General features: G+C 43.6%; 1 protein-coding gene across 1 annotated transcript; it reads left to right on the top strand.

Annotated features, from left to right (window-relative positions):
- Positions 1-24918: 24918 nt before the first annotated feature.
- LOC132226482 (sodium-dependent phosphate transport protein 2B-like) lies at positions 24919-26964 on the top strand. The gene has a single exon (XM_059681119.1). It carries the CDS (start codon positions 24919-24921, stop codon positions 26962-26964), a length of 2046 nt encoding a protein of 681 aa, XP_059537102.1.
- The last annotated feature ends 45125 nt before the right edge of the window (positions 26965-72089 follow it).

A 72089-nucleotide genomic window follows, 5' to 3' on the forward strand; every position in this document is an offset into this window, starting at 1 on the left:
GGGGTGAGGCCACAACATTAGTAACAAAGAAACAGAATTTCCGGAGGACGAGGCCCAGAAATCAGGATTTTAAAAAGATTCCCAGGCGATTCTAATGTGCAGCCAAGGTTGAGAACCACTGATTTAAGAAGCGGGGGCCCTGGGCAAGTAGAAAGGCCAATTAAGGAAACTCTAAGCAAGAAGAGCAGGAAAACACGTGATGTCCTTGAGCCATGGTGATGGCAGCAGAGGTGTCAGGCGGACGAGTCGTGCTAGATAGCATCCGGAAGATTCCTGGGGACCCCCGTGTGGAGAACACAGGATAGGGGAGAGTATATTCCATTTTCCTGGGTCATAGGCAGCCAGTGAAAATTTGGAGCAGGTTTGGGGCCTCCCAAGCCCCTAAGTTCATGATACCTATTTACTGAGACTGGAATTCAGAACTTCAATCAAACTAAGAACCCCCTCTGCAGTTGGGGTCTATTATTGCTCCTTCTTCATTAGGAAATAGATGGGCCTCAGTTGCTGGTGGTAAGCGGGAACAGGTTCTTACACAGCACTGAGTGCATAATACTTTGCAGGGCTCAGTTCAAAGTGTCTGTTTTCACAAATAATAATCCTAGATACTTACTTAGTGCTTCCATGTGCCAGGCAGTGTTCAAAGTGCTTTGAAATACAAACTCTCTTAATCCTCAAAGCGGTCCTGAGGTTAGTGCTATTTTTATCATCATTTTACAGATGAAGGAACTGGGGCACAGAGAGGTTAGGTAACCTGCTCAAGGTCACGGACTTGGGATTCAGTCAGGCACGCTATGGTCTTAGCCAAATATTTTTCAGCAACGTCAATTATGTTACCCTGGCCCGCCACCAAGTATTTTTAGCAACAACTTAAGAAATGGTGGTTTAGAGGAAAAGCAACCTTTCACTCGGCCTTGTAAGGGCATGAAAGACAGTCTAAAAAACTTCCCTCCAGCCTATTACGTTTTGACATATTTTGGATAATGAAACTTTGTTTTTACCCTTCTCCTTACAAGGTCCATAGACAGATTTTTAGCAGGAATGATACACATGCAGCATGGGGAAAATTCTTTAATTTCTGTGTTTTGCATCAATTACCTGATATATTTAACAAGTAGAGAGTTAACACACATCATCTGTCAAGGTCCTCTTAATTTGAGCTGTGAGCAGAGGAAACAGCCATTAGTGAACGTTACATGCAGGTGTTTTCGGTGGTATTTGCTAAAGAGTCTCCGGTTTCTCCCCATCAAGAGAAACTTGTAACGTGAGGCTACCTGACGAATAATAAAATGTATAGCAACAGAACCCGTTTTGACACTTTTATTGTTTGAAGCATATGCCAAGTGTTGAAACTTTGCAAAGCAGTGACATTCATTCCAGTGTGAAGGCTGGGAGAGCCAGGTGACAGGTACCTGCCTGCAAACAATCTAAATGGCAGCATTCACTGGGGCCTCCTAGGTGACAAGCGACTGCTGTGACTTTCCCAGCCTCTTCAGAGGGCGGTGACCTGGGACGGCGAGGCTTTCCCTGCAGCTGTGACTTGCCAAATTCTTCGTGGAAGGAAGTTTCCTAATTCCCTTTTAAATTTAAGCACATTAAGTAAGTGAAGGTAGTATCTGAGCATGAACTTAATTTTGTGGAAAATAAGAACTAAATAGTTGTTCAACACGCACAAAAGATCCAAAATATTCATTCTGTGAGGGGTTCTCTCCCTGAGAGAGGATGGAAAGATGCATTTATTTTCTATTGGAAACAGAAAACAAGTTATTTTGGGGTAATATTTTGGAGCAATGTTTTCCAGCAGTCTCATCCAAGTCAGGGCATGAACCCACCTCTGGGCATTCATTCAGAAAACAATCTGATATGTTGCCAGCAGAGTGCTAGATCCGTGGGTGAAAGAGATGAATAACTCCCAGGAAAGAGGAACCACCAGGACTCCCACAGAGGTCACTTGGCATGCTCCGAGCAGACCCCGAGGTCACCGGGTCCCAGACATCTTGCTAAGTTTTGAGGAGAAAGGAGTGAAAGTTCATCACATGAGGAATAGAAGAGGATCTGCAGGCAGATAGGGGAGAAAATACAATAGGTACAAAGCGAGGAACTGCAAGAATATCTGGAGAATAAGAGGCTGGGAAGTGAGGGCAGAGGGGGCCAAGGGAAGGTCAGGGCAAGTCGAAGATGATACGCTAAGGATGGACGTTAAGTTGAAAGTAATGGGGGGAAACAGGAGAGTGACGTAATTGGCTTTATTAAGTCATCACCAGTAGGTGTGAAGCAGTGGTTCTCAACCTTCTGGTGACATTTCACCATGAGGGGAAAATGGGTGAGACTGGCATCTAATGGGCAGAGGGCAGCCCAGCTGCCACGTGTCTTACAGTGCACAGGGCAGGCCACCACAACAAAGAATTGCCCAGATGAAAAGGTCAGTGGTGCCGAGGCTGAGAAACCCAGTCCTGCTGTGTGGGCGAGAGCCTTCAGGACTATGTAATAAATAGTGGTGTGATACGAGATGCCCTCGCCTTGTTGGGGTCAACGTTTCTTCAATAAGCACTATCTAGCTGAGCCTTTAAAGTAAATATGTTTTTATCACCTTAAAGACGCTGTATTTGTTGCCTCTTAGCGTTTCTTTTGTTTTATCATTAAGTAAGTGTAAATTTTATTCAGTGAGTTTTCTCCATGTACTAAGGTAATAATTTAAAATGTTTTTGCATTGATGGAGCTTTGATCAGGAAACCATTGAGACATCCCCTCCCAATTAAATATTAATCTTAATAGATTTTGAATTTATTTGGTTAATATTTTATTTCATATTTTCTCACCCGTTCAAGATGTGGACTAAGACTATTTATATGCCTTTTTTTCATATTCTTGTCCAATTTTAAGGTCCAGATATTAAGCTCGTAAAATGACTTGTACATTGTGTTTTTTTTCTGGAAAAGTTTTTATAAGATAAAGTTCTCTGCCTTTTAAAGTTTGACTTACCAGCCCCTAACGGGCCCTATTTTGACTAATGGAGGTACATTGTTAGCAAGGAAGAAAAGGAGGGATCCCAGAGCTATGTGATGGCATTTTCTAGAAGAAGCTATTGAATCCGTTAAATATTGTTTGCAGTTCATCATACGTGAGAGCTGAAGATTCACAGCGGACTCTAGCAATTCACACAGCTTGGCAGTGTCGGAAAGGATTAGGAACGTCAGTGCATGCGTAGATTTGCTTTGTAGTTTTGTGTATGTGGCATTGTCATTTTGGTTGCCAACCATTTCGAAGACAGTTTCCCAAACAATTCCTGTCAGATTATTAGTGGAAAGAATCAAAATATGTCACCATAAACTATGTTTTAATGGGCAAATGGAAAGACAAAAAGGGATCCGGCTCAGAGGCAGCTACCATAAACACTGGCTTGCTGGCGGGAGGTGGGAAGATGCAGCAAGGTCATCATTCTTCAAAAGTGCAGAATTCCCACTTGAGGCAAAGGGGCAGCTATGGTCTGCCTTGAGGAGGTGAGAATGGGGGTGCAGTTTAGTGAGGAGCACCCCCTGAGAAATGAAAGTCGAGAACAGAGACCTTAATAGCGTTCAGCTGGCGTCTCAGGCAGGAACTTAGTCACTCTCAACCTCCTTGGCTGCACATGAGAATCACCCGGGAATCTTTTTAAAATCCTGATTTCTGGGCCTCATCCTCTGGAAATTCTGTGTCTTTGTTATGGGTTGAGAACCACTGCTCTAGACCCAGGACCTAGACTGTAAGAGGTTTGAAATCCTTTTACTTAGAGACTCGTTGTTACTTCCTTTTTTATTGTTGACTCTGTTAGAGATGGAGATGTTCCCCATTTTCTCCCCTTTGCCTCCTTCCCCCCTCACTCCCCCCCCCCCCCCCCACAACCCTCCTGATTGCTAGTTTCACATAATTAGTAACTGGAAAGCTCTTTTTTTTGTTGTTAATTCTAACTGGTGGATATTTTTTCCATTGTTTTTTTTGTTTTGTTTTGTTTTTATCGAGAATGAAAGGGAAGGAGGGAGAAAGAGAGATACAGAGAAACATTGATATGAGACACATCAGTTGGTTGCCTCCACATGGCCAGGGCCAGGGAATGAACCTGCAACCCAGGTACATGCCCTTGACCGGAAATCAATCCTGTGACTCTTCAGTGCACAGGCCAATGCTCTATCCACTAAGGGCACTAGCCAGGGTTGTAACTAGAAACCTCTTAAGACATCAACAGCCTGTGTGCTTATTTTTAGGGGCAGCGAGGCATGTGGAGAAGCGGAAGTGAGGGGCAGAGTGGGAGGTGGCAGCTGACAAGAAGCGCAGATACTAAGCCCATTCCTTCTGGCTCACAGGACAGGTCTTGAGCCTGAGATGGGCCTGGAGTTTAAAGCAGAAGTGGATGACTTATGTCATGATGCCAGGTTATCTCTCGGTGGGCACCCGAGCTCAGCGTGGCCACGTCCAGGCCTGATTGGAAGTGAGACGACAGTGAGATGGATGGCTGTGAAGTGACAGCAACAGATGGGCCTCGCTAGCATGAGGCAGCCAGAGGCGTGCAAAGTTTAAACAAAAATCCTCCCTCCTGAGCTGACAGACCATAGAGAACAGGTGACATCATTAGCGAAAGGTCAGGTATAAATATAGCAAGCTTGTTTAAGGCAGCTGGGCCTGGTCTGGCCTTAGCAATCATATTCATGTATCTGGGAGGTAATGTGGAAACTCCGTGTGTATCCATCTCTATGGAATTGACTCCAATCTATTGTGGTTGATGTCTTAATGAGAACACAATGGTTATAATATATTAAAACTAGAGGCCCAGTGCATGGAATTCGTGCACTTGGTAGGGCGGGGGGCGGGGGGTCAATCCCCTCAGCCCGGATTGCGAGAGGGTGCAGGCCAGGCCGAAGGACCCCACTGGTGCAGGATGGGGGCCGGGGAGGGATGCGGGAGGGCTCCAGGGCATGTCAGGCCCATCTCAGTCCCAATTGGCCGGACCCCAGCAACAAGCTAACCTAACAGCCAGAGCATCTGGCCCCTGGTGGTCAGTGCACGTCATAACGAGCAGTTGAGCGGCCTTAGCATATCATTAGCATATTACGTTTTGATTGATTGAATGGCCGAACAGACACTTAGCATATTAGGCTTTTATTATATAAGATTAAAACGGATCTACCAACAGAGCAGAAGGGTCTGTTTCAGCAGCCAAATGTAAGCTCGCTTCCTGCCCAGACTTTTGGCACATAATTTTAATCAGCTACGGAAGTCAACAGAAAATCTCAGTCGTGTGTAATTTGTAGATGTCTTGAAACCCGTGAATGAGATCAAGGGCAATGTTTGGCTAGTGTTCGTTTTATGCAGACACGGTTCCGAGTTCATCTGTTAAGCCTCAGGAAGGATTCTTTGGCGTTTCCGATCTGATTATTACTGGCTTGGACCCAGTGTAGACTAGTGATTAAGCCATAATAGGCTTTAGTTTCTATTATCAATCTCTTAGACTGGAAAGGTTTATCAGACCCAAAGCTGTTAAACGTTTAAAATTCTGGAGTTTTTTCCTTACTTGCTAAATACCGAAGCCCGGAGGCTTTTGGTCCTACTGCTTTCATGTATGAAGCAATTGGAAAATGCTAATGTGTATGTGTGTACGCTTCCATGTGCTCACACACTCACGTGCATTCACATGTACGTGTTCTATAGTCTTTCAGGGATAAGCCCTCACCTTTACAAAATATTGTAACTTAGATTAGCAAAGCTGAGAAACACTGCAGCCTGCTCATGCATAAACCAGGCGCGGGCACCCGGGGCCGCCTGGAATGAGTCCGTTTCAGAAGTGGAAGTGAGCTTCAGCAGACGTTGCTGTACCCACCGGATTCTGAGTGGCCCAATCCTTCAGCACCTGCACGTGGGAACTTGCTTCTGAGTTGGATGCTAATGCGGAAGGGACGAGCACTTCCCTTGGGACTCAAACTCCCCCAATAAAAAGGGGTGGGCATGAGTTCAGCTCAGAAAAGGCCAGGGCAGTTACAGAAACACCTGGGAGAGATGCCAGATACGGCAATAGTTTTGCACACATATCACCTCGTAAGGTCTTTCAAACCGTGTAGGAAGTTGAGCGGTTTCACAGAAGGGCAGTCAACCACCTTCCTGGGCGTACTGTTTCATTTTACGGACAGTGCTGATATTTCAAAGGGAGAAAGGGACTACTCGGAGGACTTCAGATTCCCAAAATGGAGCGTAAGGGGGAAATCGCCCCGAGTCCTGCGCACGATAACGGTAGAGTCTTAAAGTATATTCTCGTGGGAACGGCTCTACAGGAACAGAAGATGTGGAAGTGTGACCCACAGGCAGAGGTTGGGATTTCGCTTTGGATGCACCGCTCACTTATTAAAGGGTTTCTCTTTTGGTCTTAGTCAGGGGTTACGTCCAGCTGCATGGACCAGAAACACAATTGTTGGGGTCCAGGGGTTCCCCAAGGTGTGGACGGAGTCAGCGGAGAGGGAAAGACACGGAGGCAGCCTTCAGGTGATCATCATAGCCAGGTTCCACTTAGCCAGGTTCCTCTCTTTATTGTCCTCTTACATTTGTATTTATACTATTTGATCTTAACCCTATCCATTCTATTCCAAAGGCTAGGGTGTTTCTTATCTCCACTCCAAGGTTACTCTATTGTTCTATTACGCTACAAGGAAGTAACTGAAGGAGGTTATTCTAAGTAAAGATTATGTAGTTTACGCGTGATTGTTCGTAGTTAAAGTGATTAACTACCCCTCTGGCACTTAGTTAAGGGGTTTTACTGATAAAAATCCTCACCTGGGGAAACAACCTTTCTCAGAGAGGTGGTTCTGTTTAAAACACATAGCGAAGAGTGGGAGCAAACACATTAAGAGCAGTATGCCATATACGCCAGGTGCCTTGAAACATCCCTGCAGCGACTGTGTCAAGCAGCCAGGGCGGATCGGCTTCCCACACACAGTTACAGTGGCTTCACCAAGGAGGGGTTTCTGTTTCTCACATCGCAAGTCTAGACGGAGACAGGCAACGCTGGCCGCATGATGTCCTCAGCATCCTGGACCTACTGTGTCTTGTTGTTCCTTCATCCTCATGGTGACTTCTTGGTCACAGACAGTGTTCTCAGCCTCCCCTCTCTCTTCTGTACCCAGACAGGAAGAGTAGGAAAGCTCGGAGGAGGAAGGGCAGGGGCCTGTCTGCTACTGACATCAGCGGCTGCGGGGAGGAGGAACCTGTCCCTCACAGGTACGTGAAGTACTGAAAAGCCTGTCCGGATTCGGGAATAAGGTCTGTTGTTTCCTTCAAGCTATTTCATGTGCTATGTTCTTTCAGTGCAGTGCAACTAAAGACACTCTGTTCTTGTTTAATGTGGCTGATTTCCCCGGCCCATGTTTGAATCTTGATTCTGCTGACGTATTTTATGAGTGGGTCCTCCATCAGAACGGCAGTTTTCCAAATGTTATCTTTGCTCCGAACTCTTCTTTTAGCAGCTATTCCCAGTGAGAGGCTGTATCTGACAAGTGCGTTCTCACTGTTGTGCAAGGGCTTTGGGAATGTCCGCGCCCATTCCATCAGCCTCGCTCTCCTCCCGCATTCTTCCTGAGGAGACGAACTGCGCATGTGTTTCCTGGGGATGTGTCAGAATCCCCCATCTCCCCTCTGTGTTTGACGATCGCAGGTGGCTTTTCTGTAGCGTGTTTATATTCTCAAAGTCTGTGCCGTTAACGCTGATGTCCCCTCTCACTTCAGTAACCGTTCAGTAAGAACCGAACGTTTGCGGAATGTGACACTGGTGACCCTAACTGTGCCTTCTGTCGCATAGTGCCACCGTTGTCCCTCTTTCTGTTAATTCCACCTGTAATGATTTTGGACTTTATTATAACTTTAGGAATTGAGGATCATCTTTGCGTGCTCCCTTCTTTATGGAAGAAAGGGTAAAGGGGCTGATCTTTCCATGAACTATTAATGGCAAGTGTTTGTGTTAGAGACTAAAGCCCAGAGAAGTAGCTGCATCTCTCCTGTATCTCGCCCCGCCCTCTCTGCCTTTAACCCACTTTCCCCACCGGGTCCCATGAGATACACCACAGGTTCACAGCATTTTCAAGGCATTTTTTCATTTAGCCTCATGCTGTCTTGATAGTCAGGCATTGACTTTGACAAGGACAATTACTTAATAATAATGTAATATTTTAGCACGTGGGCTCTCCTACAATTATATGGTCAGTAGGAAAAATGATCAGCTATGTAATATAATCTGATAGAGACTAAAAAAATAAAATGTAAAAGCTGACCTAAATGTACTTTTGAAATAAATAGACCAAGGGAAGGAAAGCTGGCTTGTGTTTTATAAAAAAAACACACAAAACAAAACACCATAAAATTAAATATAAAGGAATATTACAAGCAGCAGCTGTTTATAAAATAGATGGGTTATTGGATATTTTTATCACAGAATCATGACATAATTCTTACACATTTGAAGGAAAATAGGCACAAATTATAATTATCTATAGCAAAGGACTGAGTAGAGGTTGAACAAGGTACCTAATTGCTTTAACCTGCCCACATCCAAATGGTGGTAAGACAGGACCAGGTGTGCATGGCTGGTGGACAAGGATGGAGGCAGCACGGCACCCAGTTGAATGATGGAGGACAGAGGAAAGAAGGGTTTGGGGTTGGGCATAAATATGTAAATCTGAGGCTGGGTGTGTCAGATACTCCGGGGTAAAGCAGACCTGCTCCATTAGCCATGGGTTCTGATCACGGGAATGTAATTAATAAAGCACATAGTTGGAAACTACATTATATCACATGCTCTTATCAATTACCATGGACATAGTTTACACGCTAATGGAGGATTGCAGAGAAGATAAGTTTATGAATCAAAACGGGTGAGTACAGACGATCAATTGACATCACTTTGAAATTTTGGAAATCCTTGCCCTGACACGAGGAAGGTTTATTTTTCCATTTTATGTCAGTTCTGTGATTTAAGCTCATTTATTTTTTGTGCTATTTCTTCATTAATATGAACATCTAGTCACTTCTTCTCCTCTACATTTAAATGCTTAATGACAACTGAATTTCCCACTCCGTTCACATTTGTATTCTTCAAGGCCTTTTTAGTATCTTCCTAAAAAACACCACAGACAAGGATCTGACGTGTCAAGTCATGGGAGTGGTGAGGGGCTACACTCTGATTAAGCAGGGAGTACTCCAGGGAGAGAAAGCCCTGTTCAGGAATAGATCCCTCACCTAGGCTCCCAGTTAGACATCCACTCGGGCATAAAAAGAGCATAACTCTCCTGGCCAGCGTGGCTCAGTGGTTGAGCATCAACCTATGAACCGAGAGGTCACGGTTTGATTCCAGGTCAGGGCACATGCCCGGTTGCAGGCTCCATCCCCAGTAGGAGCCATGCAGGAGGCAGCTGATCGATGATGCTCTTTCATCATTGATGTTTCTATCTCTTGCTTCCTCTCCCTTCCTCTCTGAAATCAATAACAATATATTTTTTAAAAGAAAATAACTTGAGAAAGGTTATTTTTGCACTTAGCATCAGTTCTTTAAATCAGAATATCCCTGGCCTGCCCCTCTCCCACAGTTTTCTTCCTGTATTCTCTCAATCATGAGACCAGGTGTGCAAAGGAGAACTTGCCTCAACGTTCTCCAGGGGGCGCTGTCCTGCCTCTCCACCCCACTGCTCCATCCAAGGCTCCCTCCCTCCTGGGCAGTGGGTTGTTCCCTGCTCCCTCGCTCATGAGTAGTTCTTCAGTTTGGAAGAATATGTGCCAGCTACAGTATCAATGGATTCACTCACGCAGCCTGAAAACTCCCTTCATAGATGAGAACAGTTCAGGGGAACCAAGACCCCGCTCCCCGGAGAACCAACACCTCTTGCTGCACAGAGTGGCATAGACTCGAGGACCACTGAGCCCTCAAAAATGCAATTGTGACAGGAAAAGAGAAGGGGCAGCGGGGAGTCCACGGAAAGGCTTGGTGAGAGGAGGACAGTGGAAGCTGTGTGTGGGAGTCTGTGGAGGTGTCTGGGGCAGGGGGTGGGAGGACATAGGTCAGCAACAGGTGAAAGGGCTTTAGAAAGAGACAGAAAGTTCATCAAAACAAATGTGTTATACCCGAAGCTTTCGGAGAAAGCTGAGGTGGGACAGGGATCGCTGTCTATTCAGCAGACAACTTTGGAGGAGAAATGCTATGAAAGGAAGGTTGGTTAGAATGAGAATAGGGGCCAGCCACCACTTTCCGTACAGGGTCTCCTAGTGAATATTTTAGGCTTTGCCGGCTAAGAGGCAAAATTGAGGACATGATGGAGGCATTTATGTAACAAGAGAAAGTTCCACACATCTTTTTGTCGATGAAATTCAAAACATGATGATAATTAAATTCATTTTTAAAAATATAGGTGTAATAATGAGATGAAAGGAATTCCTTTTGTGGGGAGGATAACGTTTTATTTAACTGAGGTTCAAACTTAGTTTTCACTATCATCAAAATCGATTGCAGATTCATCGGCCAATGTTGATCCAAAATGAGATTTTTAAGTTTTTCTTCTTGGAAAGTATCTTCTTTCACACAGATCGCTGTTGGGAATCACTGCAGTCAATATAGTAGCACCTGGTTTTAATGGAGCATATTCATCGATGGGAAGGCATATATAATTCCATCATATTTTTCTCCTGATATTTGACTGTAGCACATCATTATATTGCATATTGGCAACTTCCAAAGGGAGATTAGGTGGGAGCTTGTCAATGGCACAGTTCATTGGATTTTGAAATATGGAGGCTTTTCCCCTATCTCCCAGCACTTTGATTCAGGTCTAAAAAATGCTGCTGGGACTATATAGTTTGAACTTAGAAAATATATCTCCTGTAAATATTTGTGGGAATGGAGATCTTGTTTTTCGTTGTTTTTTTCTAAATATATTTGTATTGATTTCAGAGAAGCAGAGAGAGGGAGAGAGAGAGATACACTGATTGTGTATACATTGATTGGCTGCCTCCTGCATGCCCACCATTGGAGAATGAGCCCGCAACTGGGGCATGTGCCCTGGCCTGGAATTGAACCCTGACCTCCTGGTTCATAGGTTGGCACTCATTACTGAGCCACACCAGCCAGGCAAGACCAGGGTCTTAATGTGCCTTTCCACTAATGTGGTTAATAACCCACAATGAAGAGGACCAATCAGTTAATTTCTCTATCACCTCCTAGAAATTTGCTTTATCCGAGTGGCTTCATATAATAAAGGAAAACTCTAATTGGGTGTGTATATGAATTTTTCTTTTTGTCATCTCACTGTTGAGAATGATTTTTGTTATTTATAACCAGAAGGGGAATTGGTTATTGCTCTACGTCTCCACCGCATTGCGTCTTTCTTCTTGTGATAGCAACCAGAAGGTGTAGATTGCGTCCCAGGTCCCCAAACATGCCAGCCTGAATGAGGCAGGCCCAGGGCTGTTTTCCTGGTCCTGTGTAGCCAGCCCCGCGCTGAGCCTGGTGCTAATCCATGGCTCACACAGGTCCACTGCGCGAGAGAATGAATGAAGCATGATCGCGTTTGATGCCCATGACATTATCCCCATTAGACAGATGAGGGACGGAAGGTCGGACAGGCTAATTAAGGAATGTTTTACCAGGTCACGGAGATGATAAGTGATCGCTCGCAGACTGAAACCGACCTGCAGACTTGAGAGCCATTATCTTTTCAATTACCCTGGGCTGCTCCTACCGGCAAATCATTAAAGCCGTACAAGTATTTAGAGCTGACCCAAGGAGCCGCGATCTCTTCCGAAGATTGTGTTATGAATACTTCATGCTTGGTCGCCAGCACTTTCGTGATGCTGGGAATCGTAAAGCAGGCTTCACCTCCCTCGGTGCAGAGGCAGCAGGCAGGCCCATGGGACAGTGTGGCACACACTCTTAATGTGTATCTGGAGAGGATGAGGGTGCCCTCCCCAGGCCAGGTGCTCTTTCCCAGAGCTGCTCAGGTGTGTGCTGCCGAGGCAGGCATGGATCTGCAGGCTCTGGTTTCTGAGTCCCGGGGAAGAGAATGGTGATGGTGGGAACTTTCTCTGGGGAATTCATCCTTAGAGAGAGGTTCACTTATCACAGGCGAACCGTTTCCAAGGGAGCAGCAATTGTGTTGCCACCCCGTGCAGACAGAACAGCAGTCCCCAGATGCAATTTCAGTCTTCCAGAGGACAGTTTCCTTCGTTCAGAAACGCCCGGGGATTGTTTTTTGTTATTTTGTGTTGCTTAGAAGGAAGGACCACTTAGTGGGCTTCTTTAGTCAACATGAGAAAGAAAGAAAAGAATGATTCTCTGATGGCCTCAAGGCAGTGGACTGAGGGTGTCTCTCTAACACAGCCCGGTCCTCTAGTCCGTGGTCGGCAAACCTCGGCTCGTGAGCCACATGCGGCTCTTTGGCCCCTTGAGTGTGGCTCTTCCACAAAATACCAAGTGCGGGCACGCACGTACAGTGCGATTGAAACTTCGTGGCCATGCACAGAAGTCGGTATTTTGAGGAAGAGCCACACTCAAGGGGCCAAAGAGCCGCATGTGGCTCGTGAGCCGTAGTTTGCCTACCACGGCTCTAGGTGATTCTGGGAAAGATGTTTAAAATCAGGATAAAGCACTCTTCAAACACTGGCGCAGTGAGATTGATTCAGACGAAATGTGTTCTTTTGTTCTGAGAGAATGTCTGTTTCCCATAGTGTTTTTAAGAAATCCCTTTAAAAATACTGAGATCTCCATAATCTGATGTTAATCTCTAACGTTAAGAATTGGATTAAATTTACTTACATCAGCCAGTCTTGGCTCCTGTTACATTCAGCATATGAATTATTTTCTTTTGACAATTACTGTTAGGAACTCCACGCTTTCTAAACATGTGCTATTAGGTCTTAGTGTGTATACCTGTGTGTATGTATGTATGTATGTATTTATTTTTAATCCTCCCCTGAGGATATATTTTTATTTATTTTTAGAGAGAGAGGATGGGAGAGAAAGAAACATCAATGTGAGAGAGAAGCATCAATTAGCTGCCTCCTGTACACTCCCTGACCGGGGATTGAACCTGCCACCCAGGTGTATGCTCTGACCAGGAATTGAACCTGTAACCTTTTTAGTATAAGACAACCCAACCAATTGAGCCACCCGGTTAGGGCAGTGTTTATTTATTTATTTATTTATTTAGAGAGGAAATGAATAGGAATTTAAAACTGGTACCAGCAACTGCATTGATATTTTGGGACATTTGTATACTCTTGTGGCTATATAGGGGAGGAAAAATAATTTTCCCTCTACCCTTCTGAGTTCTTAGCTGGGACCCCTGTCATAAAAGACAGATTAGCAAGAGTAAAACAAACAAATGTTTGATAAACATGTATACCTCATGTAAACCTGGGAGATGCACAGAGAAAAGTGACCGACTCAAAGAGGTGGCTTAGGATTCAGGCTAAAATACCACCTTAAAAGGGAAAGGGGAGGGCGATGTAGCCTCTTGGGCAAGAGGAAATTGTTTTTAGGAGTGAAGACTGGACTTAGAAGAACATGCTGATGGAGGTAAGATTGTGACAAAGGGTGTCTGGCTGTGATACCAACCTCTAGTCTCTTATGACAGGAATCAGTCCTCGCTGGTTGATGAGACGCTGGGAGGAGATTTATGACAATGGGTCTCTTTTGGAGGATCTGTCTTGAGGCAGATGAGGGAATTCTGAGAAAGCCTCTCCCTGCACTTGCTGTTTTTCAAGTCCTGGCGCTCAAAAAAATCAATATGCCGAAGCAGCAACTTTTAGGAGGGTGTGTTCTGCTGTCCTTCACCTGCTCTGCACCTTCCATGTGTATTCCTCATAGGTAGGACCTAAATGCTCCAACTCTGTGTACTTCCTTAGAAACCATGTGATTCTCCATGTTAAATTAATACGTTTATAAGTAACTTTGTGCCTACTTTATATCTGTAAAATTTATATTCGAGGTTGCAAAAAATATTTTCAGGACATTCACTTTGGGAAGATGAAAGGTGGGCTTAAATTTTGGGTTTATTTTTAGCGTCTTACTAGAGTTTGAGCTTTTCTAGGGAATATACTATAAATCATTCATGGCTGTTTTCTCACCACTGAATCAGATGACTGACCCTATTCAACACTCAATAAAGTTTTTTTATTAACTAACTGAATGAAAGACAACTAAACAATACCTTTCAGGCCCAGGGGTTGGCACACTAGGGTCAAATCTGGCTTTGGGGCTATTTTTGTATGCCTGTAAGTGAAGAATTTTTTTTTTTACATTTTTAAAGGGTTGTAAACATAACAAAAATATGTGAGAGAGACTATATGGACCACAAAGCCTACAGCAGTGGTTCTCAACCTTCCTAACGCCGTGACCCTTTAGTACAGTTCCTCATGTTGTGATGACCCCCAATTTCATTGTTACAAATTGAACATAATTAAAGCATAGTGATTAATCACAAAAACAATATGTAATTATATATGTGTTTTCCGATGGTCTTAGGCGACTCCTGTGATAGGGTCGTTCGACCCCCAAAGGGGTCGCGACCCACAGGTGGAGAACCGCTGGCCTAAAGTATTTATTATCTGGTCCTAGACAGAAAAATGTTTGCAGTCCTAGCTCTATTTTTAATTATACACTTTTTTTTTCCCTGCAGTAGTTCCCCTTATCTGTGGTTTTGCTTTCCATGGTTTCAGTTACCCACAGTCAACCACAGTCTGAAACTATTACCTGGAAAACTCCAGAAGTAAACAATTCATACATACTTTAGTCTGAATTCATACCAGTTTGTGAAGTGAGGCTATTCAGGGAGGTTGACCCTCATAATTCCTTCTCTTTTACCAACAGAACTCGTATTTTGTTTGGTTTATATTGTCCCTACCTCTAGGGATGAAATGTGGCAGGCCAAGCCAGTTTTGACAATCCCACTCATCACTATTAGTGATTCATCTGGGGTAGACATGTGACTCATTGCTGAAGTTGAAATGGATGGGGGAATGTCCAGGGAGATACCTGGGAAGATACACCTCTTTTAAAGACAAACATACAGAAAGGAATATACATGTTTGCTCCCACTCCATTCTTTCTTCCTGGGGACTTGGCTATGTGCTGACACGCAGTCATCTTTGACCTTGAGTAAAGAGGAAACAGTTCACAGTGATGCTGACCTAACATTCTCTCCCTGTTGGGCTACTGGACTGGCCTGAGAACCACCTTCCTTCAGTTTTCTGGTCATGTGGCTTCATGGTTCAGGCCGTCATGAATTGCGTATTCTGATACTTGCTGCCAAAATATCCTAACTGAGTCGTTCAGGTTTTAAATTATCTTCTAAAAGCTAGATTAAATTATTAAAAGTTTGTTTGTAATGAAGAGCTTTCTCCAACACTTGGAGTTATAAAGTGCAGCCCTAGTATCGTCTAGACAGGGATTAACGTAACCTGGTATCACATAAACATGGAAATAGCCATTTGGGCTTAAATTTGGGTGAGAAGTAACCATTTGGAGAGCAGAGTGGATTCAACTAAGACAAATCAATGTAAACCTCTCATCTGATTTAGAAGCAAGTTTGTGTGTGTGTGTGTGTGTGTGTGTGTGTGTGTGTATGTGTTTATGTGCATGTCCTGGGTGAACCTAGAATGCATATTTTCCACATAAGTAGATATTGTTCAGGATGCAATAGACTAGGAATTAAGGGGAAGATGCCTTTGACCTCTCAAGAAAGATTTAGAAATCTATGCTCTAAACTTCATGTTTTGAATTTCATTAGGAATCCCCAAATTCCTTGTTTCAAAATGGATGGAAATGTGATGTTTTTGTGATTTTATTCTACCTTCTTTCTTTACTTTGATAACCCAGCTTGTTCAGTTGCATTTCACTGCCACATAGGAAACTGCCCAGGTCTCACAACTGCAGATTCATGCTCTTCAGGCTTCTGTTGGCTCTACTTTAGTTTTGTTAACTCTTGTCACCCAACATTAACTGAGTTTGATTGCTTTTTGGAAACCTTTCCAGTAATTTTATGATTGAGATGGTGTTTTTCTCAGTTGTGTGCTTATCTTACCCATGTATGGATGGCACTAATAGCACTCTGGTGGACATTCCATATCCTCCCCCATCGCTGCCTCATATCGCCTTCTATCATTGGTCAGCCTATGAAATTTCATGGGTCGTTCCATTTCTGTCCATTCTCAGGAACTGTTAATTCTCTAGCAGGGACCCATTATTCCTGAATTTGGGAAGAGACAACTCCCCCCCCCCCCCCGCGCTGCTTTCATATGACAAATCAAGAATAGAAAACTTCTTTATCTAAAGGAAAAAGGGGTTACATATTCTATAATGAAATCCTAACATGTACATAATGCTTTACGGTAAATGTGCATTCGTGTTTCTTATTTTATGCTCATACAAACTCCATAACATTACCAAGGTATTGCTTTTTTTAATCGATTTCATGTTTTAAAAAAAAAAAAGAGGTTCAGGAAGTTTAAGAGGCTTGTTCAAATCACTTTCCTTTGAAGAAAGAGATTCTTCCCTAAACAGAGGTCTCCTCATTCTAATCTCTCCCAGAAATAAGACTTCGAATTGTTTTTAAAAATGTTTTTATTTATTTGAGAGAGAGAGAGAGAGAGAGAGAGAGAGAGAGAGAGAGAGAGAGAGAGAAAGAGGGAGAGAAAGAGAGAGAGAGAGAGAAACATCGATGAGAGAGAAGCATCAGCATTGACTGCTGCCTCCTGCACGCCCCCTGCTGGGGATTGAGTCCACAACCCTGGCGTGTATCCTGACCAGAAATCGAACACATGACCTCTCTATGCGCAACCAAATGAGCCACACCCGCCAGGTTATTTCTTTTGTTTTGTTTTCTTGTTATTGCCACCATCTTTTTAAATGACCTTTGGAAATAATTTCTGAAATATAATTTTTGTCAGATGTGGCCAATTAATGAGGCCAGCTGACATCTGGCATGTCCACTGAAATCAGTGAACCTCTGTAAATATCTGTCCAACTTCTGTTTTAAAAACATGTAGCAAAATGTATTGACCACGTATTAGGAAGACATAGGAGCATTTGGAAATGTTTGAATACTGCACAGGAACTCAGTAAACAACCACAGGTTCTGTCGGTACCATGGGTCAGATGTCAGTGTCAGCTGAAGACCGTAATAAGAAGTCCAAATGTGAAGGTCCCCAGTTAATTTGCGACGCCACCTTTTCCCGCTTGTATTCTCAGCCGATGACAGAATTCTGCGTACCTGACCACCAGACTTTATTGGTGGTTCACATATGTGCGGTGTGCGTTCCATTTTAATTAACCTCAGGACTCCACGAGCCAGAGCTGGGCTCCCTAATTATTTTCATGAAAACCAGTGATCTGCCCAGAAATGAAGGTTGAGAGAAAATGTAAGCCATCCAGAGCCATTGCTAAATCTACACAAATAGGCATGGTTGCTAGAAAACATAACCTACTTTTTCTTTTAAAGACTTTCATATTATTTAACTTTTGTTGAATGGCGTTACCGTTAACTCTAGAAATGACTCCTGGGCTGATTCTTTTTGTACATCTATCAGTAAACACGGGCGCGCACACACGCGTATATATTTAGGGCACAGTGAAGAAAATATGCCCTAAGGTAATATTTCTCATCTTCGTAATGCAAGTGAAAAAGTATTCTTGTTTTATCCTCTAAAAATAGCTGAGACCAGAAATTGAACGTGCTGCTACCCACAAGCTGGCCTTGACAGGCAGCGGCCAGGATTATCTTCAGGATCAAGGGTTCGTGATTGAGATAAAATGAAAGAGACTTTACCACTCTTTATGTAATTAATGCAGTCATTATGAAAATTTCTCTGCACAGCTGTTAGGCTGGAAAAAATTAGCATGATCAGTAATCCCTTTATATCTTTGACACGATTCATAGTTTCCCAGCTATTCCCTGTTCTGAAAATGAAATGGCATTTGAAACCTTCCATAGGTAAGCGTTGCTTATATGTTGCCTTAATAGCAATTCTGTACCTCATTTTTTAAATTCAGTGAACCATTCAGATAGTTAAACTGCCAGGGCTTGACAATTTGTTTATGTGGTGACTCGCAGATAATGGGTCAAGTGGCCAAGCAGGTCGTCACATAGTCAATTCAGTTTAGTCTGAAACTTTTAGATGGCTGAACTAATCAATAGCCGCCAACCAGGCTGTTTATTAGGCCACTCTAATGTCCTAAGGTATGGCCCCCAACTGCCCTCCCCTGCCAGCCTGATCACCCCCAACTGCCTTCCCCTGCCGGCCTGATGTTGTTCCAAAGTAGGAAGCCGGGTGTGTCTATAATCAGGAACTCGGGTGATTGATATATTACCTCACCTACTTGATCATATCTAACAAAAGTTCCCCCAATATGTTTATTAGTATTTAGAATATGTTTTATCTTCGTTTTTGTCTAAACCTCTAATAATCCTGAACTTGGGTAGAAAAGATAGAGGTGCAGTATGTTGGGGTCCTTAACACCCCATGTATGAGTCCAAGCTCAGACCCAACAGGGGGGCCCTGCGTCCTTCAGGGAGAGACTGGAAGGGAGACTTGGCAATGCCTCCAGGTCCTTCCTAAGGGAATCTGTCTGACTCTCTCTTGGGGACGCTTGGTCTTGAGAAGCGATTCCTGTCCAAGCCTTAGGTGAGGGGGCCCTCGAGGCCTTCCCGACGTGAGTCAGGCTTCTGCTTACAACACGGGGGTTCCTTTGTTTATTCAGATCAACTTGGACCCTTGTCCTCTGCCCAACTATTTTAGTCTAAGAGGTAACCATGGCTACTTGGCAACTGCTAAAGATTCCCATGGCGCAAATTATTCTGATCATCTTTCTGCCCCTGCTGCCCATTCCTGTAACCGTGAGCCCCTTCTCCCTCCCCGCCCCCCCATTTCCAGGAGGGAAGTGCTGCCACTTAGACTTTCAGACTCTGGGGTCCTATCGCCCTCCCTGAAACCAGGGAGCCTGTGTCTGCCTCCTTACCCCGCCTCCTAGGAGCAGCCACTGCAGCGTCTTTCAAGGTGCTGCCTGTATATCTTAACAAAAAGATACTTAACATTTTTACGTGGAAATAATTTCAAACGTACAGCAAATGTGCAAAAATAAGCAAACACAAAGAGCAGTGGCATACCCTTTACCAGGTTCGTTTGCTGTTAACAATTTGTTCCATTTGCTTTGTCATTCGGACTCTCTCAACACTTGGGAGTAGCATTCATAGCTCTTGGGCCTTTACCACTAAAGAGTTATTTCTTAAGAAAAAGGGTACATGCTCGTGGAACAACTGTCCAGTTATCATTTTCACTGAATTTAACATCAGCTCAACTCTTTTGTTTTATCTATTATCCGAATTCCAGTTTTCCCAGCCCACCCAGTCAGGTCTTGTATTGCATCTGTTTGCCCTTTGGTATGTACTGCAACCTAGGACGCACTTCATTTGGAAGATTTCTAAAGCCTTTCTTTTTCTTTTATGACATTATGCAGAATATAATCCTCCCGACGCCACCCCCCTTTCAAAAATAGAATAGCATGCTCCCTATTTTAAGTTATCTTGCTGGTTCCTCATGGTTAGATTTGGGTTGTATGTTCCCAGCCAGACTGCTACACAGAGGACATTGCGATGTGCTGTCCTCCTCAGGTCTCGAAGCAGGAGGCCCACAATGACCTTCTGCATCTTGGTCACCCGCCCAGGTGTTGTCTGATTGCTCCGCTGAACAGTCACTCTGTTTCACCTTGGACACAATAAACAATCTGGAGAAGGACAATTCACGTTCCTACAAACACTTTGCTTCTTATCAGAATTTACCTCCTACTCTTAGCACCAATGGATGGTTGTTGCCTAGCCCAGTGGTCGGCAAACTCATTAGTCAACAGAGCCAAATATCAACAGCACAACGATTGAAATTTCTTTTGAGAGCCAAATGTTTTGAACTTAACTATATAGGTAGGTACATTGTTATTAACTTAATGAGGGTACTCCTAAGGCTTAGGAAGAGCCACACTCAAGGGGCCAAAGAGCCGCATGTGGCTCATGAGCCACAGTTTGCCGACCATGGGCCCATACCAATATTCACTAAGGGGTGCAAAATGATAGTTTTTCCAACTTCAGTACTTTGTCTAGAGCAGTAGTTCTCAACCTTCCTAATGCCGCGACCCTTTCATATAGTTCCTCATGTTGTGGTGACCCCCAACCGTAAAATTATTTTCATTGCTTCTTCATAACTGTAATATTTTTACTGTTATGAATCGTAATGTAAATATCTGATATGCAGGATGTATTTTCATTGTTACAAATTGAACATAATTAAAGCATAGTGGTTAATCACAAAAACAATATGTAATTATATATGTGTTTTCCGATGGTCTTAGGCGACCCCTGTGAAAGGGTCGTTCGACCCCCAAAGGGGTCGCGACCCACAGGTTGAGAACCGCTGCTCTAGAGTTACCAATCATTTGGCATTCTTCTAAAACAAGAGCCTCTGTCCTCTTTGTAATTTTTTATTTTGTATTGTAAACAACAACAACAAAATAAAAACAAGAAAGAAAAAAAGAACAGGCTCCAAATGGAGTCACTTGTGCAAAACTCCACATCAGGAAACCCAAACTTAATACCTAACCTAATGCAGGTCCAGCCTCTGCGGAATGTAACCTTTCCACCCCGTGGGTGTGGAATGACCTGCCCAGCACTAGTGAGCTCCTCTGCCTGACAGACTCCCCCTCCCCCATGGAAAGTGACCTTGCCCGAAACAAGCGGCTCTTCCCTAGAGTAACTTCCTGCCGCCTCCTGCCTAGACAAGTCTTCCACTCTGCCCAGTCCTCCGAGCTCCTTTCTTGTGCTACACGGATGCTGCCCCATTCATGACTCGTTAAATAAAGCCAGGTCGATCGCATATACACTCAGCTGATGGTGTGGTTTTTAAAAACAGATTAGATAGGCATATATGTTATATATAAAATACATATTTTCTATGTCATACCAAAATATGTAAGTACACATATGTGATGGTGAGTTCATATGTATATACATTAATATATGTTGTGTTTTTGGTATGGACTCATAGTTTCCCATTTCCCCCCCAGTGGTTTATAACATTTGTCTTTTTTTTTTTTTTAACCAATTCCTTTCTAAATGCCTAGGCACAGGCAGGGTCCTCTGAACCAGGAGAGTTTCTTATGCATTGAGTGATTTAAGGGCACATTCAATAAATCCACCCCAGTCTTATTTTTCTAAGTTTTAAAATGCCTTCTTTCACCTTCCACTAATAACTTGAGGCAGATCACCTTCATTTAGTTCAGGCCATCACTGAGTCCAGGTTCCAGTCACCTAACTAGGCCAACGCTCAATCCCATATTGGGAAGCCGGAGTTGGCACATTAGGTATATCATCTCTGGGAGACACACACATGTGGATATATTTGGCCAGATCAATAGCTATGTTTCTTTTCCCTTGTCTAGTCCCCTTAGAACCCATTCTCACACCTAGTCTGCAGGTATACATGAGTTGAGTCATGGATTTTGGTTTACCACAGAACTTTTTCCAGGTCAGACTCCGTATTTTTCTCCCTGGGACAAGCTGAGATCCCACTCTTGTCGGAGGTGTAGTGTCTGTGAGGTGCATAGAGCAGAGGTGGGGGAGGGGTATTGTCCGCCCTTTGAAAGGTGAAGGTGCTGCAGGGTCTCCTAGCAACTCAGGGCTTGTGTCACCAGAGAGGAGAGGAAGCGCTATTTCCCCGGCAAAGGGATGCTCTCTGGCCCCGAGGGACGCAGAGCGGCCAGGCTCCTCGCAGTCACTACCATGTGCCCGTCAGGGTTCTACTCTCTCTTAATAAATGTTCAAGCTTTCACCGACGGGACGTGGCAAGGTGTGAATTCACTTTACGTTGGGACTCAGCAAACGCTAGGAACTGACTCGGTGTCTGATTTCTGGCCCTGTCGGTTTTGTGGCCGCGAGCGATCATGATGGATGTTCCCTCATCTTCTCATCATGTCTTGAGCTGAAAATGGAAAACCCAGAGCTTGTCCTGTCTTTTTTGTTTCTTCTTTACTCTCCAGTGTGAGGAGAAATGGCTGGAGGCCTGTATCTTCCTTCATTCTTCCGTAATGGTTCGTCCCAGCAGTCGCCTGGCCTGCCAAACCTCTCACGCCAGGAGGCACTTTATTTCATGGACTGGTTGTGATCATATGAGGCACTATGGGCTCTGGGCTGTGTGTTTCCCTTTTTAAATGGAACGGGGAGCCATCCTTCACACCCAAATGGGTCTCCCAATCCCTCCCAAATTCCATTCCTTGAGTTTTGCTCACAACTACTTCTATACTAGATACCGTATCCGTCAGAACTCAGGGTGACAACAGGGTCCACTCCAGATATACGAAGAGGAAAAGATTAAACAGAGGATGACAGGCTTATATTAAGGAAGGCTGGAAGGACAGCTTCCACTTGGGCCACCAGAAATGCCTTCTGCAACTGGAGGACAGATGTGCAGGGGACACAGCGCTGGGGCTGAGAGTGGCTCTGGCCGGGATCAGGGGCCCAGCACGGAGAGGCTAATGCCCCGTCACCTCCGATACAGCACCATCCGGAAACTAAAGAAGCAGGAAGACGGCCATGAGCAGGGCAGGCGGTCTTCAGTTCTATGGTCTCGTTACCCAGGAAAACATCAAAAGGGACAAGAAAATGGTTTCAGCCTCATTTTCACTTTCCAAATCTCCCTCAGGGGCATTCAATCTGAGGAACCTAATTTGCATCCAGAATCCTAGCTGCACTGGATACGTGTTTCCAGTTTCCCCGCATCTCAATTAGAGGCAGAGTGGAATCCGGGTTGAAGGAGCCATCCACAGTGTTTAACGCGCCCCAGAGAGAACGGCCACAGACGCAGGCGCGTTCTGACCCACGCGTCCAGTGTTCATGCGTCGGAAGCAGCAAATACTTGACTCTGTCCTCACAGTGGGTGCCTGGCCACCGGCTGTTGTGAAGCCCATGAAATGCCGATTCTCCGTCCCACAGACTGAAATCCTTGACGCCTGTTTTCCTCTTTTGCTTATCATTCTTAAATCATGAAAATAAATGGCATCCAGCCCATGGCTAAAGTGGCTTTCATATTTAGCTTGATACTTTTTTTGTGTGCTTTTGTTTTGTTTTGTTTTGTTAATCTTCACCCCAGGATATTTTTTCCATTGATTTTTAGAGAGAGTGGAAGGGAGGGAGGGAGGGGAAGAGAGAGAGAAACATCAATAGGTCTGGTTGCCTCCTGCATGTGCCCCAACAGGAGCCACAGATGGAAGCTACAACCCGAACATGCCCTTGACTGCGAATCAAAACCATGACCCTTTGCTGTGTGGGCCAAAGCTCTAACCACTAAACAATGCAAGCCAGGGCTAGCTTGATACTTTTTAAAAATTATAGTTAGACCCTGCTTGGCCCCAGAGGATGGCTGGTTAGCCAGAGACAGGTAAGATTCCTCAGGGAAGGAACAACCAAAGACAGGTACAGTCGCAGAGGGGCCATCAGGAGACAACTTGGGGGTCAACAGAGGTGGGGCACAGACCCTCACCCCCCAACTTTGCAGAGGCCGGAACCCTCACCCTTCTGAGGGAGGTCTCCTGCCCCCGTGGCTGCTTCACTTCCCACGCCCAGCTCAGATCGGGACCCAGGTAAAGACAGAGACCGGCTGACAGCAGCTGCCCTCTCACTAAAACAGGACTTGTTTCCCATTTCTACCTTGGACCACAGGGAAAGGGGCAGCTGAAGGAAAGGGCTGTGTCAGGATGCTGCCTTCTTCCCTTTCTTCTCCCTCTTTTTTCTAAAGACTTCCATGCCTTGTAGTTCTTTTGCTTTCTCTTCTTTTTCTCTCTACTACCCTCTGTCTCCTCCTCCTCCTCCTCCTCCTCCTCCTCCTCCTCCTCTTCCTCCTCTTCCTCCTCCTCCCCGGTATCATCCATATTGACAGACCCAGAGGGCACAGCTGACTCCTCCCCAGACACCAACACCACCATCAATCGCGGCCCTGATGGATCCTTTGATCCAGCCCTTCAACGCGCTGATACTTCGGGGAGCCCATCGCCCGAGACACCGCCCACTAGCCAGATCAACGAGGACAATCAAGCCACCGACTTGGGGACAGCTGAAATCCCTTGACTGAAAAGGCCAGCAACCTCTACAAGGCTCTGTGTGCACTCCATCCACTATGTTTATTGCTATGCTCCCTATCATTGCTTGTCAGTCTTCTTCCGAGTCTTAAACAACCCAATCTGAGATGTGGCCACTGATTTACACGCGCTGCCATTTAAAAAATAAAAATGGGGGAATTTGTCAGAAACCGATCCACCCTTGCTGCTTGACACAGTCGCTGCAGGGAAGAAACATCTGCCCAGCTTATGTTTCAAAGGACCTGGCGTATATGGCATATGTTTGCTCCCCCTCTTAATGCTATGTGTTTTAAACAAGACCACCTCCCCGAGAGAGGTTGTTTCCCCAGGTGAGGATTTTCCCCTGGAGTTAGGGAGGGAATAAAACCCCTTAACTAAGTGCCAGGCAGGTAATTAATCACTTTAACTACGAACAACAACCATGCTTAAACTACATAATCTTTACTTAGGATAATCTCCTTCAGTTACTTCCTTGTAGCTTAATAGAACAGTAGAGTAACCTTGGAATGGAGATAAGAAACGCCCTAACCTTTGGAACAGAATTGATAGGATTAAAATCCACCGGTATAAATACAGATGTAACAAGACAGTGAAAACAGAACTTGGCTTCAACTGAAGAAAGCTATCTCCTGGCTCACTCTGGCATCTCCTTCCTCAGAGAGCAGCTCTTCCAGATTGCACCTTCCCAAGGCCTGCTGGACCCAGACTCCACAGAGAACAGAAGGGAGAGGATTTCAGCCTCTTGGAAGATGTTCAGAGCTACCATGACTCCTTTGCCTGAGGTGGAAAATGCCCAGCCCAACCCAGGTAAAAACATCGGAGGCATCATGAGCCAACATCCCCCCACGGATGGGAAAGGAAAGGAGACCAACAAAAATGTTACCGGGACCTCTGAAACCAAGATTGAACTTCTGCCATCCCACTCCACTGCCACCCCGGTAGAGGAGCCCACCGACATAGAAGACCCCTGGGACCTGCCGGAGCTTCAGCACAAGGGGATCAAGTGGACAGAGAGAGACACCAAAGGGAAGAGTCTGTGTATCTTGCAAGGGGTTGGGAAGTTCCTTCTGCTCCTGGGATTCCTCTACCTGTTTGTGTGCTCCTTGGATGTCCTCAGCAGTGCCTTCCAGCTGGTTGGAGGGAAAATGGCCGGGAAGTTCTTCAGCAGCAACTCTATCATGTCCAACCCCCTGGCGGGACTGATGATCGGGGTGCTGGTGACAGCCATGGTGCAAAGCTCGAGCACCTCCACATCCATCATCGTCAGCATGGTGGCCTCCTCACTGCTGACGGTGCGGACTGCCGTCCCCTTTGTCATGGGAGCCAACATTGGGACCTCAATCACCAACACCCTCGTGGCGCTCATGCAGGCAGGAGACCGGAATGTGTTCAGAAGGGCTTTTGCCGGGGCCACCGTCCATGACTTCTTCAACTGGCTCTCCGTGCTGGTGCTCCTGCCTGTGGAGGTCTCCACCCACTACCTGGAGGTCCTGACCAACCTGATAGTGGAGTCCTTCCATTTCAAAAGCGGAGACAATGCCCCGGAACTTCTGAAAGTTATTACGAATCCTCTTACAAAGCAAATTATCCAGCTGGATAAAAAGGTTATCAACCAGATTGCAATGAATGACCCAGCAGCTCAGAACAAGAGTCTGATCAAGATTTGGTGCAAAACTGTGACCAATGTGACTCAGATGAATGTCACCGTCCCCTCGATTCAGAACTGCACCTCCCCCAACCTCTGTTGGGCAAATGGTTTCCACACCTGGACCATCAAGAATGTGACCCTCCGGGAGAATATTGCCAAGTGCCAGCACCTCTTTGTGAATGCCAACCTCCCGGATCTTATTGTTGGCGTCATCCTGCTGGTCACCTCCCTGCTGGTGCTCTGTGGCTGTCTGATCATGATTGTCAAGGTCCTGGGCTCTGTGCTCGAGGGGCGAGTCGCTGTTGTCATCAAGAAGACCATCAACACCGATTTCCCTTTCCCCTTTTCCTGGCTGACTGGCTACCTGGCTATCTTAGTGGGGGCGGGCATGACCTTCATCGTGCAGAGCAGCTCAGTGTTCACGTCTACTTTGACCCCACTGATCGGTGTCAGTGTGATAAGCATTGAGAGGGCGTATCCACTCACGCTGGGGGCCAACATCGGCACCACCACCACCGCCATCATGGCCGCCTTGGCCAGTCCAGGCAAAACCTTGAGGAGCTCACTCCAGATCGCCCTGTGCCACTTTTTCTTCAACATCACGGGTATCCTTCTGTGGTACCCAATCCCGTTCACCCGCCTGCCCATCCGCCTGGCTAAGGGGCTGGGCAACATCTCAGCTAAGTACCGCTGGTTTGCCGTCTTCTACCTGGTCATTTTATTCTTCCTGGTCCCGCTGTCCGTGTTTGGCCTTTCACTGGCTGGGTGGCCAGTGCTGGTGGGTGTGGGGGTGCCCATCGTCCTCGTGATCCTTCTGGTGGTGGTGCTCAAGCTCCTGCAGGCCCGCTGCCCCCGCATCCTGCCCAAGGTGTTCCAGACCTGGAACTTCCTGCCCCTGTGCATGCGCTCGCTGAAGCCCTGGGACATCGCGGTCTCCCTGGCCACCGGCTGCTGCATGAGGAACTGCTGCTGCCACATCTGCTGCCCCACGTGCTGCCAGGACCCCGTGGAGGAGGAGGCCATCCACATCAAGGTCCCCGAGTCCTTTCGTAGCCTCTCCATGGTCGTGGAGGCCCCAGAAGGGGTCCCCAAGTCCAAAGCGGACGCCCTGAGCACAAACACCACCTCCAGCCTCACAGCCTTGTAGGGGCTTCCCCCGAGGTGGGAGGAGGTGCCCCAAGTCTCCCTCGGTCCCTCCTGGTTCTGCAATGCCGTTCTCCACTTTGCTGAGAAATGGCATCAACTTCAGCTCTGTCTCTCATTCCCCTTTGCGCGTGTGTCAGCCTGTGTGGTCGCTTGCTCTGTCTCCGCCCCTGCTCCATGGTCTCTCACTCCCAGGAAGGCGCAGAAAGAGAATTAGACAATGAAGCCTGGCTCGATAATGGATCCCCTCCACCCACCCGCTCCTGCACACAGACGGGTTGGCCAATGGGACTTATTTTCAGACGTAACCATCTTCTGAAGTCCCAAGGGAGGAATTTATGGAAGGTTTCAAAGATGCACACACACATATATGCTTTTCTTATTGCAATAAAATTCTCCTTTACCAAAATCAACTGGTATAAATACAGATGTAATAAGTCAATAAAAACAGAACTTGGCTGGAGATCCTGGCTAGAGAACCTAGCTAGGCTGCTGATCAACTGAAAAAAAAAAATTATAGTTAGCATACAGTATTATTTTAGTTTCCTGTGTTGAATGTAATAATTCAATATTTATGCACCTTAAGAAATGAATACTACACTAAGTCTAGTAACTGTCACCACATAGTTATCACGATATTATTGACTATATTTCCTGTGCTATACGTTACATCCCTGTGACTTATTTTATAACTAGAAGTTTGTCCTCTTAACCTCCTTCCCCCTGTCTCCCCTACCCCCTTCCCCTCTGGTAACCATCAGTTTGTTCTCTGTATCTGTGAGTTTATTTCCGTTTCACTTTGTTCATTTGTTTTGTTTCTTAAGCTTTCACATTGTAATTGAAATCATATAGTATTTGTCTTTCTCTGTCCAACTCATTTCACTGAGCATAATACTCTCTCACCCCATCCATGTTGTTGCAAATGGCAAGATTTTATTCTTTTTTATGGCTGAGTAATATTCCATTACAGATAACCATTTTATATAATAATATATAATATTCATATATATATATATATCCCATTATATATGTAAATATATTCCATCATATACATCACTTCTTTATCTACTCACCTGTTGATGGACACGGAAGTTACTTCCGTGTCATGGCTATTATAGTAATGCTGTGATGAGCATAGGGGTGCATATATCTTTTTGAATTAGTGTTTTCATTTTTTTTAGATAACTACCCAGAGTGGAATTACTAAGTCATATTGTAGTTCTATTTTTAACTTTTTGAGGACTCTCCATACTCGTTTCCATAGTGGCTGCACTAGTATTCAACCCACCTGTGGTGTGAAATGGTTGCTTTCTCCACATCCTCACCAACACTTGTTGTTTATTGTCCATTTGATAACAGCCATTCTGACGCATGTGAGGCGATGTCTCCTTGTGGTTTTGATTTTCATTTCCCTGATGACTAGTGATGTTGGACATCTTTCCTTGTGTCTGTTGGCCATCTGTCTATGTCCTTTGGAGAAATGAATATTCAGGTCCTCTGCCCATTTTTTATTTGGATTGCTGTTTTTATTGATATCAAGTTGTACGAGTTCTTTAAATATTTTGGATATTAACTCATTATTGCATATATCATTAGCAAATGTCAGTAACTGCATTTTTAAAAAATAAGTTTTATTGACTTTAGAGAGAGAAGGGAGAAGGATAGAGAGAAACATCAATGAGAGAGAAACATGCATTGACTGTCTCCTGTACACCCCCTACTGGGCACCGAGCCCGCAACTGGGGTATGTGCCCTGACTGGAAATTAAACCGAAATCCTTCAGTGGATGGGACAATGCCAACTAACCAAGCCACACTGGTCAGGGCTCAGTAACTGCATTTTTAGCTGAAGTTGAAATTCATAGGGTAAACATGAGAAATACAGACTGTGGGCTAATTGGCTTTGAAACATTGGGGGATTTCTTCTACTACAGAAGATTCCACTGAAAGATAAATGGTCACACACAGCATGGGAAGTATCGACCACATGGAAACCACAGGCGAAAGCTCAGTTGGCTTGCATTGCCGTCTGCTCCAGAGGTGCGTGTACACATACTAACTTTCGTTGTGTTCCTTTTATTTGTACTTGTTTATCCCATCTAAGCAATAGCCTCTTATTTTAAAAAGAATTCAATGAAAGAGGGGGAAAAAAAACTAAGATAGGAGAAGAAACTTTTAAAAAATACCTTTTTGATGTCTTATTTGAAGGTGTTCATTTTGTGGTAAATTATTTTGTTACATGTTATGTTTTAACATATGCTGGCAAACTTTTGTTAGTTCATACATGAGCCTTTGTAATTCATGCCCAAGAATATTTGTTCCCCAAACTTTGATATGAACAGTCTCCTCCAACTATGTAATAAAGAAAATAAGTGGGTCCTGGCCGGTGTGGCTCAGGTGGTTGGGCGTTGTCCCTTACACCGAAAGGTTGCCAGTTCGATTCCCGGTCAGGGCACATGCCTGGGTTGTGGGCTCGATCCCTGGTAGGGGGCGTGCAGGAGGCAGCCAATTGATGTTTCACTCTCACATTGATGTTTCTCGCTCTCTCCCTCTCCCTTCTTTTCTAAAAAATGAAAATAAAAAGTAAATAAAAACATTTTTAGAAAAAAAGAAAATAAGGTGGCTACATATTACTCAAGTTTCCAGTTAATACCTGGCCTTTTCTGGGGAAGTAGCTGACACTTTCCCAGGCAGAGTACCTCTGACTGCTTGTTAAGTAGACAAGCCGTGGTTAGAGTTACAAATACCAATGGTATCAGAGTGGATAAACATTGTCACTTCTGATCGCGTGTCTGGAAGATTCACTCCATTCTGTAAATCTCTCTGAATTATGTAGATTAATCTTTGGAAGAGATAACAGCTATTCATTACAAATTTTAGACATTATTTCCCAGGGTATTTTAGAATTTCCTGAAAATAAGTATCAAGGATATCACAAACACCAGGAGATGATCCCGACTATAGATACAGAATACAACAGCGACAAAATATCACTGTAATGAGGCAGAAGAGGTACTTGATTTTTGTTGCAGGAGAATTTAGGTCAATAGAGCACATAACTATACATTGCATTTCTAGAGCGATAGAGGACCCATAGCACTAACCATCAGAGCTGGCTCCTGAAATGAGCATCGGGAAGAAATGTGGGCGCTGACTCGGTGCGGTGATCACACTGGAGTGCACATCTGCAAGGACACAGTTCCCAGAGGATAGGGTCACATCGGCTCTAATGAAGGCTGAGGCTGCAGTAGATCGGGAGGAAGAAGTCACGGGCAGTCATCAATCAGAGAGACATCCGAGTGTTTCCAGGCACAGTCCTTCAGTGCCCTTCCTTGGCCATCGAGGATGTATTTCATTTTTGCATATCAACCTCCAAGACTTGTCTGAGGTACTTGTCAGGGGAGTCCAAGCTCAAGTTCACCAGGGGACTTTAGTAATTTCGCATCATACAGGTAAAGCCAGGAGGGAAGCTGGTTGAACGAGGAGCAAACTCCATTCTCTGCCTGCCTTGTACACCTCTGCGCACACCCATTTGAGCCCCCACCTCGCCCATTTGTGAATTTTTACTTCTCTTCTTGATTCCCTGTATGTCTGTATTTCTGGATTCCTGATTCCTCATCTGACTTCTATTCTCAAAATGATCTGCTCCTTTGACCTTGTTTTCTCATGAGCCTTAGTTTAGTGATTTGGCAGAGAAAATGAGACGAAAGACATAAAACTTTGCATCTTTTCTATCTGCAAGATTGCTTGTTATATTATGGTATTTAGTGGCTCATTGGATCTTTGAATTGATAGATGGAAATTGGGGGTTCAATCATTTTAAATGATTTATTTGGGAAGGACACATGAGAATAGTTGCCTTATCTGATGCTTAGATATAGTGTATTCATTGTAAATCCATCCATTATATATGGAAAACAGCTTTTGGCTAGATAACATTCACCGTGGTAAGATTCTATCTTCATTTTCCATTTTTATGTTCTCAATTTTTGGAGAAAACCCAAGAGATCTTATTATAGGTAATAGTAGAGTTCTTTACTCTAAATATAGTCAGCCCGTGACACCATTTGCCACATAGAACGCGTGCCATTGCTTTTAATTGTGATGTCATTGAGGTTGGCTGGGCTGGAACAGTATTCTCCTGTCACCGTCATGGCCTTCAACACTCTCCTGTAGACAGATGCCTGATTCTTACCCAACTGCCTTTCTGACAAAGTCTGGCTTGTTGGCCTGTTGACCCAGGGCTCCTTGCGAAACTGCTGGAATTACTTAATTGGCCTTTTAAGCATGTTTAATGTCCTGATGAAGTTCTCTGTTTCCCGTGTGTGTTGTATAGAAATCAATGGCTGGCATAAAGACTTTCTTGGTTCATCAGGAGGCATATAATAAGAACAACAATGACAACACTAACTGAGAGCACCCACCACATGTCAAGTTCTGAAGTGTGCAAATTGCATGTATTGATTCCTTGAGTCCTCAGTAATTTTGTGAGGCGTTAACTGTTACTGTGCCCATTTTACAGACGTGGAAACGAGCGTAGAGAGGTTTAGTAATTTGTCCAAGTGCATACCGTAGGAAAAGTCTGACCTGGTATTTAAACAAGCATCGTAGTGAGAAAGTCCCAGAGTCAACAGAAGGTGAAACAGAACAAAGCAAGAAAAGCCACGGTAACAAGACACTAAAGAGCTTTTCTTTGACTATCGTTTTTTTCATGCACATTTGTCCATGGATTATGCATTTTGACTACTATCTCCAGTGGGGCCTTGAGTTTAATTCGTTCTGAGACCGAGCTCGGTAAGGAGCTCATTAAGTCAAATTACTCTATCAACTCAATGCAAAAAATGGGCCGAGAGACAGCTGGTATCTCAAAAAACTCGTTAGTCGGGACACTCGTAAGTCAAGGCCCCACTGTATTACTAAAGTGTACACTTTGGGAAAGACTTTATTAATTTAGTTAGGTTCACTGTAGACTCCAGGTCAACTCTGAAGTTCTCAAGTTGCTCGGAGAAACTTGAATAAATAGGTCTGAGATTTCCCAGGGGAGGGGTGAAGGTTCGAGATATTTCATCACATTCACTTTAGAAATACAGGAAAACTTGGAGATGAGCCAACAGGTTTCCTACCGTGACTGTTGGCATGCCCATCAAGGCAAGAATTTTTATTTGTGTTGGTGTCTGCCATACCCCTGATAGTTGGAATTATGCCTGGAATACAGTAGTTGCTCAAAAAATACCGGGCAAATAAATGAATTGAACAGGTACCATGGGTCATAACCTTAACATACACTAGATTTGCTCTGAACTCTGGAGAACAGCAGAAGAGAGACTGGCAAAGCAGAGTGGAAGGTAACTTCAGGTCTGTCTTACATGTCCCCGGTCCTCGCCTCACTGCTCAGCACTCCACAATATTCACAGCCGTGCCCTGGGAGGGGAGGAGGGCCTTCATTTGGTATAACGTTTTTTTGTGAGGACAAGGAGAGTTTTCATGCACTAATTCCAATGGCGAATACTTTTCAAGGGCTTATGAGGTAGTAGCCATTGGATATACAGTGAAGAACATATAAATTCTTCACCACATTTTCCATATGAGAAACGAAGGCCACAAAGGTGGTAACTGGCGAGCGGGGATCATGAACCTCACCAGCCCCCTGTAGAGCCACGCTGGCGCCAGTGGCCTGTGGTCCCTCTTTGGATTCAGTGGAACTGAAGACACATCCTCACCAAGCCTATCAGAAAGTACAAATATAATGTGCTGTGCTGGACAGCAGACAGCGGACGGTGGTGTGAGAGAGTGTGAGGGAGGGAGCGGCAGGGTGGGACGCTGAGAAAATGGGTTTTGGCTGGGGAGGGAGGTGCTATGCCAGGTCGGGCCTAGGGCCTTTGAGGCCGTGTGAACTTTTGTGAGCCGTTTTTATTTCAGTGGGAGGTTGTCCCAAGATTTTTGTGGGGATGTTATGTGGTCCTATTTGTGTTTTATAAATGCCACTCATTCTGCTTCTTGTACTTTTATAGAATAGTCACAATGATTAATGGCACATTTTTGACAGAATATTCCTTCCTTCTAACATGCTTTTTCATGACTTTAGCTCATTCACGTGCCTCATAGATGGTATTTGGAAAATGCTTTTGAATATAGAAACCATATTTAAGACTATTTTTGGATTGATATGTTGTAACATAAATAGATATGATGTGTATGAGAAGCAAGTTTAGTGGATTTGTACATGTTACTATGATTTAAAATGAAGGAAAAGGCATGTGGCAGAGGTACGAGTAAGCACTTCACTGCACCATTGATAAAAGTTACTAAAAGTAACTTTTCCAAAGCTATGCAATGCGTATTGTAGGTTGTGTACATATTAAATATTGTTAGTATATTTATATATTTAGACAGTATTTCCTATAAGTAGTACTGATGCAGGCATATGGAATTATAATGTAATCATATTATGTAATTATAATCTAAACTATTGAACTTATTAATGTAGAATTCTATAATAGAATTAAACTGATTCAGGTTTACTATTTCACCCATCTTTTAAATATAATGAAGCAAAGGCAAGAAAATCCTGGATTCTAGTGAAATTCAGTAAAGAGAAGGCTTACACTGGCCTGTATAGTAAACTGCTAAGACTCACAGGTTTGTACTGATATTATTGCTTGTTCTTTGCAAAACCACCACCTAGGAAAACAGCCCGGCCACCTTTCGGGTGCGCGGTGTTTGTATCTCATTCGTATAAGCAAGTTGTCTTTTGGAACCAGAAGTAAAAACCGTGGCCTTTGGCGCTGGTTAAAAGCTGAAACTGCTGCAAACACAATCTCTCTTCCTGGGCTGCTTGGAGATTGGCAGGAGCTCAGCCCTGAACATCCAGGGCAAGCGCACGGTCCAGCAGCGCCCCCTGGGGGCCAATGGCGAAATAGCAGCCTGTCCTGCGGCAGCAGGGAGGCCAGGAACCGGTTTCTCTGAATGCATTTTTGGAGCAAGTAGGTGAGGCAAAGAACCACCTGGAGAAGGAGGAGGCAGGTGACAGGTTGGACAGCAAGAGCAGTGGCAGGAGGCAGAGTCGGTAATGATCCCAGCGGCTTTCTGACGCGGAGAATGCTTCAGTTGGTGAGAGAGGGGGCACTTGTAAATTCTCTCTCCATACCAGTCGGGAAGTCCTCCGGAGATTTGAATGTCCTTGCCTATCAGGACAGGCAGACATTTTATACGGTGAGAATTCTGCATGAATGCCCGTGTTCTAAGGCTGTATTATTGAATCTGCCACCCGTCAAATCTGAGAATGCCAATGAGAAGAATCCTGTGGATACAGCCCGGAATATGTGCCAGTGGTTCTGTTGTTACAGGGAAAGGCTGTCTCTTTTGGTTAATTTGCCATCGCTAAAGTTTTGGTATAGTCCAGTGATGGCGAACCTTGTGAGCTCGGCGTGTCAGCATTTTGAAAAACCCTAACTTAACTCTGGTGCCGTGTCACACGTAGAAATTTTTTGATATTTGCAACCATAGTAAAACAAAGACTTATATTTTTGATATTTATTTTATATATTTAAATGCCATTTAACAAAGAAAAATCAACCAAAAAAATGAGTTCGCGTGTCACCTCTGACACGCGTGTCATAGGCTCGCCATCACTGGTATAGTCAAATTACCACTCCGCTCTCAACAAATAGGACTTTCATTCCTATTTTAAGGTGACCAAAAAATGCATGGTGGTCAGATAATTCTTATTTTATGTTATTTGTTTTTCAATTCAAAACCTTTTATTTCATTTTTTTACCTTTTCAACATTTTTACTGAATTTATTTGGGAAGGGGGGAGCCTCTGGGATAACTACAGGTCATGGGGGAGCATGGTGTGATGGGGGTGGTGGTCACGGCCAGCACTGTGCTACCACTGGCAGGGATCATCCCGTCTGTTCCTCACATAAAATAGATATTCTTTTTTTAAAATGTTTTATTGATTTTTTTAGAGAAAAAGGAAGAAGAGGGGGAAAGAGATAGACACATCGTTTGGCTGCCTCCTGTATATCCCCTGCCCCGAAACCAGGCATATGTCCTGACCCAGAATCGAACTGGTGACCTCTTGGTGCATGGGGTGATGCTCTATCACTGAGCCACACTGGCCAGACAAAGTAGATATTCCTTTTCTAAAAGTTAACAGTTCCATCTCTTCTTTACTTCCACCATCAAATCATGTAGATGTGGTCACCCCCGTTTTACAGATAAGGAAAGGAGACTCAGAGATGCTGAGTGAGCAACATGCCCTCCCTCACAAAGGCCTGATCCAAATGCTCACAGCTTTATTAGCCACATGCACTGCGCAGGGATGTGAGGCTGAGGGGCAGTGAAATCCATTGCCCAAAGCCACACAACTGGCGAGCGCATGTTTTGGTATTTCTCACCCAATTAAACACACACACACACACACACACACACACACACACACACACACACACACCTAGAAAAGGAAAGATTTTGAGTAAGAAATAATGAAGATAGCCAGGTCTTTAACTTGCACAGATACTAGTGAGAGCTGCCGGGATGGGCGTCGTGATGGGCTCAGCAATGGTGGCCCACGCTGCTGTCTGCTTTGTTCTGTTGCTGCTACGAACCACCAACCCTTTCCTGCTGATGCTCATTCAGAAAGAAGTCTCCCGGCCCTAACCAGTTTGGCTCAGTGGATAGAACGTCGGCCTGCGGACTGAAGGGTCCCAGGTTTGATTCCTGGTCAGGGCACATGTCTGGGTTGCGGGCTTGAACCTTAGTAGGGGGCATGCAGGAAGCGGACAATCAATGATTCTCTCTCATCATTGATCTCTCTCTGTCTTCCTCTCCCACTCCCTTCCTCTCTGAAATCAATAAAAACATTAAAAAGAAAGAAAGAAGTCTCCTACACATTATAATGATTAGACATGAACCTGAAAGGACCGAATCTCCAGGCTTTCGATAAAAAAAACTCTTAAGCTGTTTGTACACAGATCATCCGGCCAGAAGCAGGATCTCAGGAATTCTTCGCGGAGGCCAAGGGGGTCAGAGAGGATTAGCGCAGCCAGTGGGCACGCAACTAAAGGAAGCTTCTCAAGTGAGCAAAACAAAACAGAACAAAACAAAACAAGCCATCTGTGAGAAAATGCTGACACAGCGCAGGTCTCAGTGTAATAAACAGTGCGCTCGGACCTCTGCCTCACCCTATGGGACTGAGCACCATAAATACGTTCTATTTTAGTTCTTAGGAGAGGAGCAGAGGGTCCACGCCGTGTAAGAATCATATTTTTATGAGCCCGCCGGCGAGTAGCCGGATGTTGAATCGCATCCCGAATCCTTGCGGCCTCATAAGCAGAGCAGCACGCTCTGTGTTTGCTCAGGAAGCATCTGAGAGGGATTCCTCCAGGGTCCCATCCCGATGGCAGGCTCCCCGCCCAGCCCGGCGGGTTCTCATGATTGCTGTCGGCGGGCGCCTCACATGGGTCCTTCCATCATCAGTTCTGCAGGAAAGACACACCACCTCAGTGGCCTGCTGCTCACAACAGACGTCAAATTTAAACAGCGGCTCACCGGCCTGTGTTGTATTCCGCTGTGTTCTGGAAGTTCATATGCATGCCAAGGGCTCTAGGAGGGATCAAACAGTAAGTCACGTAACGAGAGGGACTCAGCCACGCTGCCACCTTCCCAGCTCGGCTACTTGGGGACATTGCAGACGCCGTCTTCTTACCTCCTGCCGCCGGGTGCACAGTGATCGCACCATTATTGCTAATATTCCCAGTGAAATTCTTGAAATTGGCTCAATTATATACACGGAAAACTCTTGTAAGTCACAGAGAGGCACTCTCCTGCCACATATATTTTCATCAAACTATCAAATCAAGAATAGGAAATACAGCATTTTTTTTTGGAGGGGGGAGCAAAGAAAAACAGGAAATCATTCTCTTTGATGCCTTTATCTCCTACTTGTCACATAGTACAGGTGGCAGAAGTAAAACACATGGACTTTGGGGGATATGTTTGACATTGTGTACAGATATGACCAGATCGTGCTATTTTCACTCTAGATTTCCATTTGGTGCGTCCGTGTGTCATACAGCCAATAAAATACTGTGTTGATAAACCCATATATAGATTACAACATGCCGATTTACAGTTGATTTGCAGCTGAAGTCTGTTTTTTAACGTAGTAAGAACATTTCACATGCGATCTTCCTCCTTAAATTTTTGAGAGCACGACGCAGCAGGTGAGCTGCAGGCGCCAGGCTGTCCAGCAGGCCTCTGGGACTCGTTCGTCTTGTGAAAATGAAACTCAGTGCTCACTGAAGGTCTCCCCAGGTCCTCCTTCCTGCAGCCCCTGGCAGCCGCCACTCTGCTCCCTGCTTCCGTGAGTTGGTCTGTGGTGGGTCCCCACGTCATTGGAGGTGCAGCGCCTGTGCTTCTGCGACGGGCTTCCGTCCCTCAGCATCGCCCCCCACGCTCAGCCAGGTGTTGCAGGTGGCAGGGTTTTGTCTTTAAGGCCAGGTCATAGTCCACTGTATGAATATAGCACATCTTCTTTATCCAGGCACTTGGTGATGGGCATGTGGGCAGTCTCCGTGTCTGGGCTATTGTGGCTAGTGCTGCAGTGAACATGGGGGTACAGGGACTCTTGGGGATTCTGATGTCTACTCGCGGATGTGGGGAAATTGGAGCCCTTGTGCACTGAGGGTAGGAATGGAAGATGGTGTCGCCGCTGCGGAAAGCAGCATGGAGGTCCCTCGGAAGATTAAAATAGAGCTGTCATATGACCCAGTCAGCCCATGTCTGTGTGTATATGCAAGTGGGTTATTTTTGAGACAGTAACTTGCAAATACCATATCAAAACACCACATAATTACTAATACAGAATCATATAAAATTGCAGCTTTCTCTCACACCTTGTCTGGTCCAAATATTGGTATCATTTGATCCGCAATCAGCATGGACAAGAAAGTAATGAGAGTAATGTTTCTGTTTTGTGCACCATCAACCCGCAGTCGCTGGGGCTGTTATTCAGTCTCGGTAATTGTTTGGGTCATCAATCTCTGGCAGAAACCTTCCGGAGTGCTGGATGATAGCAGAGCGTCAAGCTGTGCCACGCTGAGAAGCGATGCATCTCTGTCCAGGTGAGCTCTGCCCTCCGGCTACCGTCATGTATCTCCATTCTGCTTACAAATGGCGTTCACTGTGCTCAATGGCAACAGGGTACACGGGATTTATAAATAGATGAAACGTTTGCTCTCCGTAACATCAGAGCTTACACAGGTGAAGGTGCAATTGGAAGTCAAGGCAAAATAATTACACTTACTTGCAAAATAAATGACTTTGGTAAATCATTGTGATAAGCTATTTAGATGATTAAAGGTTGTTTATGTAAAATACGCTCTTCGTAGAATAACTCAATTTTAACTTTCAATGTTCACTCTTAAGAAATAAAGTCTGTTTTTTACCTAAAACCTAGCATTGCATTATCGTACATAATTTTGTTAATTTATAAATTCTAAAGGAATCTCTTTCTAATCTTTGCTGTTAGATTCATTAAGTCATCAGACATTGTTTTAGTCTGGGATAAGAGCCTTTTATTTTTGATAGAAAATTTATTCCCTGGTTATACAATGGAGATAACTTGATCTCCTCTTTGCTGATTGGCTTATAAAGGTAGCTGTGTATCCTCCCTTATTAATCAAAGGTGGCATTTTATAGATAAACATAGAGGAAGAAAATCAATACAGTGCTTGCTGTAACTTTAACAAAATTATTGATTTTTGAGAGAGAGGGAGGGAGAGAGAAATATTGGCTTGTTGTTCCACTTACTTACACATTCACCGGTTGATTCTTGTGTGACCAGGGACTGAACCTGCAGCCTTGGATATTGGGGTAATGCTCTAACCTACTGCGCTACCCGGCGAGGGCGTGGCATAACTTCCGATTTTGTTTTTGACTGAAGCATTTTGTCCCTGCATCAGTGTTTTCTATGAAGTACATTACTTCTGGTTCAATTTTCATTATTTAATTCAATGAACATAGTAAAGCCTCCATTTTTATCCGAGAATTTTTTCCAATATCTAGAAAAGTATGGAAAAAATGTGGTCATCCCACAAGAAAACACCGCTGAGCTTTATGAAAGTTTTAACATTTTGATGAGAGATCACAGAAAGAATGTCAATAGTTGGCTGCCCTCCCCAGACTGGCTCCTTCCCCTCCATTCATGTCCTGTTCATGTGAACGTTTGTCGATTTCATGTATGCATTCGTACTATTACTGCACCAGGATTGACCCATTAACCCTACGCAATGTTTTGTATGTTTTCAGTTTTTGCACAAATAGTCTGAGACTGAGAATATCATTCAACTTGCCTTTATTTTTCACTCTTCTGTCTGTAGTTTTCACCATGTTAGTGCAAATATCCCCGAGTCATTCATTTTAAATACTGTACAGTATGATATTAATGGAGTACGTCACAATTTATGTAATGAGCAGTTAGGCCTGTATCCAATTTTTCACGGTTATAATCACGAATTTCCCACCACGTGTCTTCATGCCATACATGCTAGGGTTTCTCTAGAACAGTATATGCTCTAAAGTTCAAATGTGCTTATTCACAAATTTACCAGCATTTGTCTATAGTGCCCTCAGGTTGTTTCTATAACTTTATACATTTTGCAGTGCATAAACGTTCCCTATTTTTCCAAAATCTTATCAATGGTTAATAGCAAATATTTCCAGTTTTGTCAGTCCGATGGATATGAAATAGTATTTAACTATTGTTTTTAATTTCCATACTTAGAAATGAGCTTGAGTATCTTTTAGTACATTTTTCAGAATTTAGTTTGTTATTGTATTATCTATTCATATATTTTTCTCATACTTTTTTTGGGTTGTTTGCCTATTACCTTATTAATTAGTAAGAGGTCTTTATATAGCTTCTTCCAGTTGGTAGCTGGTCTTTTCACTTGCATATGGCCTCTAGTTGGAGAATGCATTCAAATTTATCAGTTTTCTTTTTGAGCTTTTGAATCATATTTAAGCAAGCTTTCCTTGCCGTGTAGCCATAAAGATATTCTTCTATGTTTTCTGTAAAGAGCTTTATGGATAAGGTGTTTCATTCATACTTTTTTGTACAGATTAGGTCAGTCATTAGAATGGATTATAAGGTATAACTAATTTTATTTTTATTACATATAACAAAATCTGTTCTTACAGTAACTTTTATTTTAAAAAAACATTTCTTTGTTTATTTTTTCAGTAACAGAATTCCTTTATTTTAAAAACAATCAACATATATATTTTCTATATAATAAAAGGCTAATATGCAAATAGCCAAAATGGCAGAACAACTAAACAACCGGTTGCTATGATGTGCACTGAGCACCAGGGGGCGTGTGCAGAATATGGTGGGCATCAGCCATGGTGGGATGGTGGAGCAGGTGAGTGGGGGTGCCAGACCAAGGTAGGGCACTGGTCGCTGTCATTGGGACAAGCCTCTGGTGATTGCTCCTGCGCACTGCGTTCCCACCTGGCTCTCACACCTGCTGCCCGCACCAGCCCTGCTTGACCTGCTGCTGGCACCAGAGCCGCCACTTGCACCCACTGCCAGCACCGGCCCCACTCGCACCCGCAGCCTGCACCAGGGCTCGTCCCAATCACTTGGCGCCATCAGCAGGTGCGAGCAGCAGCTGCCGGCCCAATCACCCCTGAGGGCTTCTCCACCTCCCCCTGTTCCTGAGGGGTGATGGGGCAGAAGCCGCTGCTTGCACCTGCTGATGGCGCTAGCCCTGCTTGCACCCACTGCTGGCGCCGGCCCCAGTTGCTCCGTGCCATCAGAGGGTGCTAGTGGGGCTGGCTCCATCAGTGCATGGGAACAGCGGCGGGAGCAGGGCTGCTGGCAGACAGGGGACTGGGGGCCACGGAGGGAGAGGCTGGGCGGGTGTGTGGAGGATGGGCCGAGACCCGCCCCTGTTCCTACCGGCAGCCTCACGGCCCACAGAGATAGAAACATTAATGATGAGAGAGAATCATTGATTGGCTGCCTTCTGCATGCCCCTACTGGTGATCAAGCCTGCAACCTGGGCATGTGCCCTTGACTGGAATTGAACCTGGGGCCCTTCAGTCTGCAGGCTGATGCTCTAGCCACTGAGCCAAACTGGCTAGGGCTCAGTGGTATAATTTATACCTTTATTCCTAGGCTTGGTATCTGTTGGGACAAGACCTCCTGAGCCATGGAAAACATGTCATACTTGTTTAAATGACAGAACTGTACCTCTTCCTCCAGGTGGTCTTGGAGACCCCACCTTGTTCTTCCTTTTTCTCTTCAACTTAATTTTGTCTCATTGCTTTCCCATCTGAATTTGGGGAAAAGATTGCAAAGTACTATTTTAAAAAATTAGAATTTTGCTTAGTAGTGGGTTGAGATTAGTAATTAATTTGGAGAGAATTATCTATCTATATATATGTATATATAAAAGACTAAGCAACTGTCCGACCAGCTGACTGGCCGGTTGGTATGATGCGCACTGACCACCATGGGGCTGATGCTCAACACAGGAGCTGCCAAGTTGCGGTACTTGGCAGCTACAGTTCTTGGGTGATGCACCCCGGAACCAGAGAGGAGGGAGTCCCATTCCTCACGGGGCCATGTGATGCCACCTTTGACCGTGGGTTATGTTGTTGCTGGGGCACTGTCGGCCCCGAATCTGGTTTACTGCTGAGCTGTGGTGACCACAGACGCCCTTCAAGCCACAGCACCGCCCCAGGTGTGGCCGGCGGGGAGGGGCCTCATGAGGTTGGCTCCAGAGCGTGTCGGCCCATCTCACCCAGTCCTGCCCCGCCAGCCACCTTCTAATTAATTTCTTTTCAATGTGCACAAATCCATTCACTGGACAACTAGCATTTTTATTATATTGTGACTTTGCAACCATGAGCTTGATTTATTTCCATTTATCCAAGTCCTCATTTATAATATTTAATACATTATCATTTCTGTTAGATTTGTTCCTACTTATCAGAGTTGTTTGGCTTTGATATTTGGCCAAAACCAGTGATTCAGTGGGGCTTTATCCTTGGTCTTCAGAAGACTGAGAAGCTACAAGCCAACTTCAATCTAATTTCTGGCATCCCTGAGCTACAGGGGGATCGATAATTCTCTGATCTCAAAGATTTATTTCTGCTTAAACAGCATTACCACATCAATAACACAAATAAGATGTTATTTGGATTTACTGTGAATATCTGAATGTTAATTTACAAATAAATGTAAGTAGTCTAGATGTTACTCAGAGCAAAAATTCTCCTTATGTTGTTTTTGTGGTGAAAATCTGTTATTTTGAAATAAAAATGCTTATTTATTATTGCAGAAGTACAATGCTGTAGTAATTAATAATGACTGTGAAATGTTAACAGCATGAAAAAAATTATCATTCAGATAGTTAAATATCTAGGACAGAAAATTTGAGATTAAATCAAAATTTGAGAATAAAATTAGAATATTAAGAGAATATGCTAGCTACTTATGAAAAACATTGAATAGTTTTGAACTAACAAATGTTTATCCAATTAAATAACATGAGGCAGAATGATAGAGATTATTGGAGGATTCTAATCTTTGTGAATTGTTCAGCATACAGTATCTGAAAATTTAAATGAAGGAAAGTAGGAACTCTAATTTCTAGATATTTCACTCCTTTTATGGAGTTTTTCTTCTGAAGTGACTGTTACTGGCAATGAATGACCATTTAGAAGCACAGATGTTTCTCGCAGTGGCTGCACAATCCCGCAGGTGAAATTATGGAGAAACAATATTTATACTAGATGTCCGATGCATGAAATTCATGCAAGGGGCTCGGCCCTCACAGCCCCTGCTTCGTTGGGCTGTCCGGTCTAATGAGCATATTACACTTTTATTATTAGATTATTGTCTTATTTTCTGTATGAACTATAAATTTACTTTGGCCCCACCCTTTATGTTTTTAATTTCCGTGAAGTTGGGTAGTGAAGACCTGGGGGGAGAGATGGAGAGGAACATCGATTGGTTGCCTCCCACACAGGGCCCCTGCAACCAAGGTACATGCCTTTGATGGAATCGAGCTGGAATGAGTGCTCGAGCTGACGCTCTATCCACTGAGCCAGACCGGCTAGGGGCAGGCATTGTGTTTCCATGCCCCCATTTCATTATCATCGAGAGCAGTTGGCGGCCAGTAGAACTGCCTGTCCTGGTAGGAATATTCTGTCGTCAGAACTGAATAGTGTGATAGCCCACATCTGCCTGTGGGCTCTTGAAACATGTTTAGTATGACTGAGGAAGTGGATTTATAATTTTATTTAATTTAAAATTCAATTTTAATAGCCACATTTGCCTACTAGCTAAAATATAGGACTATACAGGTAGTTTTAATTTTCATTTTATTTCTATCATTTAAACAAGAGATGAAGTATGATCTGTCTAAGCCATACTTTCTGCCTGGGAGTCCTGTCTTGATCTCTCTCTCCTCCCATGACAATCCTCATTTTTCAGGATCTACCTTAAATTACATTATCATTCATTAATTGCCCTCCCTTACTCATTAAGTCACAAAATATTCTAGCTCAAATAATCAAATCTAAGCCCTTTATTTGACGGATGGGGAATAAGAGTTAAAATAAGTTTAATTAATTTTATGTGACATTTCATAGTCTGTCCTGGTTATTGACTTTTAAAAAACTTAATTTCAACATACTTGTGTAATATGACTACATCAAATATTGCCTGTAATAACTGCCTGTTGATTAAGGATTATAAATATTCTTTTGTATTTAAAAAACAGTGTTCTATTCTATAAATCTGAAAGGGAGTGCTACCATGTACCATATTTTAATGGTAGCATTCCCGGAAAGGGGACCTGGCCCTTGACCGGTCTGCCTAGGCCCAGCCGGTAGTGTGTGGGTCCTTGACTTCATGTAGGAAAATATTCACCGCACGAATCCAGGTGAATCTTAGGGGATGTGTATTAAAGCTGGGGACAGTGAGACAGGAAGGGCTGGGGAAATGAGCCTGGGTGGGGCTGCTCTGCCTCACTAGGAAGTCAGAGAAAAGGGGGGTGCCTGGGGTGAACTGCCACTGCCTCTGGCAGCCTCATGGGGTCCCTTCCAGTTTAGGAGATGCATCCCTGTGCGGAGCAGGGGGGTGGGCTTGCTCCTGGGAAGGAGAATGTGTGCTGCACCTTCACTTCTGAGGGGTTTTAAAGGCTGGGAGTTTAGGGGAGATCTTAGGGGAGGATCTCAACAGAATATTCATCAGCTCTATGCTGATGTACCAAAGTAAGGTTTATTCTCTTAACTTCATCTGCCCTTGTGGTTGGCAAATGGCACTGGCTGGATTTCCGATATCTGTCTCCCTGAGTAGGGTGATTTAAGCTTATGTACCCTCTGGTTGGGGAGGAGAAGTGCAAACCGTTTACTCTTAGGCGTCCCTGCTTTCGGGAAGGCAGGGTGTTCTAGATGGCTGCAAACTGCTGTTAGCTGTCTGTCTCAGAGTCCCTACTCCCCTTGCCCTGGCTTACTCAGCTTTCTCAGCAGCAGTAGGTTAATCCTCATTTGAAAATATTAAAATAGAGAGTGAGTGGACATCAATCTTCAAATAATTTTATAGCGCTTAGAAATACACGGTGTTAGTAGATATTACATACCCGTGTTTGCATTGTTTTAGTTTGATGTGATAATCAGGCATGAAAGGCTGTACATCCAATTTAAAAGGGAAAAAAGCATGCAAAATACATCTCAGCTCTAAAGATTTAGTTTATATTCATACTAGTTCCACTAAAAAAAAAAAGGAGTGCTGTGACATGGATATTGTGAAGATTAGCAACATTAAAATGACTGAAAAATTCACATATTTTTGTAATAGAGTGCATAAAGATTTTTGTTTAAACATCCTAAAATGCTGACAAAGAAACTTTGTTTTTTTGGCAAAGAAAAGTGCTGCATGGCAATTTTTTATATACATCTTAAAAGTGAGTAAGAAGTAAGGGCTTTAAAAATTTAAACCTCATTAGATTAGAATAGAAATTTAGAGCTAAAAGACACCTTGGGAATAATCAAATCCAATCCCTTCACAAGCAATGACACTGACTTTTAAGGAAGTTCACTTCTCTTAGAAAAGACAGTGAATTAGCCAGAATCTGAGCGACACTGGAGGTCTGCTGGTCCCAGTCAGGGATGCTTTCCTCTGCGCCAGGCTGTGTCCCCAGACGTCATGCTTGTAGAGAACGTATTTTAAAGAACATCAGATGGTGTTATCAGTGAAAGTGGGGTATCTACCAGTGGAAGTGGGGTATCCCTTTCCACACAGGGTGCTGGGGACGGGATCCTTACAATAGCTTGAGAAGAAGAATTTTCTGAGACTTGCACTTGGAGGATGAGTGATTTTTATTCGCATGGAGTTACATCCCTCGGTTTCCCTTAGTCCAGTCCTGGAAGATGCGCATCTGGGGATTCAGCAGAGCTAGAAGCAAAGCCAGTGTCCAGAGTTTCTGTTCCTTCGTGGAGCTGGGTCCGGGTTAGCATCAGGCTAGTTGTGGCCCATTCGTTTATTGTGTGTGGGGCCCACATGACCCATGGCCATGCGGGCAAATGAAGGAGCGTGAGAGTCCTGCAAGCCAGGAGCAGGAACCAAGAGGCAAGAGAAGGAACCAACAGTTTAAGTATCTCAAATCTTCCCCTGCTTGCAGTGGCCACGCCTACACCGGCCAATGACCTGTTGCCAGGTGTGACTGACAGTCAAGTACCTTCCCTATGTCACCCAGACTTTACTGGGCATGCCTGTAATATTTGCCTTCCCTTTACTCCTTTCCAGTTATTAATAACCAGGTTTATTCTAAGGGTATCGATGGCCCTTTTACCACAGGATTTATTCTTTAGGACAGTGCATGTAATGTTGGTTAATTTGTAGGGCAGAAAGGAGTGGCATCCCTGTATCATCATTCCACAGCCTAACTGAACTCTTTGCTGCCACTTGTCAAAGATAAAAGGAGGAAGTATTATTATTAACTAAGTGCCTTGGCCTCAGGTATTGGTTTCCTCCGTTTTCTATTTTAATGATAATAGACCACATCTCCCTGTCATTGGACTGTCATCACCAACCTCGGTAGGACTTTTCTTCATGAGAGGGCTTATTCGTTCGGTGGGATTTTATTAAGCATCTACTGCTGATCAGAAACTGGGCCAGGCACTTCCATGCCAAGTAAAATAAAATGGAGAGACCCCGACTTTCCTGGAGGGTGCCTCTTGTGGTAACTGTCATCCTTACACATTCCTTATGCTCGCAGCAAAAATAACGTCTAGGGTCACAGAGCAATCAGTAGGGTCCAGAGACACAGAGATCTTAAGTGAAGTGAGGATAGAAAAAGTATTGATTCATCAGGCTCTGAAGAAAGAGGTGACACGATGGGGGAACTGGGAGGAAATTGCAGTGGCAGCGTGGAGTGAGTGCACAGCTGAGAAGTGACCCTGAGGCTGGAAGGCAGTTGATGTCTTGCAGGAATGAAGTGGCTTGGGCATTGGAAGTCTCCGTGCAGCTGAAGAGCCACTGAAGTGGCCGCTAGAGAGTGAGGGATCTGGGAGGGACCTGGAGGGTATTGTGCTAAGTGAAATGAGCCAGTCAGAGAAAGACAAGTATCACATGATCTCATTCATTGTGGAATCTAATGAACAAAAGAAGCTGATGAACAAAATCGATCCAGAAACACAGAACTATGGATCAGACTGATGAATTTCACAGGGAAGGCTGTGGTGCAGGTAGGTGTGTGTGTGGGGGGGGAAGATTAACCAGGGAATTTATATGCATACTAGAGGCCCCATGCATGAAAATTCATGCACTTGGGGGTGGGGAGGGGGGCCTTCAGCTCAGCCTGCACTCTCTCACAGTCCAGGACCCCTTGGGGGATGTCCACCTGCCGGCTTAGGCCTGCTCCCCAGAGGATCAGGCCTATGCTTACAGTTGGACATCCTTAGCACTGCTGAGGAGGCAGGAGAGGCTCCCGCCACCACCGCTGTGCTCGCAGCCTTCAGCCCAGCTTGTGGCTGAGCAGAACTCCCCCTGTGGGAGTGCACTGACCACCAGGGGGCAGCTCTGCATTGAGCATCTGCCACCTGGTGGTCAGTGCCCATCATAGCAACCAGTCATTCCTGGTCGTTCTGCTGTTAGGGTCAACTTTCATATTACCCTTTTATTATATAGGATTAGAGGCCCAGAGCACGGATTGGTGCACAGGTTGGGTTCGGCTGGCCGGGTCCCAATTGGAGTGGATTGGGGCCGGGCCTGTCAGGAGGAGGAGATGGTGGGAGGTTGGCTGGCCAGCCCCACCCCTGATTGGTGTGAGAGAGGGCGATCAGGGGTAGAGCTGGCTGGGGGGAAGGGCTGCAGGTGGTGGGCCGGCCAGCACAGCTTCTGAATGGGGTGGGGGGGCTGATCAGTAGCCAGCACCCTGGGGGAGGGGCCATGGGTGGGTTGGCCAGCTGGCCCTGCTGCTGATAGGAGTGGGAGGGCTGATAGGGGGTGGAGCTGGCTGGGGGGAGGGGCTGTGTGCCAATCAGGGTGGTGGTGGCCCATCAGGGGTGGGGCCAGCTGGGGGAGGGGCCACTGGTAGTCGGCTGGCAGCCCTGCCCCTGATTGGGGGGGGCAATCTGGGGTGGACCAGTCACGGGGAGGGGCTGCAGGAGGTTGGCCAGCAAGCCCGTCCTCTATTGGGGTGGGAGGGGTCAATTAGGGGCGGGGCCAACCAGGGGGTGAGGCTGCGGGCTGATTGGGGTGGTGGGGGCCCATTGAGGGCAGTACTGGCTGGGGGTAGGGGCTGCAGGAGGTTGGCTGGCCACCTCACCCCCTGAATGGGCCAGTTCACTGGCCGCAGTGGGTATCATAGTAACCGGTCGATCTGGTCTTTACAGCGTTCCGGTCACTGGCTTTTTATATATAGAGATATGCATAGCCCATTGACACAGACAATAATGTGGGGAGGGCCCAGGATGGAGAGGTCAATAGAAAAGAAAAACAAAAACAAATGGGATAGCAGCAATGCTTTCAACAATAAAGATAAATTTAAAAAAAGAAAAGAAAGTGAGGGATCTAGAAATAGGATTTGGTCAGGGGGAGCCATTGGGAGTTTAGATTCCAGGGATGGTAAGATGCATCCGTTGGTTTTCTCTAGAGAAACAGAAGCACAAGGATATACTGTATATCTGTAGATGATACATAGATAGATAGATGATAGATAGATAGATAGATAGATAGATAGATAGATAGATGATAAATGGAAAAAGAAACTGTGGATTGACTTGTGTCCCCCTAAATTGTTATATTGAAGGCCGACCCCCAATGTAATAATATTTGGAGGTGGGGCTTTGGGGAGGTAATTCAGTTTAAATGAGGTCAAGGGTGAACCTCATGATGGGATTAGTGCCCTTATAAGAGGAGACACCAGGAGCTTGCTCCCTCGTCCTGTCTGCATGTGAGGGCACAGAGGGTAGGTGACAGGAGCTACGTGCTGTAACCAACGCACCTTTCTTATTCCTAAAACACATTCGGAATCTTTTTGCATTTTATCTCTTTGTTGGTCCAAAATATTTCCTGGAAATTACATAGCTGCTGATGTTTTCCATGTGTCTTCAGCTTAGTAGCTTTGTGTATTTTTTCATTGGCAATGACTATACTGCATTGAATTACCATGTCTCTTTTTCACGGGGGCCTGGCAGTAGATTGTTTTCTTAAAAATATATTTACTACTGCTAATACGACTGTCATTTCAGATGCATCGAGTGGTTAGGAAACAGCATGGAATCCACGTAATTAGCCTCCTGTGCCAATTAGCAACTTCTGATTTTAAAGAGAACTTGGCTCTATTATCTGCACATAAAACTTAAAGACAAAAGCAGTGCACAGATGGTTATGCAGAGGGAGCCCCTGCTTCGTATTTGCAAGTCCGTAGACACAGCATATGCATTTGTTTGCAGCCTGAACATGATTAAGCGGGTGGAAGCCATTCATTCGTCCCCTAGGAACACTGCTCTCCATGGAAATACAGAGAGACTCTTAGCTTGATGCCAGGCCGACAGCAGCCTTACTTGAGGAAGATATAATAGTTAACACGTTAAGGGCCCAGTCAGTCACCGGTGACTGTTAATCCACGAGAAATACTGCCATAAAATTTAAGCATGTTGCCCGGCTGGTGTAGCTCAGTGGTTGAGTGTCAACCTATGAATCAGGAGGTCACTGTTCCATTCCTGGTCAGGTCCATGCCTGGGTTGCAGGCTGGATCCCCAGTAGGGGGCATTCAGGATGCAGCCTATCAGTGATTCTCATTTCTCTCCCTTGCTCTCAAAAATCAGTTTTTTATTATTTTAATTTTTTATTTATTTATTTTTTAAAATATATTTTATTGATTTTTTACAGAGAGGAAGGGAGAGAGACAGAGAGTTAGAAACATCGATGAGAGAGAAACATTGATCAGCCGCCTCCTGCACATCCCCCACTGGGGATGTGCCCGCAACCCAGGTACATGCCCTTGACCGGAATCGAACCTGGGACCTTTCAGTCTGCAGGCCGACGCTCTATCCACTGAGCCAAACTGGTTTCGGCAAAAAAAAAAAAATCAGTTTTTTAAAAAGTTAAGCATGTAAATCTTACTCATGACAAAAATATAAAGCTAAATGGTCTTCAGAGCACTTGAAGGAATTCTGACTCTTTTATACTATATATATATGTTGCAATAAAAAATGGTGATCCAACCAATTAAAAGTACATTTCTCCACATATCTTGTCAATACTGGTTTTAAAGTTTATGACACCAGAGGATTTTTTTTAAAAGAAACATGCCTATAACATATTACACCATAGCCTAACATTTAATCTCAAAGAAAAAGAAAACAGAGGCTTGTATATTTTACGAGCCTTCCATTCTGTAAAGGAAAAACTGTCCAGAGATTGGTTGATTGTAACTGGACTTGTAACTATCAGCAGGGAATTCGAAACCTTCACACCTTTCCTCTCTCAACCCGTTTAACCTCCACCTTCTGGGGCTCAGAAGCCGGATGCGAACGAAGCGAAGATGCCGCAGAAGCACATTTTGAACATTTCAGTCCCCTCCCCTTCGCTATAGCTCAAGCATGTGAAACTCAAAGGCCAACATGGGCCAAATAAGCGAGGCAGGTGGCCCGTGGGTCGTGAGTTTGACATGCTTGCATAGCTCTTTGGATCACATGAAGTGTACAGCTTGCTCCTCTCCGCACCACTTAAGAAATGACATTCCTCTCCGCTTGGTACACTTTCACAGCGCTGTTAATGAGTTAGTCTCTGACGCTTTAATATACTCAAAAGTTTTATATGCTGTATTTATTGCAAAGCTTTTGGTACAGTGAAAAAGCGTATCTGAGCATCTTCCTAACCTTCCTTTGACATTCTTTCCTATCCATCAAGTAAATAACTAAATTAGCAGATAAATACCTTCCATAAGTTATTGACGGTGCCTGTAGTCACCAGAGGCAAATGGTTGTGAAGGATGAATTCACGCCCAAAGCTTCTTATTGCCTTCTTAATGGGTAATGCGACTCTCTCAAAGCAAACCCATCTCAGTTGCTTTCCTCCGTGTTTATAACATCTATCTGTGATCAGTAAACAGAGGTAGATTGGGATGTATCAAGAAACACTGGAAATCGGCTGTTTCCTTTTCACGTAAGACTTTGCATTTTAAAAACGTTCCCCTCCTTTTCCTCTGGGTCCCTTGTCAGCATTTGGAGACAGCCAGTGTGCGCCGTCATTTCTTCTACTTAATACGTGTACTTGGGAGCATTGCAACATCTTCTCATCAAGCAAGTGCAAATGTTAAGAGCGGCTTGGCTGTTTCAATCACCGCCGAGTGGCTGTGAGTGGCAGGATCTCTCTGGATGAAAATATCAGAGGGTGAACGTGTTGTTGCTATTTCCCCTAACGTTTTCTTGAAGAAAACATTACAAGTTGGAGGCACATGTTCTAACATTTGATTTACTTGCGTTTCAAGGTTGTTTGTGGAGCGGTAGCCATCACAGTCATTTGTATTCACTCTTCCCTTTTACAGCACCCTTCCTCTCTGTTAAACAGAGGGCCACCTGCTTGCTCAGACCTTAAAAGGTTATTTCTCATGTCAGATGATTGAAATGGACATTAAAAAGAGATGTTGTAGGATTCATTCAAACTGTAAATAGATTGAGATACAGTCACTGATTCTGAATTGACTGGATGCATTTCTGTTTCTTCAGATAGACTCAAGCCATGATTTCTTTTTCATTGTGTTCTTTATTTTTGTGCAATGACCATCAGGGGTCATTTTTGTGTAGTAGTGGCAATGCTGGTCAATCTTGTGTCACAATAACATTGCATGAAGAACTCTCTACTGAGCTGATTTTGCAAAGGAGCCCTGGACACAGACCTCAGTATGGTGATTGCCAGGGAGCATGGGGTGGGGGAGCAGAAGAGGGTAAAAGAGGGATACAGAGTGAGTGAAGGACACTTGACTGGAGGGCGGGGATAAACACAATGCCATGTACAGATGGTGTAGTGTAGAATTGAATACCTGAAAATGATGTAATTTTATTAACCAATGTCACCCCTATAAGTTCAATAAAAATAATGATGATAAAAAAAGAAAGAGAACCATAATTTAGTGTGGATTATGAATGAGGGCATTGCAGAGTTCTAAAATGTGACCAGAGGTAACAGAGTGGAGACGAACTTATCAAAACCATCCAGGGTAACTTTACAGGCATTAATTCAATTTAGTTCATGCACCACTCAGAGCTATTAAAATTGCAAATGACAGAACTCCACTCGCATCAGCTTTTTCAGGAATAGAAAGGGAATGCTTCACACGTCTAGAAAGGGCAGAGGTGGAAGAGGCACGAAGGACAGTTGCAGGCCAAGTGGGGTCAGCGGACCATTCGCTCTCATTACCAGGGCCCTGCTCTGTCCCTGTTGGTGTCATTCTCGGGCTCTACATCACGGTCCCTGGGAGGACCAGGCTCCCATTGCTCTCACTGCCCACAGTTGCATGAAATGATAGCACATCACTGTCCCCAAAGTCCTAGTAAAAAACCTTACCTTGACTTTCATTGGCTGGAATTGGGTGGTAAACTCTTTCCTGACTTAATCTCTGTGGATGGGACTGTGATCCATGTAAACTGGGTCACATGCCCTTGTCGGTGCCAGGGTTTAGAGAAGCCTTACCTAAGCCACATGCTCTGGGGGCAGATGAAAGTGGGTGCGGTGCGAGTACCCAATATTATGTGCTGCCTTGATATCTGAAACCACTTGGACTCCAGGGTACCTTTCCACTGTGCTCTGCAGATAAGGTACTATAGCCAACAACCCTCCTGGTCAAGGGATCAGCACAGTGCTACCAGCCTTCACGGCTATTCAAACAAGCTCACCACACCCTCCTAAGGAAACGACAGGGCACTCTACCCCTTTGATACTACAGAGCCGGCCTCCCCAAGTCCCTGTCCCCAGAGGGAACCCCATGTCCCCTCCTACTGGCTGAGATTCTATGTGACTCACAACTGTTGGTGAGCTCCTTTGTGCGCTGTTGGGTGTCATGTGTTTGGCAACCCCAAGGCCAAGGGTGGGAATCCTCTCTCACCAGTGGGGTGAATCAGAGGCCATGAAAATAGGAGGATAACTATAAAAATCAGGGGTTAATGCCACATAAGAATGAATGAATGCTGGGTAGGTCCATACATCACTAAAATTAATTTCATTTTAAATCTATAATTCAATTTCACAAATATTCTCTGCCCCTAGAACTCCTGGTAGGAAGTGAGAACAAAACTAACAGATCTTCCTAGTGAATGTGTGTATACTTCAGGATCACATCATTTCGACCAAGAGCCCCATACCTGACAGAAGATTGTAAAGGGAACTAGGACTGGTTTTCCTAACTGATGAAGCACTACATAGTATAGCTTTTATTTATTTTTTTTTTTGAGAAATTTACTATATTCATTAGCATTTTAAGGCCCCGATAAGTCCTGCAGTAAAATATCTAATTAATAGTTTATATCAATGATTTCTCAGGCATGTTCAGCACAGAACACATTTTTCATATAATTTATTAATACTTAATTAAACTATTTCATTGGATATAACACTTTTAGGGAATGATGCTGTATTCTTCATCTATGGAATATTTTTAAAATTTATTTAGAAATCCATGGGAATATCTTAAATCTTAATAATTTTAATAATTTTACCGAATATCACCATTACAAATGAGTATTGTATGACATCTGAGAATTATTTAGGTGGTCCTCTCCTTAAGAGGCCTATACTAGACGGAAGATTAGACTTAGATATCTCAAATTATACCAACTACTTAAGTTGAATTTTAGTTCATTCATTTCTCTAGATCAGTGGTTCTCAACCTGTGGGTCGCGACCCCTTTGGGAGTCAAATGACCCTTTCACAGGGATCACCTAAGACCATAGGAAAATACATATATAATTACATATTGTTTTTGTGATTAATCACTATGCTTTAATTATGTTCAATTTGTAACAATGAAATTGGGGGCCACCACAATATGAGGAACTATATTAAAGGGTCGCGGCATTAGGAAGGTTGAGAACCACTGCTCTAGATCCTTTCAATCCTTTAAAGGCTGTTTCTTCTTCATATAGTTTGGGAATATAAATCTAATTCTTATGAAACCAGAAAATGATCAAGATAATCATTTCTCTTTTTTATCATAAACTGTTGGGGAAAAATAAGATTAACCCAGACCTTCTGACCTAAAGGAAAATATATTTTTAAGGCTAATATTTCAAATACCAATTTCTCCTTTGAGCACAGAGTGAAAAACAACAACTTCTATTTGTCTTCTGTGGCCTTCACCACATAGCCTCCTGAAAGGGCATATTAAAAATAACATGATGCAAGTTATGGTAAATGGTGCATATAAATTTTCTTACACAACAAGGAATCAATTATGCCAGGAAAAACAATAAACCACAATCCATGGTTAACTAGTGAAGACTGATCATGATTTTAAGTATATTTTAATTTTATTTGAGCATGCTAACTAACAGCTATGTAAATATTCTGAGTTAATTATCTTCGTTCTCTTTAATATGCACTATGTAATTATGCAAAATTTGGGGTAATCTTTTCAGTGGAACTGGTTGTCAGAATGGGAAATGGTCTTATTTCTGACAATGAAAGCAAACAGGATAGTTTAGATATGATGGGGCAATACTGACAAATATAATTATTGTTTTTGAAAAATGCCTTAAAATGAGTAAAGAAGGTGATCTGTTTTTAAGTCTCATAGAAGATAATCACAAATATTTTGACCATTTAAAAATAAAATATTGTAGCCCTGGCTGGTGTGGCTCAGTTGATTGGGCGTCATCTGTGCACCAAAAGGTCACCTGCTGGGTTTCTGGTCAGGGCACATGCGGGCTCTGTCCCCAAGAGGGGGTGTGCAGGAGGCAGCTGATCGATGTTTATGTTTCTCTCCCTCTTCCTCCCTCTCTCTCAAACTCAATAAAAAATTTTTAATAAAATAAAATGCTGTAGATGGAAAGGAGATTAATTGCATTTATTAACATAGTATTCTAACATAGGGTGGCAATATATAGAGATTTGGGGATGTTTCATATTGGATATTGAAATATTCCAAATTGTACAATTTCACAAGATTCTACTAGATTCATAAGATTTATTTTTGAATCTCTATTAGTATATTTTAAGAAATCACGTTTGAATCCTCTGCAGTTTTACATTAATAATACAGACATAAATAAGGTAGACTTACAAATAAAGTGTCATATTCAAAAATTCCCAGACACTTACCCCTCTTCTAGATTAAGTTTTGAATTTTTTACATGATATGAAATCAAATCCTCCTGAAATATAAACAGATGACCAACTCTGTATCTATAACTTTGAACCATTGGCAAAGTGGTGTGTGTGTGTGTGTGTGTGTGTGTCCAATGCATGTCATTTTCAGTGTACAAATTTAGGATTAAAATAAATATACTTTTATTTATTTTTCATCATTCAGTTTAATTTATCTTTGGATCACTGATTTTAGAAGGGTCTCAAAAACAGTGTTCATTAAGTCAGGGTTGTGTCTATTAAATATCAAAGCCTAGGTTGTGAGTGTGTGAGCGGTGGTGTCAACAAGGGCCTGTCCTTCGGGCCACACAGGTTTGCCACTGAGATGACCTTCATTCTGATGAGAGAGGGCGCCTCAGTTGTAAACCATAGATCCCCTAACTCCTATGTTACGTGTATCCACCCATCCATTCATTCAGTAAGTATATGTGTGTGGGTCCCTGTACCCTTGCAATATAAAACTCGAACCATCATCCCTAATCCCAAAGAGCCGACTCTCTAATAAGATGCACAAGCAGATAGCTGCAGTGCGGACCAGTAAGTGGGGGACAGAGGCGTGCAGGTATGATGGGAGACCTGGGAGCTCCAGTAGCAGAGGCTTCTGGAGTTGCCTCCAGGCAATGGAGACTTAAAAAACAGGCCATGGCTAGAAGCACCAGCACTGCTAGCGCTGAACCTCAAGGTTCCTGGAGGACTGGAGACCTATTTTCAGTTCAGCTGGGCAGATGATTATTGAACCTCGCAGCATGCTGAGGAGAACGAGGCTGACCTGTGAGACTGCTTGCTACCCTCCCCTTCCCCTTGTTAGGGGCATGAGGGAGAGCTCCCTGGAAGCTACAGACATTCAGCAAACAATGACCAGTGTGGAGAGTGCTATGGAGCCACAGTGTGGTGAAGCAGGGGAAGTGATTTAGGGTCACAGACCGCCACACTAACAAAGTGATGCTTAAATTGAGGCCTGAGGGATAAGCGCATCTAACCAAGGAAAGGAGGAAGGGAAGAGTGGCGTTTTGTAGGAATGTGGAGAGGGGTAGAGAGAGAGGCTAGGAGGCAGGTTAGGAGGTGTATTACCTTTATCCTCGATTCAAGGGGGAACCTTTAAGTTTTAAGTTTAGAAATAGGCCCAGCCAGTGTGACCTATGAACCAGGAGGTCATGGTTCAGTTCCTGATAAGGGCACATACCTGGGTTGCAGGATCGATCCCCTATAGGAGGCATGCAGGAGGCAGCCGATTAATGCTATCTCTCTCATCATTGACGTTTCTCTCTCTCTCTCTATCTGTCTCCCTTCCTCTCTGAAATAAAAAAATACATATATTTTAAAAAAGAAAGAAAAAAGAAATAGCATGATGAGATTTGCATTTTTAAATGATCCATCTGTCCGTAGGCGGTAGAGCTTAGGTTAGAGCTGGGTGTTGGGAGAAGAGTTAGGAAGCTGTTGGCAGCATCCAGACAGGAGCCTGACTTGGCTGACAGGTGTCGGTGGGCATGGAGTAAAGTCCATCTATTCAACAAATGCTTAGGAGGTAAAATGCCTATTACGTTATTTTTTAAAATATATATCTTTATTGGTTTCAGAGAGGAAGGGAAAGGGAGAGAAACATCAATGATAAGAGAGTCATTGATCGGCTGCCTCCTGCATGCCCCCTACTGGGGATCAAGCCCACAACCCCGGCATGTGCCCTTGACCGGAATCAAACCCGGGACCCTTCAGTCCACAGGCCGACGCTCTATCCACTGAGCCAAACCAACTAGGGCTATTACGTTATTCTTGTGGTGAAGACACAATGCTGGCTTCTGGAGCTACTCTAGTGAATGGGACAGTACTGGCACCTATGTGGTATTTTTAAATTGATTAGCGTCTGAGACCCAGTGGAGCACTAGAGAAGCCATGGGCTGGACAGTGGAGGTGATATACACCACGCGTCATATTCCAGTGTCGTGAACAATGTATGTGGGCGTTGCAGCCTTTGCACTTTGTCTGTTATTTAGTGCCTGTTGGGAAGATGGACTTGAGGGACATAAGAATCCACGTATGAATAGAAGTCAAAAGGCCATAGAAGGGGTTCAGGTCAATGATGATGGAAACATCACGATAAAACAGGACAGCACAGACAAGAAGGAACACAAGTGCCCAGCCAGCATGGCTCAGTGGTTGAGTGTCAACCTGTGAACCTGGAGGTCACAGTTTGATTCCCAATTGGAGCATATGCCCGGGTTGTGGGCTCAATTCCTGGTATAGGGCCTATAGGAGGCAGCTGATCAATCACTCTGTCTTATCACTGATGTTTCTATCTCTCTCTCTCTCTCTCCCTTCCTCTCTGAAACAATAAAAATATTTTCTTTTTCTTTCTTTTCTTTTTCTTTTTTTTTAAGAAGGAACACAAGTGAGAAAGAGTTGAGGGGCAGACTTAGACTTGATGACTGGATGAAGCAGAGAGACAACATCACTAGCCCCATTTGACGCCCCAGTGTGTAAGAGGAAGGTCGGAGGGACAAAAAGGCGTAGGTAGCAGGCTCAGAGTCAGTATCCAGGGCTACTTATGGATGGCTGGTAGGTAATGACTAGTACATTCTGATGATCCTGCCAACTTCAAGTACCATCCTGATTCAATTTCTACCTGGTTTTTCCACATGAGGAAGCCATGTTTTCCTTTTTATTTAAATAATTGACGATAATTGATTTACTGTCAGTTTTTGTCCTGATGCTTTAATATAATGTCGGGGCGGTGGGGGGGGAAGGTGGTGTTCCCAGAAAGACAATTTCTTGGGAGAAAAAAAATTGTTATTAGTCTATTCATTTTTTTCTTTTTTTGTAGTCGGCACACTCTCTCCCCTGTGTGTCAACTGTCCGCTTCTCTGAGAATTGGGAGAAAATTCTCCATAGCTGTTTATTTGTATGTGAACAGCTTTCCGACAAGTGTTTACTGACATTGATCAAATTACTATGAAAACGGCACAAGCTGTCTTCCTACGGTGCTATTGCTCCCACATGCTCACCACCCAGGCGGAATCACATTCTGGGTAAAAAGGAAGAAATACATGAAACTCGCTCCTGAGACCAACAACAAATAATTACACAATCACTTTCAAATCCCAGACTCGGGGCGAGCAGTACGGCGCACGTCCTTCGGGGACCCTGCACTTTGCTGGTTATTGCCCAATGCCTTTTGTCACACATCTTGTCCAGCTGTGAGGTGGCAATTTCTGACTTCGTTTTATAGAAGACATCGATTCCATAATAATATAATAGGTGTTGCCAGTATTCCCGTCAAGAAAGAAGTGCCCACAGACGACTCGATAATGTAAAGGTCTGAGACGCCAGGGTTCTTGTTGTCCACTGTGTTCCTCCCACAAACCATGTATTATATTTTAGCTGGAGTTCACACCTGTCCTGACTTTTACAAAGCTTGGTTTGCTGTTCCCCTACACACTAGATTGGCTTCAATTTCGTTTTTGATTAATGTATAGATACATTAGTTAGAATTTTTAAAAAGACAGCATTAAAAACATCAACACTGCCTGGCAGGCGTGGCTCAGTTGTTGAGCTTTGATCTATGAGCCAGGAGGTCATGGTTTGATTCCCAGGCAAGGGCATGTGCCCGGGTTGTGGGCTCCATCCCCAGTATGGGGTGTGCAGGAGGCAGCCGATCAATGATTCTCTCTCATCATTGAAGTTTCTTTCTCTCTCTCCCTCACCCTTCCTCTCTGAAATCAACAAATATATTAAAAAATAAAAAATAAGACATAAACATTTATCATAAATGGATAGGAGAGAATTATAAGCAAAACATTTTTATACCCAATTTTTTGAAAGTTCAAAAAGAAGACAACTCATTCGGCTCATCACTGATGCCAGCCCTGTTATTTATAGTCCCCACAGGACCTATAGTCCCTGTCACATGGGCTGTGGAACCCCATTAAATAGCCACAGAGCTGCACACAGCTCCAGCTAGGGAAAGCTTTTTAAAATATGGTTGTTGTTTTTTTATTGATATCAGAGTGGGGGGGAGAGAAAGAGAAGCATCAATGATGAGAGACAATCACTGATCAGCTGCCTCCTACAGGATCCCTACTGGGGATCAAGCCCGAAACCCTGGCATGTGCCCTGACCGGGAATTGAACGGTAACCTCCTAGTTCATGGGTCGATGCTTAACCACTGAGCAACACCGACTGGGCTGGGGAAAGTTTGAATGGAGCTGACTTGCTCTTTATAGTACAGGATTTATGAAGTGGTATTTTAGAACTCATTATACTAAGAAGAAGCCATCTGTGGAAGTCCACTGCTGGGAATATCCTGTTTCATTGGAGCTTAAAGAAAATGAAAATATCTAACTCTTCTGGATCAGACAGATATAGAAAAGAAGTCTAGTTTATTATCTGGCAATGATTTAAAAAATAATCGGAGCCACGGGTTAAAGTCCGCCCTTTTCACACAGACTTTCCGACCGTCCACTCTGAGCACTTGTCAGCCTCAGCGGAGAATGGCGTCCTCAGCTTGATAGACATTTGTCTCCTCCAGCTTAGAAAAGGCGGGATTTGGGCAGTGTGACTGTTGTTTAGTTTGCCCAGCCAGGGCGGTTTAGCATTTTCCTTGTAAGGAAATGGCCCATTTTAACAGTTCTGTGTGAAAGTTGGATCCTAAAATACAAGTGAAGGTTCTCCATGATCTCCTGCTCTTTATTAACAGGCAATCTGTCCACTTCCTACCCCAAAGATTCCTTTGTTCCCAGTCAGTCCTGATTACTATTGTATTACGAGATTATTAAAAAAGAGAAATGTATGCCCGGCCAGCGTGACTCACTGGTTGAGTGTGGCCCTATGAACCGGGAGGTCATGGTTCAATTCCTGGTCAGGGAATATGCCAGGTTTCAGGCTGGATCCCTGTAGGGGGTGTGAAGAGGCTGCCAATCAATGATTCTCTCTCCTCATTGATGTTTCTCTCTCTCCTCATTGATGTTTCTCTCTCTCTCTCTCCCCCTCTCCTTTTCTCTCTGAAATGTATACATTAAGGAAAATTGAAGATCACACAAATAAATGGAAAGATATTGTGTGCTCATGGATGGAACAAAATATTGTGAAAATGTCCATACCACCCAAACATTCTACAGATTCAATGTAATCCCTTCAAAATTCCAGTGGCATTTATTTTTTTCAAAGAAATAGAAAACAATCCTAAAATTTGGTTGGGATCACAAAAGACCTTGATTAGCCAAATCAATCTTGAGAAAGAGCAAAGCTGGGTGCATCGTGCTCCCTGATTTCACACTCTACTATTAAGCTATGGTGATTAAAACAGTATGGTACTGGCATAGAAACAGACACTCAGATCAATGGGAAAGATAGAAAGCCCAGAAATAAACCCACACATATATGGTCAATTAATTTATGATAAAGGAGCCAAGAATATACAATGAGGACAAGGCAATCTTTAATAAATTGTGTTGGGAAAACTGGAACAGCCACACACAAAAGAATGACACTATACCCTGATCTTACACCACACACAAGCATCAACTCAGGGTGGATTAGATTTCACACCAAAAGTAAGAGCAACAAAAGAAAGAATTAAGATGTGGGACTAAATCGAATTTAAAAAAAAGTCTGCACAACCAAGGAAACCATCAACAACATAAAAAAGCAACCTAGTGAATATGAGAAAATATTTGTGATTCGTTTATCTGATAAGGGGTAATGTCCACAATGTAAAAAGAAATGATACAACTCAATAGCAAGAAAACCCAGCAATCTGATTAAAAAATGGGCAGAAGATCTCAATAGACATTTTTTCAAAGAAAACACACAGATGGCCTACAGGTGCCTGAAAAGATGCTCAGCATCATATTCATCATAGAAATGCAAATCAAAACCACCATGAGCCATCACCCACACCTTATCAGAATGGTTTTATCAAAAAGACAAGAAATAACAAGTGTTGTAGAGGATCTGGAGAAAAGAGAGCCCTGGCGATGTATTGATGGGGTTCCTCAGAAAATTAAAAATAGAGCTATCATATGATCCAGCAATTCCACTTCTGGATATTTATCCAAGAACAGAACCGCTACCATGAGAAGAGATATGCTCCCCATGTTCACTGCAACATTATTTACGGTAGCCAAGATGCGGAAACAACTCTAATGTTCATTGATGGCTGAATGGATAAAATGGACAAAAACCAGAAAACATTTGATTAATGTGTTGGCTGAACTGCAATTTATGAGTCATCTCATAAAAAAATAGGAATACAGAAATGACTTGACTCAAACCACTTCCATTCAATATTTAGTATTTAACCTAGCATTTTAATGTATACATATAGCTCATGAATGAATAAACATAAAGTTTATCATATTGAGACAAAATGATACCAGCAAATCACTTGCTTATTGTATAATTAATTCTCTACAAGGAAAAAGAAAAGAAAACTAGTACTGATAAAAAGATTAAAAAGAGTATTACTGTAATCAGTGATTAAGAGAGTGCAAAGACATGTGTTGTTTCATAGGGAAAGCATAAATTTAGTGTTATGCTTATCGAGTTTGCGAGTACAGGAGCCTGCCTGAGAGGGAAAGGCCATCCGACTGGTAGAATTTCCAGGACTGAAACTGATTCCAGTGAACCTGCTGCCATCCTGGAAGTAGCTGTGTCACTGTTGAAGATGACAGAATGACAGGGGCAGAAGTAGAATATTGGGGACCAGCTAGAGTTGTAAGAAATGTTAACCCTGCTCTGTTAGCTGTGATTGTGTTGTTCTGATTAAAGAAGGCACGTTCTAACCTGGCCGGGAGTTGTATGGGACCTGGGAGCTCCCTGGAGATGCAGCCCATCCTCCCCACCAGGGAGCCGCCTGTTCTCATGGAAAGAGGAACAATCTGCTGCAGAAACCAGAGCTGCCAGCCCTTTGCACATAGCCAGCCCTTTACATATCACTACGCCCTTTGAAGACTTCTGCCTTTTTCATACACGCAGGCCTTTGAAAATCTCCAGCCCCCCTTACCTCTAAACTCCCTCCCCATATAATCTTTGTGCTTCTACCCAACATAAACTTCTGGCTTATGGGGAGAAGAGCAGATTTCTGTGGCAGACCTGCTGCTCTCCCATGCTGCCGGCAGGATTGGAATAAACCCTGTCTCTGCTGAATCATTATGAGCGTTTAGTGACAGGCAGCACAGACTCATTGATTATCTGGTTACAGAATCAATCCTTGATTCTCACTTAAAAGTAAAAGAATTATGATCAGTGAACATAAAGTTCTGCTCTCTCAAAATATGTAAATGCTAAACTTTTCAAGAGGTTTCTTCAGTATTTTACCTGAAGGCACAGTGTTACTGAGTCTTCCTAAGTGCTCTGCTGTGATTCTGCTGTTCAGGAGACTGAACACTGCTGGGGCCAAAGACACCTCAGACCCGGCATCAGGGCAGGGGCACGCCTTGTCAACCTTGAACATCCACACCTGCTCTAAACTTGCTGGAAGCAACATTGACCAAACATGTTCATAATCATAGGCCAAGTCCTAGCCCTACAAAAAGGAGAAAAAGGAAAATTTGCTGGGACTGTTACAGAAAGAAAAGCCAATATGCTTTTCCATCAACCTTCATTCTCTTTTTAATGACTTTGCCTTTTATTTTGGAACTTATGTCCAGTCCCATGCTTGTGGTTTCAGAGTAGTAGCAGCGGTTCTCAACCTGTGGGTCACGAACAATGAAAATACATCCTGCATATCAGATATTTACATTACGATTCATAACAGTAGCAAAATTACAGTGATGAAGTAGCAACGAAAATAATTTTATGGTTGGGGGTGACCACAACATGAGGAACTGTATTAAAGGGTCTCGGCATTAGGAAGGCTGAGAACCACTGGTAGGGGGTTGTAGAAAAATGGAGACGCAGGGCAGGAGAGCAGAGTTGTTTATGCGGACCAGTTTGCTGAAATGTTATGAGCCAAACAGGATTTTAGACACATACCTAACGAAAAACCCTCTGTGAGTCAGTGATATATAAATGACTTTCTCACTTCTTTGTCTTGTTAGTGTTATGACAAAGCTTCACTCCTCATGGATTTAGTGTCTGAGAAAGATCTTAAGGGAAAAGTCATTTTATACAAAAGATGGTACAAAACCAGGCAGCTGGAGACAAATAAAGCCGTTAATATGACTTGGAACTTCAAGCCTTCAGCTTGATATTCAGACTTACTTTTTTCCAGCAATTTTTGATGTGGATAAACAACACCACTCTCTTTTTATTCTTATTATTTTTATTTTTATTTTTAACCATTAAGATACAAGAAAAACAAAACTGTAGTTCAAAACTTATAAAACATTGTGAGAGAATACATTTCTATAAATGCTAAAATATTAATATCTGTTTTCTATAAATATGCAATTTAAATTTAGAATAATTTTTTTTTTTTTCAAAACTGAACTGTGGCCCGGCCATCGTGGCTCAGTGGTTGAGCATTGACCTATGAACCAGGAGATCACAGTTCCATTCCTGGTCAGGGCACATGCCCGGGTTGCGGGCATGGTCCCCAATCTGGGGCAGAAGGCAGCCAATCAATGATTCTTCCATCATTGATGTTTCTATCTCTCTTTCCATCTCCCTCCCTCTCTGAAATAAATAAATATATATATTTAAAAAAAACCCCACTGAGCTGTGCATTAGAATTTATCTACTCACAAATTCTCATTTTTCAGTTTACAAACTAAAGGCCAAAGATGTTAAATGACTTGCACCCCCCCCGCCCCCGCCCATTTATCTAACTAGCATTGAATCAGAGATTCCTCAGTGATAGGGGTGGTGGTCTTTAGAACTGATCAAATAAAAACTGAAGAAAATTTACTCTTGCCCTGGCCCATGTGTTAAGTAGTTAGAATATTGGCCAACACACCAAAGGATTGTGGGTTGTATTCCAGGTCAAAGGCTTGTACTTGGGTTGCAAGTTCCATCTCCAGCCCTTGTAAGGGCACATTCGGGAGGCAATCAATGTGTCTCTCTCACATCAATGTTTCTCTCCCCCACTTCCACTTTCTCTAAAAAAAGAAATTCAATGGGAAAAATATCTTCAGCTGAAGATTAACAACAATACATGTATAACATTTTTATATATATATATAATATATATATTAACAATAATACATATATAACATCATATATATACACACACACACACACACACATATATAGCAACATATATATAACTATATATATATACTATTGTCAAATGAATCCAGACTCAGTTCTTTATATCACATACGTTTTGTAAAAGCAAATGAGACAATGATGACTATAGTGTATTTCTGTAGACTTTAAAATGTTTTCTTACTTAAAAATCACTTTCAGTTAAATCACCAAACTGAAGTGAACTTGCGACATTTTCTGAGGTTCACAAGTTCATTGTGTTGACCAGAAGTCATGTAACTGTTATTTCAAACTTTGGCAGAAACCGCTAGAAAAAAAGTCCCTCACGAGTCAGAAATGACTCTCCCCGCCCCCCCCCCCCCCCGCCCCCAATTCGAGACTGAGGTAGTGGGAATACTGGGGAATTAACATCTGGCTTAGTGTTCTTATGACTTCCCCAGGCTACCGTCACCCCTGGGTACCGCGTGTCTCAGAAGTTCGCTCCTGTCAGATTTTCTGGCCCAGTGGGTTAGGAATGTGCAGATCACTGGGCTCAGTGCCCACCCTGATGTCTCCCTCCCCCCACATTTTATGGACCGGAAACCCCCTCTTACTTTATTTTATGTGTTTGTGACCAATGTCCGGATTTTAGATGGAAAAGGCTGTTACCCAACACGCTTGGGGCACACCCAACAAAGTTCACCTGTAAGACAGCCAATGTGGCTAATTGATAGTCGTAGGACAAGATAGAGTTGTTTCATATTCAACTCTACTCTTTTGTTCTTCTATTTTTATGTGCTGTTTCCTGTAGCGATGAGAGCGAGGTATTTCTTTCCCGCAAAATCCTCATTAATGAATAAATAATGTATTTGTGTCGATGCGTACCTCTGAGACTGCAATTAAAGGCTGCATTTTTTTAAACCTTCACATTCTATTTTAGAAATTCCAGGGAGTAGCCAAACTGATAAATACCACATGATCTCACTTATTTGTAGAAGCTAATGAACAAAATGAATTGACCGACAAAATAAGACCAGAGCAGGGAGGCATGGAACAGACTGACAAACCTCGGTGTGGGGTTGAGGAGATGAGAAGAGATAAAGAACTTACATATTTATATGCATAGCCATGGACATGGACAATAGGGTAGTGAAGACCTGAGGGAGAGGGGGAGGGAAGCGGGGTGGAATTGGGAGATATCTGTAATACTATCAACAATAAACAAATAAATTAAAAGAAAGAAATTCCAGGGAGTGGAAATTGGAACTATTGAGGGTTTTATATATATACTAGAGGCCTGATGCACGAAATTTGTGCAGGAGTAGGCCTTCCTTCCCCCAACTTCAGGCACCAGCTTCCCTCTGGCACCCAGAACTTGGGTTTCCCTTGCAGCCCCAGCTTCATCCGTAAGGTCATCTGGAAGGACATTCGGAAGGATGTCCAGTCTAATTAGCATATTACGCTTTTATTATTACAGATAGAATAAGGCTCCAAATAATGCAATTGTGACACATAAAACACAGTCCCCTGAACAGCCACTGAAAGTGTCTGGACTTTTCCTCTGCTGTGTAAATATGGTTCAGCACAGCGCCCTCTACCTTTGGGTCAGGATTATGGTTTCTGGAGGGGACCCCATTGCTCAGAGGGCTGGGGTTGCTGTCACAGCCCCCCTGTGACCTCAGTGTTCTCTGAGGAACTTAGTGGGTGGGAACTCCAGGCTGGGATCTTCCCCAGTTTCTCAAGGAGAAAAACTGCTCTGCAAACCAGCTGCGGATGCTGCAAACCTCGCATTTCGGCCAAAGGACTGAGTTAACGCTCGGAGACTAAAGATAAGACTTGTGCCTGGGTTTGGAGCCTCACCAGCCTGTGTCAGGGTCCCAGTTCGGCTTCGCCTTTGCTGTGCAACCTTCAGGAAGTGGCTCTCCTGTTTGAATAGGTCAAGTCGGATATTTAACTCACCCGCTTGCTGGGAGATTTAATGTGCCCAGCAAATACACATTAGCTTTCTTTATTAATGATTTCACTTGTGTCTACGCAGGGATGGTTTCATGTCGACTATTCCAGTAAAATGGCCAGCATCTATTCTTCCGTGGAGACCGCGCTGGGAGCACTTAAGCTGTGGGCTTCTGTCTACTTTGCATCATGCATTGCGCTGCTAAATCGGCTTTTGAAATGCTCTTCATTTACCTGTTCTCTCCACGGCACTTCATAAAATTGATTTCCATCACAGTAAATTATTTTCCTATAGATTGGCTATAAATTCTACACACATGAGGAGCACCCTCTCAAAAATAATTTTCATTTTGAAATAATTTTTAACTTATAGAAAAATGGCAAATTATGCAGAGTTCTTGCATGCTCCCCACTGAGCTTCCCCTGATATTTACAACCCACACACTCATAGGACAGTTACAAACAACCAGGCTGTGATCAGTGATGCCAGGTTATTCAGCTACACACCTTAGGAGAATTTACCAGTCCCCCCTCTTCTCCCCCGCCCCCCACTGTTCTCTTTTTCTTCCAGAACTTATTCCAGGGTCCTACATTGTATTTAGTTGTGAAATCTCTTATGACCCGTCACAGTTCCTCCTCCTTCCCTTGTCTTTCATGCCCTTGACACATGGTAAGAGCTAGTTAGTAATTCTGAGGCATTCTCTCAATTTGGGTTTGCCTGATGTTTTCTCATGACCGAATTTTAGTTCTGTATTTTTATCAAAAACAGCACAGAGCAATTCTGGGTCCTTCTCAGGGGACACATGGTCTAGATATGTCTTATTAGTGCTGATATTAACTATGATTCTATTGGTGGAGTCTGCTGGATTTCTCTATTATAAAGTTGCTGTTTTAATCTTCATACTTGATTGATATTTTGGGGACAGTTCTTTGAGACTATATCCTGCTTTTCCTGAAATGTTTGCCCACTAATTTTTTAGCATATATTAGTGGATTTGCCTCCAACAATTATCATTATCATATATTCCTAATGGTGATTCTGTACTGCCTTCATTTCTTCTACATTTATTAGTTGAATTTTTTCCCTGTGAGAAGGAGTTGTTGCTTTCCCCATTTATTTACTCAATTATGTTTTTATATCGGCATGGACTCATGGATATCTACTTTCTTGTGTATATAGTAATCCAATATTATCATCTGTTTGTTAGTCAATTGCTCTTCCTTTGGCCATCAGGGCTCCTCTTCCTTTGGATGGGCCTCTGTACTTTTTGAACACTTCTTACTTCTGGCACCAGAAATGTCCAGGGTCATCCTGGATTTCTCTCTCTTCATCCATGGAATCTGCCATTTCTCCGGGGAGCTCTGCTTCCTCTTATTGAAGAGTGATGCTTAGAGGCCCAGAGTCGGGTGCTAGACATTGAGCAGCTTCTTAAATAAGTGCTAACTCAGGAAAAACAAACACTTCTAAATTATACTAGGGCCTGGTGCATGAATTCGTGCACGGGTGGGGTCCCTAGGCCAATCGGAAGGGGCGGGGTAACCGAGGCAGGGGGACGGCCAGGGGGAGGGTCTGAGGATGGTTGGTGGCTGGCCCTGCCCCCGATCAGGGTTTTGGGGGCCGATTGGGGCTGGATCAGGCTTGTTGGCTGCCACAGTGAGCGTCATAGCTACCAGTCATTCTGGTAGTTCTGGTCGTTCTGCCATTCCGGTCGCTGGGCTTTTATATATATAGATTTTTCTCTTCTCAAGATAAAAATAGCTTTATGCAATCCCATAGGGCAGTGGTTGGCAAACTGTGGCTCGCGAGCCACATGCGGCTCTTTGACCCCCTTGAGTGTGGCTCTTCCACAAAATACTGACTTCTGCGCATGGGGCATGATGTTTCAATCGCACTGTACATGCACGCCCGCACGTGGTATTTTGTGGAAGAGCCACACTCAAGAGGGTCAAAGAGCTGCATGTGGCTCGCGAGCCGCAGTTTGCCAACCACTGCTGTAGGGGAATGTGTATTCTTATAATCTATGTTACCTATGTGATTGACTAGAATAATGTGAGAAAATTCATAATGGTTGTAATTTAAAGGTTAATATGTGTGCACTTCGGTAAAGCAACAGGAACCTAATATTCTATTCTGAAATTAAGTTTTTGTGTTTTATGCAGAAGACAGATGGGCTGCATTTTCTCGACACTGTTCCAGACTCTTGCTGTTGGGGTAGATTAGAATCATGAAATGAATCGAAACATCTTAGATAATTCAATTCATAGTCACCAGGTCATCAATATATAACTTGAGTCTTAGGTGGGATCCCCCTTCTTCTACCTCCCCCCCCCCGCCCTCCCTGTCCTCAGTTCCTCTGGATGTGAATCCAGCCCGTCTGTTGGGACAGTGGTCAGGAGGTTATCTGCTGGGAGCTGCTCCCTACTGACCAGGGAGAAAACTGAGCCCTTTCTCTGCTTGTCCTGGGTACCCCCACACCCCGCAGCTGCCTCAGCCGCTCAAGGATTAAAAGTTTTATTTCAAGAAAGGGTTTGATTAATTTTCCTGAAGCCATAAGGCATTTTAAGTGTGTGTAGGGGGCAGAGGGAGCGGAGGGTGGACAACCAGCTGCTGCATCCCCTTTGTTCTTTGTTCCCCAAAGCATCTCTGGGCCGCTTACTGTCCAGCCGGGGGGCAGGTGGAGGTGTGGGTGTTGGCTCCATGGGTCTTTTCTTTCCTTCTCTAGGAAATGACTCAGCCATCTTCCTGTGATCCTTGCCTTTAGGATGCTCTTGTGAAGGAACCCTTACATGCCACCATCGCAAAAACATAAATAAAATACACATAAGCTGTGCTGTGTGTTATCAATGCATCGGAGAGAACGGTGTATGTAACACTTTGTATAAGCAGTCAACGTGTTAACACTTTTTCTTGGGTTTTACTATTTCATAATCTTCATGAGTATATAACGTGTGCTTCTTCAAGCCGGGGACAGATGTCTCTTAAAGGTAACGTTCTTAATGCTATTCAAGTTATAGGATTGTGAGAAAGATGCCCTAGCATGGTGCTCTAGTAAATCTCCAGCAGATATCATCCAGCTAAAGAAATGCCATTCATTTTGAAGTCTTTTATTATTGAAGTGCAGGATCTGTATTGTCACTGATTTTGAGGTTTATCTAACTGATGTGGGTGGGACAATGCTTTGTGTTGTGTGATGCTTTGTTTAAGCGATATACAATATGTATAGCTTTCCAAATGTATATATGAGACATATAAAGTAATTAAAACATTGAGATATAAAACCATGAGGGCTAACACTACTCTTGGGGTGAAATCCATTGACACTAAGTTATACCTAGACACAGTATTTTATTTTCCAGGTGTAATGGAACACAGCTTTCATTTGTTGATTTTTTTAAAAAAAGATGCTTTCATTGACTCTTAGAGAAGAAGGGAGAGGGACAGAGAGACAGAAACATCCATGCGAGAGGAACATCATTAATCGGCCACCTCCTGCACACCCGCTCTGGGGATTGAGCCCACAAAGCCAGCATATGCCCTGACTGGGAACCAACCCAAGATCTCTTGATTCCTGGGTTGATGCTCAACCACTGAACCACATCGGCTGGGCTGTTGATTTTTTTTTTAAAGTAAAATAACTTAAACTCAATTCAGTTCTCTATCTGATGCTAAACCCAGTGTCAATTAGCTATTGAGATTTTTAGAAAAATATTTTATTAGTTGTAGTCAATGACATTTCCTATAGACTCCATATTTGAATAAGAAATTTATATCATCTACCTTTGTTAAAATAAAGAATAAAATAAATAAGTATACTTTTGTATACTTTCCCCCTTTTTATTTATATTTTTCGTATTTTTAGCTATGATAGGATATGTCTAGAATGATGGAATAAGTGAAGGTACTAAGTATGATGGAAAATAAAGTTGTCAAACTTGAAAAGAATATGGATTACTGCAGACAATAATATAGATCACTACAGACAATGCGATCATAACTGGGAAACATAAATTAGACCTTCCCACCAGGTACTTTAGATCAATAAACCATTTTAAAAGCTTTCAAAGCTTAAACTCTTGGAAGCTTTTAAGATGCTGTGAATCTGAAAACATGCAGTTTGCAATGACCGGAGCGCATGGGTGCAGGTAGGAGACTGATGCTTACAGATGGATGACCATTCACAGCCGAGTGACAGTGCTAGATGAGCTCATCCTCATACATTTTAAAAAAATTTATCTTTATTGTTGAACGTATTACACATGTGCCCCCTTTTTTTCTTATTGACCCCCTCCACCCTGCACCTGCCCCTCCCAGTCATTCACCACACTATTGTAGAACAGGCAAAAGATCTGAATAGATGTTTTCCCAAAGGAGATATTCAAGTGGTCAACAGATATATGAAAAGGTGCTCAACATCACTAATCATCAGGAACATGCAAATCAAATCCTCAATGAGATATCACCTCACACCTGTTAGAGTGGCTGTTATAAAAAATACAAAACATAAATGTTGGTGAAGATGTGGAGAAAAGGGAAGCTTTTCCCAGTGCTGGTGGGGTTGTAAATTGGTGCAGCTGTTATGGGGAAAACAGTATAGATGTTCCTCAAAAAATTAAGAATAGAACTACCATGGGATTCAGCAATTCCACTTCTGGCTTCCAAAGAAAATGAAAACACTAATTCGAATAGATACTGCATCCCACCACGTTCACTGCAGCATTATTTACAACAGCCAAGACGGAAACAATCTGTCCATCGATGGATGAATAAATAATGAAAATGTGGTATGTTTGTGTGCATAATAATAGATAATGAAATATTGTAAATGCTCATTTAAAACCACCTTTCACAGCTTTTACTTTGTCCATATTAAAAAGATATCAAGGACTTCACCTTTTGACTGAATTTCTGTTGAGAAATTAGTTATTGCTTATCCATCTCTGAATCAGAAAGTCTCTTAGGTTCAGCCCAAGGCATATATTGTCTTCTGTCTTTTGTTATTTAATACAGCCCATTACCACAACCCACTATTTTATATCAATACTTAATGTAAAAATGGAACTGCCATTTAACCCGAAGATCCCACTTCTAGGAATATATCCGAAGAAACCCACAACACTAATCAGGAAGAATGTATGCACCCCCAAGTTCATAGCAACACTATTTACAATAGCTAAGATCTGGAAACAGCCCAAGTGCCCATCAGCAGATGAGTGGATAAAAAAGCTGTGATATGTTTACAGCATGCAACACTATGCAACTATGAAACAGAAGGATCTCTTACCCTTTGAGACAGCATGGAGAGACCTGGAGAGTATCATGCTAAGTGAAATAAGACAGTCGGAGAACGAAAAAATATCACATTATCTCACTCATATGTGGAATCTAATGAACAAATTAAACTGATCAACAGAATAGATCCAGAGACATAGAAGCATGGAACAGAGTGTTGAATCTCAGAGGGAAGGCAGCGGTGGGTGGCTGGGTGGGAAGAGCTCAACCAAAGAACTTATATGCTTATATGTATAACAGAAGGACACAGACAGTAGTGTATGTTGGCCTTCATACAGGGAGGTGACTTAGTGGCTGAGGACTCACCTGTCAAAGTCAGATTGCCTGGGTTCAGACCACAGCTCCATCCCTGATGTGCTGTGTGTGTGGACGTGGGAAGGTCGCATAACTATTGTGTGCCCTTAGCTTCTTCATCAGACAAATGGGAATAATAACAACCACCTGATGAAAACTGCATGTGGTGGGCACTGTGGGTTTACTGCTGGTGCCCAGTAGGACTCTTAGCTGGAAAGCAATAGATGGAAACCTGTCTGCAAGTCAGAGCCTGTGTCTCATCTTTACGTTTCCTCAGCGTCTTACAAGGCGTCATCACCAGAGGTCCAGTAAATGCTTCTTAGATTAACAGGTACATGCATCTCAAACTATGAGTTTCTTCTGTTGGCTTTTTTGAAGGGAAAGGAGTCAGAAAACTGAAAATGACAAGATGAGTAATTTTCATTTAGAAGCCCCCGGGTTTTATGATAAAGAAGGGTATGTGGGCCTTTCTCCCAAATGACTATAGTTCTTTGGCCTTAAGGCAGCAGTTCTCAACCTGTGGGTCACGACCCCGTTAAATACATCCTGCATGTCAGATATTTACATGACGATTCATAACAG

Source organism: Myotis daubentonii, chromosome 2 (assembly GCF_963259705.1).
Source record: "Myotis daubentonii chromosome 2, mMyoDau2.1, whole genome shotgun sequence".
NCBI classification, from domain to species: domain Eukaryota; kingdom Metazoa; phylum Chordata; class Mammalia; order Chiroptera; family Vespertilionidae; genus Myotis; species Myotis daubentonii.

Bases quoted from the DNA above. Each gene is read 5' to 3' on its own strand.
- LOC132226482 (XM_059681119.1), top strand. From the start codon at position 24,919: ATGTTCAGAGCTACCATGACTCCTTTGCCTGAGGTGGAAAATGCCCAG.